Source organism: Hyla sarda, chromosome 4, assembly GCF_029499605.1.
Source record: "Hyla sarda isolate aHylSar1 chromosome 4, aHylSar1.hap1, whole genome shotgun sequence".
NCBI classification, from domain to species: domain Eukaryota; kingdom Metazoa; phylum Chordata; class Amphibia; order Anura; family Hylidae; genus Hyla; species Hyla sarda.
The window spans coordinates 119,792,745-119,864,833 of record NC_079192.1 but is presented as its reverse complement, the minus strand read 5'-3'; the positions used below and the strand labels follow the sequence as shown (position 1 = coordinate 119,864,833).

The 72,089-nt window shown below is 44.2% G+C and overlaps 1 protein-coding gene across 1 annotated transcript; it reads left to right on the top strand.

The window, feature by feature from the left end:
• The first annotated feature begins 14,954 nt into the window (after positions 1-14,954).
• TICRR (TOPBP1 interacting checkpoint and replication regulator) lies at positions 14,955-69,489 on the top strand. The gene is made up of 22 exons (XM_056571924.1): positions 14,955-16,232; positions 17,370-17,616; positions 23,636-23,874; positions 26,256-26,490; positions 27,280-27,409; positions 37,247-37,389; positions 37,550-37,735; positions 38,251-38,402; positions 38,719-38,816; positions 38,902-38,995; positions 39,274-39,353; positions 41,281-41,514; positions 41,597-41,684; positions 45,945-46,026; positions 46,719-46,859; positions 52,246-52,336; positions 62,671-62,732; positions 64,976-65,110; positions 65,193-65,314; positions 65,656-68,047; positions 68,310-68,426; positions 68,946-69,489. The coding sequence occupies exons 1-22, from the start codon at positions 15,597-15,599 to the stop codon at positions 69,083-69,085; spliced, it is 5,844 nt and encodes a 1,947-aa protein (XP_056427899.1). The 5' UTR covers positions 14,955-15,596; the 3' UTR covers positions 69,086-69,489.
• The last annotated feature ends 2,600 nt before the right edge of the window (positions 69,490-72,089 follow it).

Below are 72,089 nucleotides of genomic sequence, written 5' to 3'. Positions count from 1 at the left end.
GGTGCGCATCGCGAGCGGGCGCCACCCGCATCGCGAATCGCATCCCGGCTGGGAGAGGTATCGCAGCGCACCCGGTCAGCAGATCTGACCGGGGCGCTGCAGTTGCGAGGATGTTGCGAGCGCTCCGGGGAGGAGCGGGGACCCGGAGCGCTCGGCGTAACAGTGCAAGCTAAAGCAGACATGGCCGTGTATTGCACACAAAGACATGACATTAACTTAAATAACTAGCCCAGACTGCAGAGAAGTCTGGCTTAAAATAGACACACCCTAGTTCCTCTTCGCTCAGAGCATTAACTATTCCCTATCCAGGTGGAATAGCCAACTGCTCTGAACAAACTAGTGTGTGAATACACACGTATAGCCTAATATACAGCTTGTTCTTTTATTACACAGCTTGTACTATGTTAGCCCTATTCTAGCCTTGACATCTCTGCAGTACTCCACTTTGTGGACCACTGATGATCGCGTGCGATCCACGGTAACTTTTAACACGAGGACGCCAGGGATGGTGAGGTGACTGATCATGATTACCACCCCAATATCTGTTAAATACCCACGAGGAATGATTGGGCCGGACACACATTCCTGCCAGCCTGTACTTCTGCCGGGACCACTCACCTGCTTGGAGACCGGACGCCATTCAGTGACAGTGCCCTTATCCCAGAGATTGCGATCTTAAAGGACACCGGCCACATACATCTGCAGTAAGTCGAACTATTTCCCCGGCTCACAGGTGTTATTAACTATTTGCTATGGACTCTATCTAATGTATTGAGACATTCTTGGCAATCAATGATAAAAACTACATCGCTCCCTGAACTGTTATTAAGGATACTGTATACTGAAATTATTATTGGACTTCTACTTCAGTCTATTTCTACATACGGACATCTACTTGAGGCTATTATATTCAATCTTATGTTTATAGGTGGTTGTTTTTTTTATGATACGTCTTGAAAAAGAGTCCAGTTCGGACTCGAAACGCGTTGATTGTTGCCGCACACTGTATGAATAAATGACAGAAAAATAAAGAGTTTGTTTTTTCTAATCCATGCACCTAGACTTTAGCATTTGTCTGACTAATCTGACCAGCCTGAGTCTATTTCTTCTGTTGTCCAACATCTGTTGCAGCAATCTATTAATAATGGGGAATATTACCTACCAACCTAGTGGGGAGTACCTGTCTACCTAACAGGGAAATGTACCTACCTAATGGAGAACTTATCTACCTGTTTGGGGAACCTACCTACTGGGGACATCTACCTACCTACTGAGAGAACCTGTGTGGCATGGGTTCTGACCAGGTCAGAAAAAAACAGAAAGACACGAGTGGGTACAAGAGATCTTGCATTTTAATAGAGTACAATAAAGATTATAATTTTTAATGGGGGGTTTCTAATTTAGGGCTTGCCCCTTCAAGGGGGTGACCCCTAAAGGTTGTTGTTATTATTAGTCAGGATTAGGCCCAGAACCTAAAATCCTCCATGACAGGGCAAATTGCAAAAGTCTCAAAAGGGTCAACACTGTAAATATTGAGTCTTGCATAAAGTTGATGTATTAGGGTCAAACTTATAAAATGTTTATAACTGTACCTAAATATATCATAGAAAAATCTGACTAAAAGATCTAAAAACAATGAAGCAGCAAACTGTGAAAACCAAAATTTGTGTCATTCTCAAAACTTTTGGCCACAACTGTACTACCAACATGCCATTGGTATATTTGGCTTGAATACGCCTTTGAAGGTTCTAGATAAACCTAAAGACCAAAAATGTTTGACTTTTGCCAGAACTCAAAATTGATTGTAGGTTTTATCCGCCAATGCAAAATCTTATATTTTTCTATTAGCCAATATACAGCCATGTTTATATGTATAATATTTAAGAAAGTCATTTGCTCTTGAGCTGAATGGTTAATTTGACCCAATTTAAAACACAAAGAAATCAGTAATATCACTAAAATGTCCCTGCCTTGACTGCTTTGTAGTACAAGTCTTGCCCAGGCTCTTTTCAAGGTGATTTGTGCAGATGCTGATCGCTTACATTAAATTGTGGTATTACTTTAAACTTAAATTACAAAGTATTTATTTCAATTGCTGTAACCTCTTTGATATAAATTACAGCCTTTCAATTAATATAGTGACATTACATGCATGAACACATTACTGTTAAATTCACCTCCGATTTATTTTTGCATGTCTTGTGCTTAGGAAGTTGAAGGGTTGTCAAGTAATCCTTTGTTAAAAGAAAAAGGGAATAACCTGAACCACTGGATGGCTCAACGTGACATCTGCTGGCTGAAACAATTACTATTAGATATAAATGTTATCATTCAATACACATCTCAATGAGGGAATCAAAGGAATTGACAATGTCAGCTATGTATTTGTACTGTTTTCACATTCTTTCATAGTCTTTAACCCCTTCCCTCTTTGGCGATTTTTCATTTTTGCCCTTTTGCTTTTTCCTTCTCACCTTCTAAAAATCACTTTCAACTTTCCACCTAAAAATCCATATGAGGGCTTGTTCTTTGCGACAACAATTTTACTTTGTAATACAATTAATAATTCCCCCACAAAAACTGCGAAACCAGAAAAAAATTATTTGTGGGGCAACATTGGGAAAAAAAAAAGCCATTTTGTGGTTTTTAGTGGCTTCCGTTTCTAAGCAGTGCAGTTTTCGGTAAAAGTTACACCTAATATTTATTCTGTAGGTCCATACAGCCGCAAGGATACCCAATTTATATAGGTTTTATTTTTTTTTACTACTAAAAAAAAAGAATTATAACTACATGCACCAAAATGTATACGTTGACAAATGTTATCTTCTAACCCCTATAAGTTTTTAATTTTTTTATAAATTTTTTTATGGTAAAAAAAGTGACCAAAAATACGCTATTTTGGACTTTGGAATTTTTTTTACATGTAAGCCATTGCCCGTGCGGTTTAATTAACAATATATTTTTATAGTTCGGACATTTACGCACGATGCAATACCACATATGTTTATTTTTCTTCACACAGTTTTTGTTTGTTTTTTATGGAAAAAGGTAGGTGGTTCAAACTTTTATTAGGGGAGGTGTTAAATGATCTTTCACTTTTTTTTTTTACACTTTTTTTTTGCAATGTTATAGCTCCCATAGGGGGCTATAACATTGTACACACTGATTGAATACACTGATCACTGTTATGCAATAGCATAACACTGATCAGTGTTATTGCCGCTTGACTGCTCCCGCCTGGATCTCAGGAACGGAGCAGTCATTCGGTGATCGGACACACAGGAGGAAGGTAGGGATCCTCCTCGCGTCCTGCAAGCTGTTGCGGAAGATGTGATTTCATCACGGCTGTCCCGAACAGCACCACTGAGCTAATCAGCATTATTTACTTTCATTTTAGACGCAGCAATCTAAAACATCTAAAGGGTTAATGCCGGGCATCAGCCCGATCGGCGATGTCCAGAATTAGCCATGGGTCCTGGTTGCTTATAGCACCCGGGACCCACCGGGTATGATGCGCTCGCTCTCTCCCATACCTCAGGAGCCGCAAATGGAAGTGAATATACACTATTTGTGCTAAGGGGTTAATATATTGTGGCTACCATGTTAATTATAGTATCGCTTTACTTGCACGTACTCATCTGCTTAATGCCAAAATAAATTTGAAAGTGTGATAGCATCTTATTTATTTACTAGACAATCTGCTTTATATTGCTTTATCATAATCTGTCTTCATTGTTACTAAGAGCTGTTGACATTGAATAACTGTCCACCAAATGAACCTTTGTTCTCATTCCTCCTTAAAATGCTTGACCGAACTTACGTATTATTGAGGTAAATAATATTATAGAGATAAAAGATGAGGTAAGCAGCTGCTAGGCACTTTTTTCAAGCATTGGACGTTCATCAGTAAAGACTCAGATATTGAATGTTACATTGTTTTTATGTGCTAATAACAATTTTGAGTTTTGAACCACAGGTTCATACAATATTTCACCAACATAGCAGCTACCATGACAAAACCTACTAAGGGGGACAGGTCTGTTATAGTCAAGTGTAATGTAGAGGCGGAGGTTGCAAGGTACCTGTCAAATGTGGATACCAGGTGAAGGAAGCGCATCTAATCTAGGGAAAGCTGGGAGAGATATAAGAAATCTGAAAAGAGTTAAAGGGGTTCTCCACCATAAGGTGATTTTAGTACCTGGCAGACAGTAATGGACATGCTTAGGAGGATCTGCGCTTGTCTTGGGGCTAAATGGCTGTCAGGATTCGGCAGGCTGGAGGAGGATCCTCTGTGTCAGAGAGGGATTGGCGTGGACTGTGTCGGTGGACCGGTTCTAAGTTGCTACTGGTTTTCACCAGAGCCCGCCGCAAAGCGGGATGGACTTGCAGCGGCGGTAGCAACCAGGTCGTATCCACCGGCAACGGCTCAACCTCTCTGACTGCTGAGATAGGCGCGGTACAAGGGATTAGACAAGAGCAGGGTCGGACGTAGCAGAAGGTCAGGGCAGGCAGCAAGGATCATAGTCAGGGGCAACGGCAAGAGGTCTGGAACACAGGCTAGGAACACACAAGGAACGCTTTCACTGGCACAATGGCAACAAGATCCGGCAAGGAAGTGCAGGGGAAGTGAGGTGATATAGGGAAGTGCACAGGTGAAGACACTAATTAAAACCCATGCGCCAATCAGTGGCGCACCGGCCCTTTAAATCGCAAAGACCCGGCGCGCGCCCTAGGGAGCGGGGCTGCGCACGCCGGGGCAGCACAGACGGGGAGCGAGTCTGGTAAGCGGGTCGGGATGCGCACCGCGAGCGGGCGCGTCCCGCATCGCAAATCGCATCCCGGCTGGGGGCATTATCGCAGCGCACCCGGTCAGCGGGTCTGACCGGGGCGCTGCGAACAGGAGAACGCTGTGAGCGCTCCGGGAAGGAGCGGGGACCCGGTGCGCTCGGCGTAACAGTACCCCCCCCCCTTGGGTCTCCCCCTCTTTTTAGAACCCGAGAACTTGTGGATAAGGTCCTTGTCAAGGATGTTGTCCTCGGGTTCCCATGACCTCTCCTCCGGGCCGCAATTCTCCCAATCTACAAGAATTTTTGTTTTTTACCTCTGACTGTCTTGGATGCCAGAATTTCTTTAACCGAGAAGATGTCAGAGGACCCGGAGACAGGAGTAGGAGCAACAACCTTGGGAGAGAAGCGGTTAAGGATGAGTGGTTTAAGGAGAGAGACATGGAAAGCATTAGGAATACGGAGAGAAGGAGGAAGAAGGAGTTTGTAGGAGACAGGGTTGATTTGGCATTTGATTCTAAAAGGACCAAGATAACGTGGTCCCAGTTTATAACTGGGGACACGAAAGCGGACATACTTGGCGGAGAGCCCCACTTTGTCTCCAGGAGAAAAGACAGGAGGAGTTCTTTTTTTTGTCGACATGTTTCTTCATCCGGAATGAGGCCTGTATGAGAGATTTTTTAGTCTCTTTCCAGATGGTGGAGAAGTCCCGAGTCACCTCATCAACAGCGGGCAAACCAGAAGGCGTGGGAGTGAGGAGGGGGGGGGGGAAGAGGGTGACGGCCGTACACCACAAAGAATGGGGATTTAGCGGAAGACTCAGAGACTTTGAAATTGTACGAGAATTCGGCCCATGGTAGGAGATCGGCCCAGTCATCCTGGCGGGAGGAAACAAAATGTCGCAAATAGTCACCAAGAACCTGATTAACTCTTTCCACTTGCCCATTGGATTGGGGATGATAAGAAGACGAGAAGTTTAATTTGATTTTAAGCTGATTACAGAGGGCCCTCCAGAATTTCGACACAAATTGAACGCCTCTATCCGAGACGATATGCGTAGGAAGCCCTTGAAGGCGAAAAATATGTACAAAAAATTGTTTCGCCAACTGAGGCGCAGAAGGAAGACCTGGAAGAGGAATAAAATGTGCCATCTTAGAAAAACGATCAACGACCACCCAAATAACTGTGTTGCCATGGGATAATGGTAAGTCTGTAATAAAGTCCATAGCAATCTGAGACCATGGTCGCTCAGGTACAGGCAGAGGATAGAGGAGACCGGCAGGCTTCTGGCGAGGAGTCTTGTCCCGGGCACAGACTGTACAAGCCCGAACAAAATCAGCAACATCTGTTTCCAGGGTAGGCCACCAATAAAAACGAGAGATGAGCTGGACGGATTACTTGATGCCAGCATGGCCGGCGAGGTGTGAGGAGTGTCCCCACCTGAGAATCCTGAGGCGCTGGCGTGGAGGGACGATGGTCTTTCCTGGAGGAGTTTGTCTGATGGAAGCTGGAGAAGCGGAGATCAGACAGTCAGGAGGAATAATGTGTTGCGGGGAGGCTTCCATTTCAGAGGCATCCAAGGAACGAGAGAGAGTGTCAGCCCTAATGTTCTTGTCAGCGGGGCGAAAATGAATCTCAAAGTTAAAACGGGCAAAGAACAACGACCACCTAGCCTGGCGAGGGTTCAACCGTTGGGCAGACTGAAGATAAGAGAGATTCTTGTGATCGGTGTATATAATAACTGGGTATCCAGCAGGTGCCTCCATTCCTCGAGAGCCAGTTTTATGGCCAGTAGTTCTCGATCACCAATGGAGTAGTTTTTCTCCGCCGGAGAGAAGGTCCTAGAAAAGAAACCACAAGTAACAGCATGTCCGGAAGAATTTTTCTGCAGGAGTACAGCTCCAGCTTCCACCGAGGAGGCGTCTACCTCCAGTGAGAGGGGGTTAAGATGGATCAGGTCTGGAGAGTACGGGAGCAGAAGAAAAGGCAGTTTTGAGACAGTTGAACGCCTCTTCCGCTTGAGGAGGCCAGGACTTAGGGTTGGCGTTTTTCTTGGTTAGGGCCACAATTGGGGCCACAATAGTGGAAAAATGTGGAATAAACTGTCTGTAGTAATTGGCGAACCCCAAGAAACGTTGGATAGCTCGGAGTCTGGAGGGGCGTGGCCAATCCAATACGGCTGATAGTTTGTCCGGGTTCATTTGGAGTCCCTGGCCAGAGACTAAATATCCTAGGAAGGGAAGAGATTGACATTCAAAGAGACATTATTCCATTTTGGCATATAACTGATTGTCCCGAAGTCTCTGAAGAACCATGCAGACATGCCGGCGGTGTTCTTCTAGGTTGGAAGAAAAAATCAAAATATCGTCCAGGTAGACCACAACACAGGTATATAATAGATCACGAAAAATTTCATTTACAAAGTCCTGGAAGACGGCAGGGGCGTTGCAAATCCCAAAAGGCATAACCAAATATTCAAAGTGTCCATCTCTGGTGTTAAACGCGGTCTTCCACTCGTCCCCCTCCCTGATGCGGATGAGATTATATGCACCTCTTAAATCCAATTTGGTAAAGATGTTGGCGACACGTAGGCGATCAAAGAGTTCCGAGATAAGAGGTAGGGGATAGCGGTTTTCTATAAAGATTTTATTAAGACCGCGGTAATCAATGCATGGTCGTAAGGAGCCGTCTTTTTGGAGACGAAGAAGAATCCAGCTCCAGCAGGGGAGGAAGACTTGCGGATAAATCCCCTTTTTAAATTTTCTTGGATGTACTCCGTCATAGCTTGTGTTTCCGGAGCAGACAGGGGATAGATTCTGCCCCGGGGTGGATTAGTACCAGGGAGGAGATCAATAGGACAGTCATAAGGCCTGTGAGGAGGCAAAGTCTCTGCTTGTTTTTTGCATAAAACATCAGCATAGTCCAGATAGGCCTTGGGGAAACCAGGTATCGGAGGAGCCATAGGGTTTTGACTGACAGGACTGGGAGCAGACATAAGACACTTTTTGTGGCAAGTAGTACCCCAGTTCTTGATTTCCCCGGAGGTCCAATCGAGGGTAGGGGAGTGGCGTTGAAGCCAAGGTAGTCCAAGAAGAATTCCAGAAGTGCAGTTAGAGAGGACCAGAAATTCAATCTTTTCATGATGGGGTCCAATGCACATTAAGAGGGGTTCCGTGCTGTAATGCACAGTACAGTCCAATCTTTCACCATTAACAGAGGCGATGTAGAGGGGTCTGGCGAGACTGGTCACTGGGATGTTGAACCTGTTAACGAAAGAGGCCAAAATAAAATTTCCTGCACATCCGGAATCCAAGAAGGCCACAGCTGAGAAGGAGAAGGTAGAAGAAGAAATCCGCACAGGCACAGTAAGACGTGGAGAAGCAGAGTTCACACCTAGAGCTGTCTCACCTTTGTGCGGAGTTGGAGTGCGTCTTTCCTGGCGTGGAGGTCGGATAGGACAATCCTTCAAGAAGTGTTCGGTACTGGCACAGTACAGGGAGAGTCAGTATGCAAGTGCAGCTGTGAGGAATTGTCACCACTGATGAGATTTTGAATTTGGAGTCTGCAGCTTCAAAAAAGGGGACATTGTAACTTGTGTGAGTAACACATTTGTTGTCTATTTTGTTTGGTGGCTGGTAGCAAGCCACCTGAATAGATAGGGAAGCTATCCATATAGTAAGTGCTGGACAAGCAGGATTTATTTTGTGTTTGTTGCCTGAGTGTTAAAACTGTGAAGGCTGTATTTATTTGTTTATTTTTAAACAGTCTCTTACTAGCAACAATATGACTAGCTGAATGAACTACTAAACTTCCGTCGGCATGAGGAAGACAGCAAACACCGTGATGTGGTCACAGAAAGCAACACAAGTACATTAAGCATATGTATATAATTTTATTTTATTTTCGTATTAACATATTCCGGTTCATGACGTAAACTATGTGTTAGGGTGGGAAAGGGTTAACCCCTATACAATGATCTGGACTTTGCTGCTGCGTATCCTCAGGTTGAGTCTACAACGTAGCTTCTGACAGGTGAGCAAATAATCTAGCCCAGGGTCAAAACAGAAAAATCAAAAGAAACCAATATCTGAATAGGGCTACACGATATATCTCAATCGAACCACGATTTTTGCGAATTGTGATATAACAATTTTGCCTTTTTTTTTTAAATGTGCGATTATGAGAAACAGTGGGTTGCACGCTGAAAGGGCTGGTCCGCACCGCACGGAAGCTGAAAAGCAGATGACACACGGGAGCTGGGCTCTGGCGGCTGTAGCCTCTGCTCCCGTGCAGCACGGCCTGGCCCCTTTAGTACGAGTTCTACTGTTTCTCCACCCAGCAGTGCTCAGTGCTGGGAGGAGGGGACTTAATTCTTACACGACTGGCCACCATATGTGTAGGACGCAGGTGAGCCATGGGTCTATGAAGCGAGCTCAGATGCTGAGCCTGCTTCATACTGGCTAATGCTGGACATCACCAATCCGTGTGGTGTTGGGCATTAACCCTTTAGATGCCGCGGGTTCACGATCAGCTGAGAGGATGGACGGAGGGTTCCAACTTGACTCCTTGCCATCCGATCGGTGTTTCAATAATGCAGGCAGCCTGCAGTAATGGAGCGCCGATAACACTGATCAGTGCTGTGCTATAGGTTCCTACAGTACAATATTGATCAGTGTCTGCAAAACAACAGTGCATCTGTGTGTCTCCAACTGTTGAAATACTACAACTCCCAGCATCCCCAGACCAACTTTGGCTTTCTGGGGATGCTGGGAGTTGTAGTTCTGCAACAACAGGAGACACACTGTTTGAAAACACTGCCCCATGGGTATAAAAAAATTGTGAAAAAAAATTAAACGGAAAAAATAAAAAGGCAAAAATGTGAAAAAGCCTCTCTAATAAAAGTTTAAATCACCCCCCTTTTCCAGTTGAAATAATGTTAATAAAAATAAACAAACATATTTGGTATTGCTATGAGCATAAATGTCCCAACTATTAAAATATATTGTAAATGAAACCGCTCCATCAATGGCGTACACGTAAAAAAAAAAAAATGTGTCAAGAATTGCTGATTTTTGGTCCTTTCATATAGCAGAAAAAAAATGTATAAAGTGATAAAAAGTCTGATCAAAACAAAAATGGTGCCAATAAAAAATTCAGATCACAGCACGGCACCGTATATGGAAAAATAAGAAAGTAGTAAGGGTCAGAGGAAGACAATTTAAGCATACTGTTTATTTATTTTTTTTTTTTTTAATGAAAAGGTATAATTTTTAGATAGTAAATTAAAACAGAACCTGAATAAATTTGGTATAATTCTAATCGTATGGACCTACAGAATCAGGGCCGGCCCAAGACATTGTGCTGCCTGGGTCCAAGAGTGAAATGCTATCCCCCCCCCCCCCCCCCAAACAAAAAAAAAAAAAAACAGACAACAAAAACATCCTTACATCTATTATTTTAAACTCCAGTATTTTTTTTTTTATATAACTCAAAGGGGTACTCCGGTGGAAAACTTTTTTTTTTTTTTAATCAACTGGCGCCAGAAAGTTGAACAGATTTTTAATTACTTCTATTAAAAAATCTTAATTCTTCCAGTACTTATTAGCTGCTGAATACTACAGAGGAAATTGTTTTGTTTTTGGAACACAGAGCTCTCTGTTAACATCACGAGCACAGTGCTCTCTGCTGACATCTCTGTCCATTTTAAGAACTGTCCAGAGTAGGAGAAAATCCCCATAGCAAACATATGCTGCTCTGGACAGTTCCTAAAATGACAGAGATGCCAGCAGAGAGCACTGTGGTCATGATGTCAGCAGAAAGCTGTGTGTTGAAAAAAGAAAATAATTTCCTCTGTAGTATTCAGCAGCTAATAAGTATTGGAAGGATTAAGATTTTTTTAATAGAAGTAATTTACAAATCTGTTTAACTTTGTTTAACTAGAATAATTTTTTGGACTTTTATTTTTTGTTTATTCCTACTTATGGACATTCATTTAAGGCTATTGCATTTATTTCTATTTTTATAGGTGGTTGTTTTATATGACAATTTTTTATATATTCTGTTTTACATCTGGTGCAAGGGCCCTGCCCAGATGATAATTGTTACATTTTATGTATATAAAATGTTAATACATATTTTTCTCCATTACATCCTCGATGCAGGCTTTATTATTATCACCTAATTTTTTATATAATTTTATCAATATTTTTCTTTCCTAGCTATATCTCTTTTCTACTATCCTTTTGAGGACTGTTTTAATATATAATTTAGATTATATATGCTTTTTACAATAACATGACTTATCAATGTCACTAGCAGTCTAAGTATGACCAGAGATTTTAAAAGGAGTATTCCAGGATTATTTTTTATTCGACGATGCTACAGTGGCTGTAAAGTTAGTCAAGATCATGATATAGTGTCTGTACCTGTGTGTGACGGTTTTCTCACAATTCTTATGTGATCTTCACCCCAATATTTATTTTTACCAGCATACAAAATGACTATCTCAGATTTTTCCAAGGTTGCAATGCGGTCGAGACCTGACTCACTAGTCAGCTGATGACAGGGAGCCTGTCTGCTTCAATGGGTGGAGGGATCGCTTGGTGGGAGAGAGATCAATCTGCATCTAATGTAACAGCTGTAGGCACCCTGATTGAAAACCACAGGTCTTTTGAATGGATGGAGCTCATTTATGTTTCAATGGGTGGGGTGGCTGATGTGTGGGAGGGTGGAAAATGGAATTATGGGATTTGTACGTAAAAGAAGAAAGCTCAAACAGGAAATACCAGTTCAAAAACAGCTAACCACAGTGTTCTGGTAATCTCACAACATAGCCATTGTTACGCCGAGCGCTCCGGGTCCCCGCTCCTCCCCGGAGTGCTCACAGCGTTCTCCTGTTCGCAGCGCCCCGGTCAGACCCGCTGACCGGGTGCGCTGCGATAATGCCCCCAGCCGGGATGCGAATCGCGATGCGGAACGCTTACCAGACTCGCTCCCCGTCTGTGCTGCCCCGGCGTGCGCGGCCCTGTTCCCTAGGGCACGCGCGCGCTGGGTCTTTGCGATTTAAAGGGCCGGTGCACCACTGATTGGTGCATGGGTTTTAATTAGTGTCTTCACCTGTGCACTTCCCTATATCACCTCACTTCCCCTGCACTTCCTTGCCGGATCTTGTTGCCATTGTGCCAGTGAAAGCGTTCCTTGTGTGTTCCTAGCCTGTGTTCCAGACCTCTTGCCGTTGCCCCTGACTACGATCCTTGCTGCCTGCCCTGACCTTCTGCTACGTCCGACCCTGCTCTTGTCTAATCCCTTTTACCACGCCTATCTCAGCAGTCAGAGAGGTTGAGCCGTTGCCGGTGGATACGACCTGGTTGCTACCGCCGCTGCAAGTCCATCCCGCTTTGCGGAGGGCTCTGGTGAAAACCAGTAGCAACTTAGAACCGGTCCACCGACACGGTCCACGCCAATCCCTCTCTGACACAAAGGATCCACCTCCAGCCTGCCGAATCCTGACAGTAGATCCGGCCATGGATCCCGCTGAGGTCCCGCTGCCAGTTGTCGCTGACCTTACCACGGTGGTCGCCCAGCAGTCGCAACAGATAGCGCAACAAGGCCACCAGCTGTCTCAACTGATTGTGATGCTACAGCAGCTTTTACCACAGCTTCAGCAACCATCTCCTCCGCCAGCTCCTGCACCTCCTCCGCAGCAAGTGGCCGCATCCAGCCTCCGTTTATCATTGCCGGACAAGTTTGATGGGGACTCTAAACTTTGCCGTGGTTTTCTCTCGCAATGTTCCCTGCATTTGGAGATGATGTCGGACCAATTTCCACCTGAAAGGTCAAAGGTGGCTTTCGTGGTCAGCCTTCTGTCTGGGAAAGCCCTGTCATGGGCCACACCGCTCTGGGACCGCAATGATCCTGTCACTGCCTCAGTACACTCTTTCTTCGCGGAGATTCTGAGTGTCTTCGAGGAACCAGCCCGAGCCTCTTCTGCCGAGACTGCCCTGCTGAACCTGGTCCAGGGTAATTCTTCTGTGGGAGAGTACGCCATCCAATTCCGTACTCTCGCCTCCGAATTGTCCTGGAATAACGAGGCCCTCTGCGCGACCTTCAAAAAAGGCCTATCCAGTAACATCAAAGATGTGCTGGCCGCACGAGAAATCCCTGCTAACCTGCATGAACTTATTCATCTGGCCACCCGCATTGACATGCGTTTTTCCGAAAGGCGTCAGGAGCTCCGCCAGGATATGGACTTTGTTCGCACAAGGCGGTTTCTCTCCCCGGCTCCTCTCTTCTCTGGTCCGCTGCAATCTGTTCCTTTGCCTTCCGCCGTGGAGGCTATGCAAGTTGACCGGTCTCGCCTGACACCTCAAGAGAGGACACGCCGCGGAGGGGCTCAGAAAGGGGATGAAAAGTTCCACTACCAAACCTGCCTTTTATTCCATAAAAATACAGGCCCAATAACAGGACTTGTTAAGAGAGGGTGTGTAGCTCACTCAGACATAAGATCCCGAGGTTAATTGAAATGGCACATGGGGATCACAGGGGGGGGGGGGGGGGGGGGGGGGTTGGAAACTTAAATGGGGGGATTGGGAATTGAGGTGGCCACTCTGATCTCATTGTGCCATTTTAATTACCACCCTCCCTCCTGTGCTATTTCATTGTCCCCCACATGGGTTAGGCAGCAGATGTTCCCCCCACAATAAGGTAATTACAGGATTTTTGAAAACGGGTTCCTCTGAATAAAGGCGCTGGTCCCCAAATGTTATAAACAGGTTTTATTTGCAACGTGTTTTGATCCCTGTCTGCTAATTAAACCTGTTTATAACATTTTGGGGACCAGCGCCTTTAGTCAGAGGAACCTATTTTCAAAAATCCTGTAACTTCACTTCCACCGGATAGACTGACGTCACCCCGGGAAGTTCCTGGTGGCAGCGGTCCGGCTGTTTCTCTCCAGACACTACTGTAGGTGTTGTGCCCTGAGCGCAACCCCCATCTTATCTCTTTTTTAGATACACCCATCAAACAGTCCTCACTAGGGGCACACCTCTTGTTGTTTTTTTCTTTCCTTCATATTAGTCCCCACAATAGGGTAGGCAGCAGATGTTCCCTCATCACAATTGGTTAGACGGCAGATGTTCCCCCCACAATAGATTAGGCGGCAGATGTTCCCCACCCACAATAGGTTTGGTGGCAAATTTCCCCCCAAAATAAGTAAGGTGGCAGATATTGTTCCTCCACATTAGGTAGGCTGCGTCAGTAGTGACAGCCCACACGCGCCCAATCTCCCAATATGTCTCCCCAGAATTTTTTTTTTTTTTTTTCACTTTAGATTTTGTGAGTAAATGTCTTTACAAAGAACAATTGGTGGCACATAAAACAAAATACTTTATTATGAAGTGTTATTTCTTTTTTTTTTTTTTTTTATAGAAATCAGGGAGAGAGAGGGAGAGAGAGGGAGAGAGAAAGGGAGAGAGAAAGGGAGAGAGAGAGAAGGAGGGGGAGAGTCCTGTCAGACAGGAAAGAGCACAGAGGAGTCCTGTCAGACAGGAAAGAGCACAGAGGAGTCCTGTCAGACAGGAAAGAGCACAGAGGAGTCCTGTCAGACAGGAAAGAGCACAGAGGAGTCCTGTCAGACAGGAAAGAGCACAGAGGAGTCCTGTCAGACAGGAAGGAGCACAGAGGAGTCCTGTCAGACAGGAGAGAGCACAGAGGAGTCCTGTCAGACAGGAGGGAGCACAGAGGAGTCCTATCAGACAGGAGGGAGCACAGAGGAGTCCTATCAGACAGGAGGGAGCACAGAGGAGTCCTATCAGACAGGAGGGAGCACAGAGGAGTCCTATCAGACAGGAGGGAGCACAGAGGAGTCCTATCAGACAGGAGAGAGCACAGAGGAGTCCTATCAGACAGGAGAGAGCACAGAGGAGTCCTATCAGACAGGAGGGAGCACAGAGGAGTCCTATCAGACAGGAGGGAGCACAGAGGAGTCCTATCAGACAGGAGGGAGCACAGAGGAGTCCTATCAGACAGGAGGGAGCACAGAGGAGTCCTATCAGACAGGAGGGAGCACAGAGGAGTCCTATCAGACAGGAGAGAGCACAGAGGAGTCCTATCAGACAGGAGAGAGCACAGAGGAGTCCTATCAGACAGGAGGGAGCACAGAGGAGTCCTATCAGACAGGAGGGAGCACAGAGGAGTCCTATCAGACAGGAGGGAGCACAGAGGAGTCCTATCAGACAGGAGGGAGCACAGAGGAGTCCTATCAGACAGGAAAGAGCACAGAGAAGTTAGAAAACACTGCTACAGGCTGTTCTGTTAGGATTTTTTCTGCAAAAACTCCTTTCTAGCCAATTCAGCATCTCTATTCCAGCCCCCTCACTATGGAGCCTCCTACAACGAGCTGCAGCTGTCGGTAGATCCCCTCACTATCACCACTCTAACGGGCAGTATCCTAGGCAGCATGCCTACTGTGCCACATACAGACAGCCGTCACCATCCTACAACCAGAGAACAGTAGAACCCTTTAAATGTTTAAATATGAGCTGCAGCCAATCATAGAGCAGTGTGTCATACACTCTGACCAATCAGCGCGCTCCGGCGACCACTGCAGTCATCTGTATACTTCCTGTTGTGGAGTTTTTTACCTCCGCTCCCGGATTGACCAATCAGGTTCGAGCGCAAGACTTCCCCAGCCAATCAGCGCTTGTGCCAGCCTAACGCGCGGCCGGTTTGATCGCAGTGACTGAAGTAGAGGGAGAATGGCGGAGGCTGTGTGTGCGGCGCTGTGAGCCGGGCCTGAAGCGTACACGGCGGGGGATGGCGTCCTCTCACAATGTGGTGCTACTGGTGGACGCGGCGGACTCGGCGCTCAAGGACCGGATCAAGCTGGTGTCTCTGCGGCTGCTGAACTTCCTGACGTGCCGCGCAGGCCTCGGCCAGGTCCGCTGGAGTTACCGCTTCTTGAACTCTGTTGGGGGCCGCTGTAGGCCGCCGCGCCGCTCCGACCTCCGGGAACTGGGTCCCCGTAGCTGGGATGAGTTTGAAGAGGAGCTGGAGGCCTGCTGGGAGCGGAGCCGCCACAGCCGGAGCTCCCGGGCCGCCCTGACACACACCGCCCTTATGGAGACCTTGTCTGACTTCCAATGGGACCGGCCGGACATCACGTCTCCTGCCAAGCCTGCCGTACTGCGCGGCCGCCGGAGAGGACGACTGATCGCGGCGGAGGAGCCCCTGAAGGCGGCGGCAGAGGCCTTGTCCGGCTCCGGCTGTAAGAACGCCGTGTTCCTGCTCTCCCCCTGCCCGCACTCCCGGGCACAGCTCGGAGACTTCACCGGGGAGGAGGAGGCCGGGCTCCAGCAGGTGATGGACAGGCTGCTGTCCCGGGGGCTGCAGAACCTCATCAGCAACAAGAGGGTCACTCTGTACTGGCTGGACACCTCCGACTGGGCCCAGGTGAGGACAGGACGAGCTGTCAGGGCATGCTGGGAAATGCTGCCCAATGTTTGGGCATGCTGGGACTTGTAGTTTGCAACAGTTGGAGCGCTGCAGGTGGAAAATGCTGGCAAATATCCAGATATAATGGAGGCTGTAGTTTGCTGGAGCACTGCAGGTTGGGGAATGCTGGTGAATACCTGGACATGATGGGAGTTGTGGTTTTGCAACAGATGGGGAGCACAGTACTAGAATGTGACAGGTGTATCATCGGGGGGAGATGGTTCGGTTCTATTGGCTAGCCATAGATGGAAAAGGGGGGCTTCATCTATCTGATGATCACTGCATATCCTGTATACCAGTGGACTGCCAGCTTTTTCAAAACTACAACTCCCAGCATGCCCGGACAGCCTTAGGCTGGAGGTCTGCAGTTTGAGACTACTGACATATACATCCTATAGCAGTGGTCTCCAACCTGCGGACCTCCAGATGTTGCAAAACTACAACTCCCAGCATGCCCGTACAGCCTTTGGCTGTCCGGGCATGCTGGGAGTTGTAGTTTTGCAACATCTGGAGGTCCGCAGGTTGGAGACCACTGTTCTATAGGCAACATAATTAGGGCAGCAATTCTGTCAGGATAAAGGCACTAGTTCTGCCTCTATAATCAGTGTTTCCAAACCAGGGTGCCTCCAGCTGTTGCAAAACTACAACTCCCAGCATGCCTGGTCAGCCTTAGGCTGAAGGTCCACAGTTTGAGATTACTGCCATATACATTCTATAGGCAACATAATTGGGGCAGCAATTCTGTCAGGATAAAGGCACCAGTTCTGCCTCTATATCAATGTTTCACAACCAGGGTGCCTCCAGCTGTTACAAAACTACAACTCCCTGCATGCCCGGACAGCCTTCGGCTGGGAGTTGTAGTTTTGCAACAGCTGGGGGCACCCTGTTTGGGAAACACTGCTCTATATCCTACAGAATCCACCATTCACATCACTGGGTTATTCATACCCACACAGAATAGAAATTGTACTTAATCCCTGTTGTGATTCATTGCCGCCAGTCCATAAAGAGATTTGCTGGCCGTGGTGTCACCTTTTGTACTACCGAAATGTCCACACTTTAAAATGATGCTAACCATATTGCCTTTGTCTCTAGGTGTGGGAAACCTGTGATCATTTTGGATACTGGACGATGGTTGAACTCATGCAGTGTGTCAGTGGCAGGATTATACCATCCGAGTGTTTACTGGAGTCTTCAAGCCTACCCCCAGACCAGCTGTCCTCCGCCAGGGCAGCTCTTAGTATTCCCTATGATTCTGTGCTGTGTTCACTTCTTAGCAGTGAGCTGGAGTACAGATCCTGGTTTCCGCAGCAGGATGGTTTGGTCACCTTAATGACACCTGGTAAGAGTGATCAGGGAAGGACAAATCTGTTGTAGATCTTAGAAGCCAAATGTATTGCTCCGGCAGGACCTTTAGATTACTTTCTTCTGTTTTAGTTAGTCACCCTGTCAGCAGCATCTGGTCAAGTAACCATCATGAGGGTATATTCATTCGTGCGTTGATCAACTTGCAGCGGCGTGTTTAGTCTAGAGCTGCAACGATTAACCGATAAAATCGATTAAATTCGATAACTGTAATCATTGTTGACGAATATCCTTATTGAATAATCGCCCGATTCGTTGTCCGTGGCGGCAATGAATGAATGAAGCTGACATGTCCCACATCTAGGCTTCATTCACCGCTGCCTCCCGACATGTCCCTGCTGCTGCCCTACTCCCGGGGCAACTAGCGCGGTGCCAGGACATGTCTATTCTTTGCTGCTTATCTCTACCGAACGGAGATGAGCAGCAGAGAATAGACATGTCCCGGCGGTGCGCTATTTGCACTAGGAGTAGAGCAGCAGCAGGGACATGTCGGGCGGCAGCAGTGAATGGAAGTATTGGGCCAATACTAGCAATTTGCATGGTATCGGGGACTCGTTCAGTGTCCCCTATACCTGCTTCTCCTGTCCGCATCCCGTCCCATGGAGGAGCATGTGACACTCACTTTACTCCACCTCCTCCCCCGCGCCCAGCGTAACGCTACGGAGGAAGCAGAGTGACGTGTATGTTACATGCTCCTCCAAAGGACGACATGATGCGGACAGGAGAACGGGGCAGAGGACAGCCGCCGGTGAGTGCTGTCTACAAGGGTGGGGGCTGCCGTCTACTGGAGGGGCTGCTACTAATGTCTACGTGGGGCCCTGCTGTCTAAAGTGGGGGCCCTGCTGCCTATAGGGGGGAACAAGGGTGCAATGCTCTGCACATACCTCCATCTGTATAGGAATGTACATACACTGCTATACACGTGGGGGGTATGTGCAGACTGCATAGCAATGCTCTGCAGTCTGCACATACCCCCATGTGTATAGGAGTGCTATATAAAAAAAAAAGCAAAAAAAAATTATAATGTAAATTAACCGCTCTTCCTATTGCTATACAAAAAAAGTTAAATAACTTTTTCTTTTACATATTTGATACTATCGTATGGCTAACTGTCTGAACTATTAATATATTAGTGAATCATTAACATTTTATTTTAATACTTCAGACAGTTACCCATGCGGCAATATCAAATTTAGGCTGGTTTCTGTACAGGATCATTAATAATGACAGCAGCCGGCGTAAACGTAAAAAAACAAAATCCAAAATTGCTGTTGTTTGGTCACATCACATGCTAGAAACTTTTAATATGGACATTGTACATCATTTTTCAAGTAGAATCAGTTGAACCCCTTTTTTTTTTTTTTTTTTTTTTTTTTTTTTACATTGTTTCCGATTAATCGATGAAATAATCAACAACTAATCGATTATTAAAATAATCGTTAGCTGCAGCCCTAGTTTAGTTACCATATACTTTGATGGGTATGTGGAAAATCCGTGGTTTTAGCAGATTTGCTTATTTCTACCAATCGAAGTGAATGGTGGTGAAGCTTGCAGTGGGAAATCCACTGTGAGTTACCAACGTGTGAATGTAACCCTAGATGATGGCTCTAGATTATCATAAGTAAAAGGGCAGGTGCAAATGTAAAGAAATAAAGACAAACGTATGTTGGTAACTGTAACAGATAGGATATATGTATACACAACCCATAAAACGTATGTTCTTTTTGTTACATATATTTGAATATCTTATTTTTATGAGGGAGATATAGAAAATCTAGAAAAACACTGCTCAGGAGGTGCATAACGTGCCAGATTTGTGCACTATTTAACCCCTTAAAGACTTGGGACATATGAGTACGTCCTAAGTCCGGTCCCTGTCTATAATGCGGGGTCCCGTCATAGCGGGATGGTGTCAGCGCCTATTCACAGCCGGGACCAGCGGCTAATAGCGCGCGGCCGCGATCGTTCGGCCACGCGCTATTATCCCTTCCGATGCGGCGGTCAAAGCTGAGCGCCGCATCGAAAGTGAATGCTTCCCGGCTGCTCAGTCGGACTTATCGGGGTCATCGCGATAAAATCTCGATGCCCCGATCAGCTACCCGGAGAGAAGAAGTTCCCTACCTTCTTCCGTCGGCGTCCCGGCTCTGAATGATTGCTCCATGCCTGAGTTACAGGCTGGAGCAATCAACCGCCGATTACACAGCTTGTTGCCATGCAACGGCAAGGCAACAATCTGTGTATGCAATCAGCCATTGCAAGCTCATAGGTCCCTATAGGAGCTATGAGCTCGCCAAAAAAAGGTAACATTTTTTTTAAAAGTTCACCGTTTCAGATATTCCCTTCTGAATTAAAAGTTTAAATCACCTGGCATTTCCTAGTAACAAAATAAAACAGTGTAAATAAAAATAAACATATGTGGTATCGCCGCGTGTGGAAATGTCCGAATTATAAAAATATATCGTTATTTAAACCGGACGGTAAATGGCGTGCGCGCAAAAAAATTCCAAAGTCCAAAATAGTATATTTTTGGTCACTATTTATATCATGAAAAAAATGAATAAAAAGTGATCAAAAAGTCCAATCAATACAAAAAGGGTACCGCTAAAAACTTCAGATCACGGCGCAAAAAATGAGCCCTCATACCGCCCCATACGCGGTAAAATAAAAAAGTTATAGGGGTCAGAAGATGACAATTTTAAACGTATAAATTTTCCTGCATGTAGTTATGATTTTTTTCAGAAGTACGACAAAATCAAACCTATATAAGTAGGGTATCATTTCAACCGTATGGACCTAAAGAATAAAGAGTGTGTCATTTTTACCGAAAAATGTACTGCGTAAAAACAGAAGCCCCCGAAACTTACAAAATGGCGTGTTTTATTTTTTCAATTTTGTCTCACAATGATTTTTTTTTCCATTTCGCCGTAGATTTTTGAGTAAAATGACTGATGTCATTACAAAGTAGAATTGGTGACGCAAAAAATAAGCCATCATATGGATTTTTAGGTGCAAAATTTAAAGGGTTATGATTTTTTTTAAAGGCAAGAAGGGAAAAAACGAAAATGCAAAAATGTGAAATCGCTCAGTCCTTAAGGTGTTAAGGTTGCGTTCATACGGCCATCTAGACCCGTCCCTTTCTTCTCCCGTCAAAAATAAAAACGGACTTTAAGAAAGAAACGGACAATAACAGATCCATTTGGATCAGTTATTGTTCAGTTAAAGGGTTACTATGCTCCCCAGCATCCGGAACATTCAGTTCCTGAACGCTGTGTGTGGGCTTGCGTGTTCATGCCCGCCCCCTTGTGACGTGACGGCTTGCCGCCTCAATAGAAGTCTATGGGAGGGCCGTTGTTTTTTTTTTTTTTTGTTTTGTTTATGAGCATGCGCAGAAGTAAAAAAAGGAGGCAAACAGATGAAATTAAAGGCTCATCTGTTTTCCATAGACTTCAATGTTAAGTCTTTTTTTTTTTTTTTTTTTTTTACGGAAGAAAAAATACTGCATGTGCTGTTTTTTCTGCTGTCAAAAAAACGGTAATGAGTGCAGATGTAAATGGATTGTAAAAAAAAGAGGGGACAGACATCAGGTGTGGAATAGAAAAGCAAAAAGTGTTTAGCAAGATGTCGAATTTATTGCACAGTATTGTGCTGACATAAACTTTATAGTTTGTGCCAGTCTAGTTTTAACTTGTCTAAATAAACATTTGCACATTACTGACTATTTACAAATAAGTGTTTTATTTACAACATTCACATTGTTTAGCCAAAAATCATACAACTATTTAATAAACAGTAACCTAAAACTTGTAAATATGTTCAGTATCTGTGCAGGAGTGTAAAAACAGTGGAACAAGCTCCCATGTGTTAGTTCATCTGTGTAGCACCATGTGCGAGTGGACTGTCAGATACAAATGATGCTGTCAGAGTTGTGTATATCATGTGCAGTCTTCATTTACAGCTCTTCTTTTTTTACAGCTGCTTCTTTTTTGTTGCTGTATGTGAGGCTGGAGTAGATTTAGTTATTTTATGAGTGCCGATTGGTGATATAGGACATTACTTGGCGCTCAACCACTTAAACTTTCACATGGCAATAATTGAGATGGCTTTAAATAAATGATCTTTCTTCATTCAGACCCTTAGGCCCATAGACATTAATTGATTCTTTGGCAGCACATTTACTGTTTACATAGGGAACTGACAAAAGATTTCAAAGTCCATATGACGTAAAAAATTTGAACACAACATTGTTAGCTTGTTTATTGGCTGATTGCAGACTTGTTTACATTGGCTATTGATCAGGAATGAACACTTGAATTATTATTCATTTGTCCAATAACTGGCCTTATTGGCCCTTAAAGTGTGCTAAAACTGTTGACATGCCACTGGGACATCAGTCAGGATCTGAGCATTCACACCACTACTGATTTATAGAGCTATCCAGGTAAAGCACACTTCACTCTCCAGATGCAATGATCTCCGTATAGTTGCACCATAGACTTATAATGGAGCCATCCTCTGCAGCTGGGCAGAGATTGCAGAAAGTGATCTAGAGATCGGTAGGGGTCTAAACAATCGGACCTCGACCAAAAAATGTTTTGTATACTGAAGGGGGATTTTGCAGGGTTATTGTACATTGGGCACAGCATAGAAAATATTGATGTCAAACAGCACTACCGTACTGCTAGGATGTTTTGACATTAATAGATCGGCTCACTGTAGTTGTGGGGTAATCTAATTCCCAGCAGATGCGGACCCTCAGTGCCGTGTGTGTAGGTTCTACACTGGGCTGATCACTGCCGGTCTGGCTGCTGTAGTAGTCCCAAGTTTATACAATGTAAATGTGAAATACCTTTATGCCCAATCAAACGACGGGCAATGTTATGCGTGGTTCTCTAAAGTAGAAGTGGCTGTTCTATATTATTACCATTAGATCAGCAGAAAAATAAAAGCACCTGGCTAGATAGGGCTAGTCATCAGGTTCCCGGGCATACTTTATTAAATCCCTCTTGTCCTTTCCATTGCTAATATATGTCTGTTTATTTTGCAAATGCTGCTCAAGTGCACAGGGGATGTTCTCTAGCATGTCATGAGCCAAGGAAATCCAGCCCATGTCCTCTTTATTGCCTGCCCCAAGCCCACTTGCATCCACCTACCGTGTTTGAATGACAGGCAATAGGAAAAGGACATGGGCATGGCTCTTGCACTGAAAAGCTTTTATGCATCATTTGCATAACGACAAACAGGCTTTTATTTCAGCACTGAAATGGACTATAGCGGTGAAATAAGGTATGGCCGGAATTCTGATGATTAGTCCTATCTACTCCTGTTGTAAGCCTTATTTTAGCCTTATATTTTATGTCAGTGTCCTGAAAATGGTCGCACAGTTCAGATTGTGTAAAGTGGGTGCTCAAGCAGACGGGGGGCTCAGCCTAGTGGCTGAAGTACAAGAAATCAACATCATTCATTTACATATAACACTCTTTATTTTCCTTATTTTTTTCCTTGTATTTTTTTTGTTTTGTTTGTCAGTGTTGAAACGTGTTCAAATAAATAAATATTTTGGGGCAGATTTATCAAAACTTGTGCAAAGAAGCAGTTGCCCGTAGCAACCAGATTCCAGCTTTCATTTAAAAAAGGCCTCTGAAAAATACAGGCTTGAATCTATATCTGAATCTGCTATGGACAACTATTTCTTTGCACAAAAGTGAAAACCTCTCCTGATATGTCTCCTCCATGCACACAGACCTGTAGTCATATTGTGTGATGTTTTGGTCACTAGAAGACCTTTTATCAAGTAGTATCGGCTGTTGCTACATCCGATACTACTTCATAACGGTGCAATAGTTACTGAAATATTGTACAAGATGGCTGCATCTTAAAATGTCTATTTTTGGATGAAGCACAAACTGGGTTTACCCAATATAGCTTAGATTTAGTTGACGGTAAGAAGTTGTGAACCTTGTTAACAAATGCATTGTCTTTGTTTTTTCCAATATCAGATGCGGTAGAACAATGGGAATGTGCCGTTAGCTTGGAACCAATTTCAATAACTCAAAAGCGTTTTAAAAATGTAGTGACCGTCCGTTTGAAAGGCACCATGGAAAACTGGAATCAAAATACAGTTGGGCCGCTAAGAATGGAAAGCTGGCTGCTGCAGAGTTTGTCAAACAGTAGCCATTCTTCATGCCTGCACTTTAACCAGCTGCTGAATACAATACTGTCTAAAGGACTCTTCCTGGTAAAGTAGAATGTTTCTTTATGTTTAACCCCTTAAGGACACAGTGTTTTTCCATTCTTGCACTTTCGTTTTTTCCTCCTTACCTTTTAAAAATCATAACCCTTTCAATCTTGTACCTTCAATTTTTGCGCCACCAATTCTACTTTATAATGGCATCAGTCTTTTTACCAAAAAATCTACAGTGAAACCAAAAGAAAAAAATCATTGTGCGACAAAATTGAAGAAAAAATCTACGCAGTACATTTTTCTGTAAAAATGACACCTTCTGTAGGTCCATACGATTAAAATGATACCTTACTTATATAGGTTTGATTTTGTCGGACTTCTGGAAAAAATCATAACTACATGCACAAAAATTAATATGTTTAAAATTGTCATCTTCTGACCCCTATAACTTTTTTTTAATTTATTTTACCACGTATGGGGCGGTATGAGGGCAAATTTTTTGCGTCATGAGGTTTTTATCTGTACTGATTTTGTTTTGATAAGACTTTATGATCGCTTTTTGTCAAAAATTTTTATTTTATGGCATAAGTGACCAAAAATACGCTATTTTGGACTTATTTTTTTGCGATACCACATGTTTTATTTTTACTTAGTTTTTTCAAACTTTTATTAGGGAAGAGGTTAAATCATCTTAATGACATTTTTTTTCACTTTTATTTTTTGTTTTTTTGCAATGTTAGCCCCCATAGGGGACTATAACATGCATTATACAGATTGCAGCCACTGATCAATGCATTGCCATAGCATTAATCCGTGTTATCGCCACTTGACTGCCCCTGCCTGGATCTCAGGCACGGAGCAGTCATTCGGCGATCAGACGCGGAGGAGGCAGGTAAGGGACCCTCCTCGTGCATCCTAGCTGATCGGAACATCACGGTGGTCCCGATCAGCCCAACTGAGCTGCCGGGAAGCTTTCACTTTAACTTTAGATGCGACAATCAATTTTGATTGCTGCGTCTAAAGAGATAAAGGGGTACTCCGCTCCCCAGCGTCCGGAACATTGAGTTCCTGAACGCTGTCTGCGGGTTTCCGTGTTCATGCCCCGTCATGTGACGTCACGTCCCGCCCCCTCAATGCAAGTCTATGGGAGGGGTTGTGACGGCCGTCGCGCCCCCTTCCCATAGACTTTCTTTGATGGGGCCGGCCGTGACATCACAATGGGGCGGGCCTGAACACGGAAGCCCGCACACAGCGTCCAGGAACTCAATGTTCTGATGTGAGGTGGAATTTTGCAGATGCTGGGGAGCAGAGTAGCCCTTTAATGCCGGACATCTGCCTGAACGGCGATGTCTGGCATTAGCTATGGGTCCCGGCTGCTGATGCCGTGCGGGTATGATTCGAGCTCAGCTCCTTTATAAACGCCGTTTTGCGGAAAGGGGTTAAAGGAGTACTGTAGTGTAAATGTTTATTCTTCCCCAGTGCCCAGGCTGTGAAAAAAAAATTTATGAACTTTGACTCACCTGCCGACATTCCCTTGTTGCACCAATATGTGTCCCTGCCCTCCGGTGCTAGTCTTCTTCCGCTTCCTGGTGGACGGTGAATCATACTGCGCACAGCTTATCGGCGGCCGCAGTTATGTCCTGTCTCAGCCGGTGATGGGCTGAGTGCAGTGTCATGTAATGAGCCTGGGCAGTAGGGAGAAGGCGGGGCCCAGGTACAGAAATGCATCTGTATTACGCCAGTGTGAAACCAGCCTTAAAGGGGTACTTCAGTGGAAAACTTAAATAGAAAGTTAAACAGTTTTGTAAATTACTTCTATTAAAATATATTTGTCCTTCCATTACTTATTAGCAGCTGTATGCTACAGAGGAAATTCTTTTCTTTTTGAATTTCTTTTTTGTCTTGTCCACACTGCTCTCTGCTGACACTTGATGCCCGTATCAGGAACTGTCCAGCAGTAAAAAATCCCCATAACAAACCTATGCTGCTCTGGACAGTTCCTGACACGGACAGAGGTGTCAGCACAGAGCACTGTGGACAAGACCAAAAGGAAATTATTTTCTTTTTGAGTTTGTTTTGTAGCACACAGCAGTTAATAAGTACTGGAAGGATTAAGATTTTTCAATAGAAGTAATTTACAAATCTGTTTAACTTTCTGGCACCAGTTCATTAAAAAAACTGGAGTACCCATTTAAGGGGACTGTTTTTTTTTAACATTATTGTAATGGGCTTAAAGGTGCCTCTAAAAAGGCATGTAGTATTTTTTTCTAATATATATATATATATATATATATATATATATATATATATATATATATATATCTCTCTCTATCAATATAGAATTGAGTAGGGAAAATTTGTATGTAAACTTAAATGCTGTTCAATGTCATTTTAATTTAAATTTTTGCTTATAATTCATTTTCTAATTCCACCAGGTTGCTGATGTGTCTACTGCTGATGATTTTCTGCCCAGAGCTGCCATCCTTTCCCCCATTTCTGAAAATGCAGCTGTTCTCAATGTGATCTGCAGTGATCCATCAGCTGAGTTTGACAGACTCCAGGATAATTCTACTGAAGAAATTGATCAAGACATCGCTTCTGATCTACCCGATATTGTAAATTCTGTTCTTAACCATGTCTTTAACACCAAAGAAAACACTACCCTTCCTGGTAATTATTAGTATTGTTTTATTAGTTTTGATAGTGTTTTTGTTTTATATAATAATAATAATAAAAAACAAAACATACAACGCTCAATAGCCAACATTGAGGATGTGTCCCCACGTTGTCTAACATCACCCAAAGCTGGCAATGTAGGAATACGCTTCCAACTGGATACACCTAGTTGGCAATGAAACCTTACACTTCTAGTAAGAATAACAGGTCTGAGTACGGAGCGTGACACCTGTCATCTGCTGCTAATGTAACACCAAAGCGATGCCAGCAGGCAGAACAGGATCAGCGCAGGTAAAACATTTTTTTTTAAAGATGGACAACTGTCATTGGAAAGGGCTGACCTAGGTGCTACCATGACATTCTTAGTATCCATTGAAACCTGGCCCCTTGGATTTCTCAAGCCCTGACATACTGTATGTCTATGACTATTGAGCTGAATTCACTTGTTTCTTTGGTCTGTATTCGGAACCAGCAGTGGAACAGACACTGAGAAAACAAGAATGTTAAGATTGACAACTTTTTTTTCTGTTTTGGACCCACTCCCGGTTTTGGCTAAAAATGTTGACCATCTGCTGAGCTACATGAACCTAGTATACTTACCTAGCCAGTGTGTTTACAGAAATGGTACCCAATATTTTGTCATTACACCTGCCTTGGCTCCATGCCTTATTTTATTCTTCACTTAAAGAACATGTGTGTTGCCATACCTTTTCCTTTGTTGTTTCTTGGTATATTGAAAAAACTTAGGACAGATTTATCAATCATAAATTCATTTTTCTCTAGAAGTCTCGATGCCAGAGTGGATTAACCAAGAGCTGTCTCAGAGTAGTCACTGGGGATCCTCTGTTATTGAAAGATGGTACCCATTATCTGGAATATCTGGTGCCAGCAGTAATCTGATGGAATCATTTAGGTAAGAGAACTACCAGATCCATGCTTATTTCTTCATTGTTGATGGTGTCATTGTTTTGAAATAGAATTGGGTATCTCTAAATCCACTGTTCTTACCTAGAAATGGCTGCAGAATGCAATTAGGTGTTTCATGTTTTTGCACCTGTAGATTATTTTAGCATTATTTTGTGCTCATTTCAAATACACCCACACACACACTTGCATATATCCTAATAGTCTAATTTCTAGACATCATCTTATAGAGCAAGAGGCTTAATATACCGTATTTATCAGCGTACAACATGCACTTTTTAGGAAAATTAAGTTACAAGTTGAACCCCTTAACCCCTTCAGGACCAAGCCCATTTTGGCCTTGAGGACCAGAGCGTTTTTTGCACATCTGACCACTGTCACTTTAAACATTAATAACTCTGGAATGCTTTTAGTTATCATTCTGATTCAGAGATTGTTTTTTCGTGACATATTCTACTTTAACATGGTGGTAAATTTTTGTGGTAACTTGCATCCTTTCCTTGTGAAAAATCCTAAAATTTGATGAAAAATTTGAAAATTTTGCATTTTTCTAACTTTGAAGCTCTCTGCTTGTAAGGAAAATGTATATTACAAATAAAAAAATTTTTTATTCACATATACAATATGTCTACTTTATGTTTGCATCATAAAAGTGACGAGTTTTTACTTTTGGAAGACACCAGAGGGCTTCAAAGTTCAGCAGCAATTTTCCAATTTTTCACAAAATTTTCAAACTCACTATTTTTCAGGGACCAGTTCAGGTTTGAAGTAGATTTGAAGGGTCTTCATATTAGAAATACCCCACAAAAGACCCCATTATAAAAACTTCACCCCCCAAAGTATTCAAAATGACATTCAGTCATCATTTTAACCCTTTAGGTGTTTCACAGGAATAGAAGCAAAGTGAAGGAGAAAATTCACAATCTTCATTTTTTACACTCGCATGTTCTTGTAGACCCAATTTTTGAATTTTTACAAGGGGTAAAAGGAGAAAATGTATACTTATATTTGTAGCCCAATTTCTCTCGAGTAAGCACATACCTCATATGTCTATGTAAATTGTTCGGCGGGCGCAGTAGAGGGCTCAGAAGGGAAAGAGCGACAAGGGGATTTTGGAGAGTACGTTTTTCTGAAATGGTTTTTGGGGGGCATGTTGCATTTAGGAAGCCCCTATGGTGCCAGAACAGCAAAAAACCCTCACATGGCATACCATTTTGGAAACTAGACCCCTTGAGGAACATAACAAAGAATAAAGTGAGCCTTAATACCCCACAGGTGTTTCACGACTTTTGCATATGTAAAAAAATAATTATTTTTTTTCACTAAAATGTGTGTTTCCCCCCAAATTTCACATTTTTCCAAGGGTTAATAGCAGGAAATACCCCCCAATATTTGTAACCCCTTCTCTTCTGAGTATGGAGGTACCCCATAAGTTGACCTGAAGTGCACTATGGGCGAACTACAATGCTCAGAAGAGAAGGAGTCATATTTGGCTTTTTGAGAGCAAATTTTGCTCGGGGGGCATGTCGCATTTAGGAAGCCCCTATGGTGCCAGGACAGCAAAAAAAAAACCACATGGCATACCATTTTGGAAACTAGACCCCTTGAGGAATGTAACAAGGAATAAAGTGAGCCTTATTACCCCACAGGTGTTTCACGACTTTTGCATATGTAAAAAAATAATAATAATTTCCACTAAAATGTGTGTTTTCCCCCCAAATTTCACATTTTTGCAAGGGTTAATAGCAGGAAATACTCCCCAATATTTGTAACCCCTTCTCTTCTGAGTATGGAGGTACCCCATAAGTGGACCTGAAGTGCACTATGGGCGAACTACAATGCTCAGAAGAGAAGGAGTCATATCTGGCTTTTTGAGAGCAAATTTTGCTCGGGGGGCATATCGCATTTAGGAAGCCCCTATGGTGCCAGAACAGCAATAAAACCCCACATGGCATACCATTTTGGAAACGAGACCCCTTGAGGAACGTAACAAGGGATACAGTGAGCATTTCTCCCCCCCCCCCCCCCCCCCACTGGTGTCTGACAGATCTTTGGAACAGTGGGCTGTACAAGTTTTCATTTTCACGGACCACTGTTCCAAAGATCCGTCATACACCTGTTGGGGGTAAATTCTCACTGCACCCCTCATTACATTCCGTGAGGGGTGTCGTTTCCGAAATGGGGTCACATGTGTGTTTGTTTTTTTTTTTTTTTTTTTTTTTTGCGTTTGTCAAAACCGCTGTAGCAATCAGCCACCCCTGTGCAAATCACCTCAAATGTACATGGCGCACTCTCCCTTCTGGGCCTTGTTGTGCGCCCCCAGAGCACTTTGCGCCCACATATGGGGTATCTCTGTAGTCGGGAGAAATTGCGTTACAAATTTTGGGGGGCTTTTTTCCCTTTTACCTCTTGTGAAAATGTAAAGTATAGGGCAACATCAGCATGTTAGTGTAAAAAATTTAATTTTTTTACACTAACATTCTGGTGTAGACCCCAACATCTCCTTTTCATGAAGGGTTAAAGAAGAAAAAGCCCCCCAAACCTTTAAACGCAATTTCTCCCGAGTACAGCGATACCCCATATGTCGCCCTAAACTGTTGCCTTGAAATACGACAGGGCTCCAAAGTGAGAGCGCCGTGCGCATTTGAGGCCTAAATTAGGGATTTGCATAGGGGTGGACATAGGGGTATTCTACGCCAGTGATTCCCAAACAGGGTGCCTCCAGCTGTTGCAAAACTCCCAGCATGCGTGGACAGTCAACGGCTGTCCGGCAATACTGGGAGTTGTTGTTTTTCAACAACTGGAGGCTCTGCTTTGGAAACAGTGGCGTACCGGACGTTCTTATTGGGGGAGGGGGGCTGTGTAGGGGTATGTGTATATGTAGTGTTTTTAACTTTTTATTTTATTTTGTGTTGGTGTAGTGTAGTGTTTTTAGGGTACAGTCACATGGGCGGGGGATTACAGCGAGTTTCCCAGCGCAAAATTTGCTGCATCTCAAGATGCGAGAAACCCACTGTAAAAGCCTCGCCCATGTGAATGTACCCTGTACATTCACAGGGGGGGGGGGGGGGGGGGGTGCACCAGCTGTTGCAAAACCACAACTCCCAGCATGCATGGTCTGTTAGTGCATGCTTGGAGTTATAGTTTTGCAACAGCTGGAGGCACACAGGTTAGGAAACACTGAGTTAGAAACAGACAATGTTTCCCAACCAGTGTGTCTCCAGTTGTTGTAGTTCGGCAACATCTGAAGGGCCAGATGTTGCTGAACTAAAACTCCCAGCATGCCTGGACAGTCAGGGCATGCTGGGAGTTGTAGTTTTGCAACAGCTGGAAGAGCACAGATTGGAGACCATTATACAATGGTCTTCAAACGAGGGCCCTCCAGATGTTGCAAAACTACAACTCCCAGCATGCCCAGACAGCCAAAGGCTGTCTAGGCATGCTGGGAGTTGTAGTTTTCAGACTCCTAGAAGCAGCAGTGAAGATCTTCACTGCTGCCTCTGAGGACCACATACTTACCCGTCGCTGCTCGTCCACGTGGCCGGTCCCGCGCTGCTCCTCGGTCCCGCCGCTGGATCTGGTAAGGCTGCCGGTCCCCACGTGTTCCCCCTCCTATGCTGCAGGTCCCCGCGAGCCCCCGCAGCCATCGTCCCCCGTTCTGCCCGACTTCCAGGGGCGGGCAGTGCGGGGGATCTGAACTTTCACCCCAGATCACTGTGATTGGTCCACAGGGACCAATCACAGTGATCGCTGACCAGGACCATCAATGGATGGTCCTGGGGGTGAAGCAGAAGTTGTCCCCTTCTGGAAACAGCGGGACTTCTGCCAGTTAACCCGTGCGATGCTGCGCATCGCCGGGTTAACTGAATGTCATTTATAAACGCCGGGATGCGCGAACGCACTGCACAACCCGGCGTTTATATATGACATTCTGGGAGAAGGGGTTAAGGACCAGACCAATTTTATTTTTGCATTTCCGTTTTTTCCTCCTCTCCTTCTAAAAATCATAACTCTTTTATTTTTCCATCCACAGACCCATATAAGGGCTTGTTTTTTTCTGTCACCAATTGTACTTTGTAATGACATCACTTATTTTACCATAACATGTATGGCGCAACCAAAAAAATATTTTCTCTATCGGCTCCATTGGGGGACACAGACCGTGGATGTATGCTGCTGTCTCTAGGAGGTGTGACACTATGGTAATAAAAAAAGCGGCTCCTCCCAGCAGGATATACCCGCCTTCAGACCCTGAGCTAATCAGTTTAAGCTTAGTGTCTGAAGGAGGTGGACATGGTCTGGAATTCTCCAGACCAGGTCTTCTGATTTTTTGTTTTCCTAGTATAGGGACGTGTTTTAGTTTTTTTTATTCCTTTTTCTTTTCCGTTTTCAGGTGGGGACTCAGGGACTCCGGTTCCCTGTTTTCCCCATTGCGAGTAAGGGGGCACAGACATTGCGTATATGCGCTGTTCACCCCCCCCTCGCCAACGGTCAGCGCCTGGGTTGGTACCTCATGGGTCCGGGTCCCCCTATCTCCCTGCTCGCCTCGTTCGCACATAGCAGCCAGGCGTGATGCAGGTAACTAAAGCTAACTGAAGACTTCACTGAAGACTCCATTAGGTAAGTTCTTCTGACTGAGGTAAGTCCTCCCCCCCCCCCCCCCCCTTCTCCTCAGGTGTGGATCGGCAACCTCTGGAGACCCCCTGTTTTGGCCCACCTTTTCAGGTTATTAGGCTGGCTTACTGGGGATGGACTTTTATTCTGACTTTTATTCTGGGGGAGCAGTGGCATCTGAGGGGGCATGTACTTTATGTGTTTCACTGTGTGTGTGTGTTTCTGTGAGCAGCGCCTTATATGTGTTGGACAGCCGCTGCGCTGGTACGAGCCGGGCACTCTCCGCGCTGGCTTACTTTCATTTTCTCCGGCAGCGCCTTATATGCGGCTGACAGCTGCGGCGCTGGTACGGGCCGGGCGCTCTCAGCGCCGGCTTACTTTTGCTTTCTCCGGCAGTCTCTGCCGGCGTATCGGCCGCCCGCTCTGTTCCCCCGAGCGCATTTGCGACTGACATGTGCGCTGGGGACAAGGTGCGGGCGCCATTACAGTTCCTTCTCGGCCTGTTTTTAGCTCCGCCCACAGGGCTGTCGGAGCTCTTCTGAGGCACGCAATAGCCTCCAATCAGCGCCGTGGGCATGATTTTCAGTCAGAAGGGGGCCAATTAGTTAGTGCCTCTGCTGCAGACACGCCCCCCTCTACTATTGGCTGGCCTGTTTCTCACACTAGCTGCACGGAGCCGTTCTCCTCACTGCAGCTGCCAGGGGACACAGACTAGGGTGAGAAAGTTCCTGTCTTTTTTCTCATAATGTCCGTACCCAGAGCTGTTCCTCCCTCTAAACAGAAACCTGGTTCGTCAGTGACTTATTTTGCCTGTCAGCACTGTAGTTCCAAAATGCCTGGCTCTACCGAGCCCACTTGCCCTGCCTGCTCCACTGCTCCCCCTGGTACCCCCTGATGCCCTTTCGTTTCCGGTGGGTTCAGCGGCTCCACCAGCCTGGGTTTCTTCCCTGACCCAGTATATGGCTGACTTGACCCAAGTCTCCCATTCGGTGGCTGAGGCCTCCCGGGAAGTGGTGTCCGCCTTGAAGGGGTCTTCCCTGCGCAGGGCCTCTGAGAGGGCCCGCTCATCGTCTCCACATACTTCACGCTCTCACAAGCGTACTAGGGGTGCCTCGTCTGACTCTTCCATTGAGTCTTCAGATAGACGTGAGCGTTCCCCTCGTGAGTCCCGCCCTCCCGTCATCTGGGCACAAACGTCGCTCCTCCAGAGGACGTTCTCTGAGTCGCCGCTCTGCCACGCCAGAGCCGCGTACCCGGTCAGGGTCACCCCCCCCCCCCCCCTCCAGGACTGCCTCTACTCCTTCACATTCTCCCGGTGAACTGGTGGACGAGGCTTCCGAGCCGGCATCTGACTCAGAGGACCGCTCGGACTCAATTGCAATGGTGAACTCATTGGTGACAGCCATAAGAGACACCTTTCACTTAGAGGACCCAGGATCTTCGGATGTCAATCCAGGAGTATCCTTTCATCGTGCTAAGCCAGCACCTCAAAGGTTCTGCTCTCATGCTGACTTTGATGACATTCTGGAATCTGCATGGAAACATCCAGACAAGAGGGTCCCGGGAATAAAGACGATTCAAGAACATTATCCATTTGACAAGGACTTTGTCACTAAGGTGGTTTCCCCTCCCTCAGTGGATCCACCAATATCCTGGATCTCTAAGGCGACTACACTGCCTCTGGCAGATACCGCTGCCTTCAAGGATCCCACAGACAAGAAGGTAGAATCCTTAGCGAAGTTTGCCTCTGGAGCAGCTGGCTCTTCTCTTCTTCCCATCTTCGCCTCGACATGGGTGTCCAAGGCTCTGTCGGAGGGGTGCAAAAAGCTCCATTAGGATATCTTAGCGGGATCCCCCCAGAGGATCTATCTGCTCTGGCTCTCCAATGCTCTAAAGCTGGGGACTTCCTGTGCGCAGCTGCCATGCAGTCAGCCCATTGTTCTGCCTTTACTGTGGGTCACTTAGCGGCTCTCCGCCGCTCTATGTGGCTTAAAGCTTGGAATGCGGATGCTGCTTCCAAAAGGTCTCTCACTGAGCTTCCTTTTACAGGTGGACGTCTTTTTGGCAAACGCCTTGATGAGATTATCGCTGAGGCAACAGGAGTTGAATTCCTTGTTGCCTCAAAATAAGGCTCGCCCTACTTCCCAAAGGAAGTCCTTTTTCTTTCGGACCTCTGGCTCCAGCAAAGGGTCCGGGCAGGCCCCCTCGCGGGACAAGAGGGCTCCCTCGTTCCGGGCATGCCCGTCTTGGAAGTCAGACTCCAACCAGTCCGGCCGTTTTGCGCCCAAATCGGGCAACCGCAAACCCACTTCTGCATGAAGTGAGGCCCCTATCCGCGGTTTCTTCTCGGGTGGGAGGTCGTCTCTTACTTTTTTCGAGACATGTGGACCTCACACATTCAGGACTCTTGGGTCAGGGATGTGGTGTCCAATGGTTTCCGAATCGAATTCGCCTCCCTTCCGAGGGATCGCTTTTTTCGATCCCGGGCCCCCCGGTCTCCTTCTCTGGCGAAGCAATTTCAAGAGGCTCTCCAGTCTCTGCTTCTCCAGGGGGTTATAGTTCCCTTCCTCCCAGGGGAACGGTTTCGGGGTCTCTATTCAAATCTTTTTGTGGTCCCCAAGAAGGACCAATCCTAGACCTCAAGCATCTCATCCGTTACCTTCTTCGTTACCATTTCTCGGTGGATTTGGTCCGCCATTTCAGAAGCCTTTCGCTGTAAGGGGAAGATTCCTCCTTTCAGGGTTGTGGCTCATTCTACCCATCCTGGTCTCTCCAGAATAGAGCCTCGGCCTCGCAGATTTGCAAGGCGGCTATCTGGTCGTCTTTGCACACTTTCTCGAGGTTTTACCGAGTGCATACTTTCGCATCGGCTGATGCTAGTCTGGGTCGTAAAGTGTTGCAGGCGGCAGTGGATCGTCCGTCTGCCTGACTGCTTATCTGCCCACCCAAGGGACTGCTTTGGTACGTCCCACGGTCTGTGTCCCCCAATGGAGCCGATAGAGAAAAGGAGATTTTTGTTTACTTACCGTAAAATCTCTTTCTCGGAGGATCCATTGGGGGACACAGCTCCCGCCCTTTTTGGAATTCCTTTGGTTCTCTGTCCGGGGGGGTGTTCAGTTATGTTTTTTCTTCTGGTTCTCGGACAGTTTTTTTTTTTCTTTCTTTGACCTGTTGGTCAAATTGCTCTGGAACTTAAAGGGGTACTCCAGTGAAAACCTTTTTTCTTTTAAATCAATTGGTGTCAGTAAGTTAAACATATTTGTAAATTACTTCTATTAAAAAATCTTAATCCTTCCAGTACTTATTAGCTGCTGAATGCTACAGAGGAAATTCCTTTCTTTTTGGAACACTGATGACATCACGAGCACAGTGCTCTCTGCTGACATCTCTGTCCATTTTAGCAACCATGCATAGCAGGTTTATGCTAAGGGCAGCATGGTGGCTCAGTGGTTAGCAATGCTGCCTTGCAGTGCTGGGGACTTGGGTTCAAATCCCACTAAGGACAAAAATAAAGTGTTATTATTATTATAATAATAATATCAGCAGAGAGAATTGTGCTCGTGATGTCATCAGAGAGCATTCCAAAAAGAAAATAATTTCCTCTGTAGTATTCAACAGCTAATAAGTACAGGAAGTATTAAGATTTTTTAAAAGAAGTAATTTACTAATATGTTTAACTTTCTGCCACCAGTTGATTTAAAAGAAAAAAGGTTTTCACCGGAGTACCCCTTTAAAGTGATTAGCTCAGGGTCTGAAGGCGGGTATATCCTGCTGGGAGGAGCCAACTTCTTTGTTACCATAGTGTCACACCTCCTAGAGACAGCAGCATACACCCACCGTCTGTGTCCCCCAATGGATCCTCCGAGAAAGAGATTTTACGGTAACTAAACAAAAATCTCCTTATTTAGGTGGGAAAATTGAAAAGAAAAACGCAATTTAGCAAATTTTAGAAGATTTTGTTTTCATGCTGTATACTTTGCAGTAAAAATGACATGTTTTCTTTATTCTGCGGGCCAATATGTTTAAAATGATACACATGTTATATGCTTTTCTATAATTGTACCGCCTGAAAAAAAATATAAAAATTACAAAAAATCTCAAACCATTTTAACAAAATTAGTATGTTTGAAATTGCCCTATTATGACCACATAGAACTTTCTAATTTTTCCCTGTATGGGGCGGTATGAGGGCTCATTTTATGCGCCATGGTCTGTAGTTTTTAACAGTTTTCATTAGCCTAGGTTTTACTTTTTATAAATTTGGGGGGAATAAAATGTGACAAAAAGCAGCAATTTTGGACTTAAAAAAAAAAAAGAAAAAAAAAAAATTACATTTATGCCGTTCACCGTACGGAATAATTAACAATATATTTATTTTAATAGTTCAAACTTTAAGGCTTGCGGCAATACCAAATATGTGTATTTAATCATTTTTTTTTTTTTTATGCTTTTTGGGGGGTAAAATGGGGAAAAACTACGTTGTACCTTTTTATTGGGGAAGGGGATTTTTCAAATTATTATTTTTTTTTACACTATTTAATAGTCCTCATAGGGGACTATTTATAGCAATCATTTGATTGCTAATACTGTTCAGTGCTATGCATAGTTCATAGCACTGATCAGTATTATCGGTCATCTTCTGCACTGGTCTGCTCGATCTCAGACCAGAGCAGAAGACCCCGGGAGGCAGGTTAGGGGACCTCCGGCTGCCATGCTGGATGATCGGATCCCTGTGGCAGCGCTGTGGTCGATCCGATCATCCATTTAAAGTAAAGCACTGTCGCAGATGCTGTGATCTGTATTGATCACGGCATCTGAGGGGTTAATGGTGGACATCTGCGCGATCACGGATGTCTGCCATTACCGGCGGGACCCTGGCTGCTGATAGCAGCTGGGACCTGCCGCCCCTGACGGAGCGTAAATGTACATCATGGTGCGTTAAGGGGTTAAAGATTCTATTGTGGTGAGTGCATCATTTTACTTTCTTTGCTACATTTATTTGCTCTTTAACCTGGTTGCCTGCATTGTCAACAAGACTGGTTCCTTTTTAAAGAAGCGTTCCAAATGCTAGAATTTTGTATATTTTTTGCTAGGGCCGCAATGGAATGCTAAAATATACTCTCAGACAACAAACATTACAAAAGTAGTTCCAAGGAAATTATTTAAATATTTTAACAGGAATGCTTTATATTATTTTTTTTTTTTTTTGTAGGTTGATAAGTGCAGCGTCTTTTGATGAAGACCAGAAAAGTGATCTGGTTACTCATGATGAATTCACATGTTACTTATCGGAGTTCTACCAGAAGAAAACTGATGAATCTGGCATGACACTACAAGGAGAGACCCAAAAGAAGCGTAAGTTCCTGTCATACCAGTATGGAACAATCACTATGACATCCTTATAATAAAAGCTGTGAGGTTTCTTGACTCTTAGGGTCGATATGAATGCATGGAGGACTTGTCTGCAAGGTGACTTTTGAGCTTCCATTTATTTGTTTATTTTTTTATTTTTTAGGTTTACCTCCAACTCCTGTGAGACAGAAGATGAAAACCATGCCCCGTGCTTTGCAACTGTTAAATGCTGCCAGGTTAAATTCAAAGGCTCAGAAGTTGCAGCCTGAAGGTGCCCCTGTTGAAAAGAGTTCACAGGCAAAGAGGAGATCTTCAGAGAAGCCTGAAGGAAATCCAAGGAAGCCAACAGGTGAGTAGTTCGTTTTGGAGGTCTTATTCTTTTATATATCGTAACAGTATTTGTTAGTGTGGATGGTGCATGTGTAGTTGAAGCATCTAATATATATTAGGGCATAGTTTTAAATTAGAGGGTTAAAGGTTTATGCAGTAATATCAGGAAGTATTATTTTACTGAGAGAGTAGTGGATGCATGGAATAGCCTTCCTGCAGAAGTGGTAGCTGCAAATACAGTGAAGGAGTTTAAACATGCATGGGATAAGCATAAGGCTATCCTTCATATAAGATAGGGCCAGGGACTATTCATAGTATTCATATTATTGGGCAGACTAGATGGGCCAAATGGTTCTTATCTGCCGACACATTCTATGTTTCTATATATATAGTGTAATGAGTTAAAGGGGTATTATCATTTTAAGCATTTTATCCCCTGTGGATAAATTGTATATGTTGCTGGGGCTGGAGGGAAATATAAAAAAATAAAAAAATAGCTACACTTGCCTACCTATAACAAACACTCTCTTACAGGTTTTAAGTCTGAAGAGGAGCTTAATTCCTTTTTGATTGAAGACTATGATAAAATGGTGTCCGGAGAAGATGATTCACTGCTCTCGTGTGTCAGGAATGCTTTAACCACCATCAAATCCTTCTTCAAGTCAGCCAAAAGCAAACATATAGAGGTGAATGTACAATGTCAGTTTCCTTGGTCCCTTCTAACTAGAGGAGGAAGTGTGGTTGTATAAAGCATTTTTATTATTAGGGAGGAGCGAAGTTACAGTACTTTGATTCGTCACGAACTTCTCGGCTCGGCGGTTGCTGACTGTACCCTGCATAAATGAGTTCAGCTTTCAGGTGCTCCGATGGGCTGGAAAAGGTGGATACAGTCCTAGGAGAGAGTCTCCAGACACCGGAGCACCTGAAAGCTGTCGAGCAGAGAAGTTCGTGACAAATCGAATCACTGTAACTTCACTCATCTCTATTTATTATATTTTACAGACTGACTGCATAGAGAGAACCAAGCTTCTGCTAAAGACCAGTAAAACCATAAGACAACTTTATCAGCAAAACCAAAACAAAGCAGCTAAGCTTAGAGAGTGAGTTAATATCCCTTTGCTTCATCCTTAGGAAAGTAGTAAAGCTCTGTTCTTTAATCTAATCTAACATATGGCTTTAATTTAGATGTCAAATGCAAGCGTTGCTACGACTGGAAATTTGTGTACAATGTCCATCTATACAAACACATGAAGATGAACTGGAGCAAGTAGTTGAAGAGGTAACTGGCAAAAAGATTAGATAAGTGCTTATTTGTGTGTTTGGCCTTCACCAGAAAGTTTATCTGGATTGTGACATTCTCTGTACATACAGTTTGTCCTATTTGACCATATGGAAGTCATAAAGGGACTCCCATGCTCCACCTTCTTGTCAGGCAAGCGGCAAAGGGTGGTTTAAATTTTATTAAAAGAGATTAACAGTAAAATGCCAGTGTTAATGCTTTTCTTCTTGGTACTTCTGGTTTTCATTTGTATGTGCAAAACTATTTTCTTGTTTAAGATCACAGATATGCTCCGAATTATTTCTCTGACAGAAGATCCCTCGTATTTGACCAAGTTTATGGCAGGAATCTTGACAGAGTACGTATTTATGGTTTGTGTCCTTGGGTTAATGGACAGCATGCCCCCTTCTGAGGCAGTCTCCTATGTAGCTGTCTGCTTTACCTTATTAGCAATACTTTTTAACAAACAATAAAATATGTTGTAGTTGCATGAAGTATTTTTTGGCCTAGTGCAACATATTTTCCAGACATATTTCTAGATTACACAGCTCATGCATCCTTTCACTTCTTTGGAAAAATATTTAGAAACCTCCTATTTATTTTCATTGCTGATTTATGATGATTATGTTGTCCTTTCAGCCTCCATTGCCTTCTTGTTCTGCACCATAGAGCCTTAAAACAATGTTGAGGTCAATGGAACACCTGTAGCTGGATGTCTTGTCACCCAATGTCATGCAAGAAACCTTCTTTGTGTAGACACTGTCTGACACCCTAGGTTTTATGTGACTTGCAGTTCAGAATGGATCACTTCCTGCCATGCTTCTAATAACACAGTCTGATGAAGTTAGCCTCTGAACCTCTTGCTGTCATTACAGTCCATTGTTGGTCTCCCAATCCCTGGGACACGCAGTGTTGAACAGTGCTGACATATTGGCTGGCGTTTGTAGTGATCGAAGTGATAAATCAAAGTATCTAAGATTCTATCCCTCTCAATGGTGATTAATGGCACATAGGGCTGGGCGGTATACCGGTTCATACCAGATACCGTCTTTATTTTATTTTTTTTTCTCCGACGGTATCAATTTTGCCCCATACCGCTATACCGGTGGGGCCCCTCCCCCCGCCCATGAATGAATTACAGAGCCCACGGCTCCGCTCTGTCAGGGGAGAGCAGGATGAGACTCCTCATCCCCGCTCCCCCTGCAGTTTCAGGCCGGCTCCTCAGAGCCAGGGGAAAGCGCAGAAACTGGATCCCCTGGCTCTGATGTTTCCCGGAGCCCCGAGCTGGCTCCCTGCACCAGTCCACCTCTCCCCTCTCTTTGCCAGTGTTCATAACAAGCGTCCGCTCCCCTTGGTCCTGCGGCGTAAGGCAGAGCATTGCGCCGCATTTCTCCTAGTTCCGCCGCCCGCTCCTGAGGCCCCTAGTGCACGCCGCAGGACCGAGGGGAGCGAGCGCTTCAGGGGCGGACAGACCGCCTGTCAGGGGGCCCGCTGATCTTTGAAAGAGCGGCGGGCCCACTCACACAACGCACGTGAGCTGCGCCGCTGCTGCTCACTGTTCTAAAGTGGCTGTGGCGCATAATAGCGCAGTGGGCACTTTAGATCAAAATTTCAAATTCCCTCCTGGCGGAAGCGTCAGCATCCTGCGCTGAACGCTTCCGCCAGAGAGGATCCTGTGTCCGGGCGGGAAGCGCCCACGTTACTGCACTGATGATAGGGGCACTTCCCAGCAGCCGCATCAGCTCACAGGTGAGGAGGAGGGGGGGTTAATGGAATCAGAGGGGGTAATGGAATAAGGGGCAGCATAGTATAAATGAAAGGAGAAGGGGGGTTAATGGGTGCAGGGGGGTTAATGGAATGAGGGGCAGGATGGGGTTAATGGAATGAGGGGCAAGATGGGGTTAATGGGTGTAGGGGAGTTAATGGGTCATACCGCCCAGCTCTAATGGCACATCAACAAACAGGAGGCATCGCAAAATCGTACTGAACTAACTTGTTCCAATTTCTGAGGGTTCATGAGCCCGAAAAGATCTGGCTTTTATACAATTGAAGCCCTCCTCACATGCCCTGGATTGGAGCTAAGTGCTCTTAGCGACACTGATACTTCCTCAACATTATGGCTTGTCCTGCTTGGTGTTGCAATTTTTATGTTGAGCGCATTTATATTCACATAGTATCCAGTGGTGGAAATAAACTTTAATGCCTATGTAATCTACTTATTAATTTACCTATTTGCAATCTAACCTCCAATTTCTAATAACTCTTCATTTGTTTCATACTTATAGGTACATAGGAAGCATACCCAAAATCTTGGCAGACATATATTTTAGTCTTGGGACACAGATTCCAGAAGAGTTGAAACTGGTCTTACCTACAGATGGAGATGATTCTTTTATGCTAGATGGGCAAACTCCCATGTATTCTCAGCCATCTATTTTAAGGGTGCCAAGTGTTCCCAAGGCAGTTAATGAAGAGGATCAGCTTGAAGAGCTTCGAACTAGATCTGCTAAGAAAAGGAGGTAGGCTTATATACAAGGCAGAATGACAGCAAATATTTGTCTAAACAAAATCTGTAATAATCTGTCATGTTTAATTTCAAAGAACAAGCACCATGACGAGACACAGAAGTATAGCAGAGTCCTCTCAGAGCTCGAAGCAGATTGAACTTCTAAAAAAGCCACTTAACAGGGTAAGAAATGCATTGAATACCTGTTTTCTGCAAAAGAACATATGCATATTGATTTACAAATTTTTATATTGAAACTTATGTATTATGCTGCTGATAAAGGGAAATTGACCAAAGCTAGAGTTTCCTATGTGTTCTGTTTAAGAAGTTCCATGTGTTGGTCTTTCTTGCTCTTATCCTTTCTGCTTCCTGCTCTATTGGTTTCAAACTTCTTGAAATAGGCATTGTATTAACCCCTTAATTACACTGCCTTGTTTTGCCTTGAGGACACAGCCAATTTGAAATGTTTAGTTTTTTTTTTGTTGTTGTTCTTACTTGCCTTTTTAAAAATCCATTACTTTAAAATGTTGAAAGTTTTATGAGGGACTAATTGTACCTTGTAATGACAAGGACAAAAAATGATTTGTGGTGCGAAACAAAAATGACATGTTATCTTTAATAGGGGAATACGATTACATCAATACCCAATTTATATAGGTTTTGTTTTAACTACTTTTGAAAAAGTATAACTTTTGTAAGAAAATGATTATGCTCAAAATTATCCTTCTGACCCCTAGAATACTTTAATTTTTCTGTATACAGGGCTGTATGAGGGCTCCCTTTTCACGCAGTAATCTGTTTTGATAGGATTTTCTGATCTCTATTTGGTATTGCTGTGTGCAGAAATGCCATTCATGGTTCAAACATTTCTGCACACAGCAATACCAAAAGTTTTTGGTTTTTATACTCATTATTTTACACTGCTCAAAAAAATAATTAACTAATAATGAAATTAATTAATCTTATGAAATACTTTCTTCTTTACATATGAATGTGCTGACAACAAAATCACACAAAAATTATCAATGGAAATCAAATTTATCAACCCATGGAGGTCTAGATATGGAGTCACACTCAAAATCAAAGTGGAAAACCACACTACAGGCTGATCTAACTTTGATGTAATGTCCCTTATAACAAGTCAAAATGAGGCTCAGTAGTGTGTGTGGCCTCCACGTGCCCGTATGACCTCCCTACAACGCCTGGGTATGCTTCTGATGAGGTGGTGGATGGTCTCCTGAGGGATGTCCTCCCAGACCTGCACTAAAGCATCCGCCAACTCCTGGACATTCTGTGGTGCATCAAGGCATTGGTGGATGGAGCGAGACATGATGTCCCAGAGTGTGTTCAATCGGATTCAGGTCTGCGGAAAGGGCGGGCCAGTCAATAGCATTAATGCCTTCCTCTTGCAGGAACTGCTGACACACTCCAGCCACATGAGGTCTAGCATTGTCTTGCATTAGGATGAACCTAGGGCCAACCGCGCCAGCATATGGTCTCACAGGGGGTCTGAGGATCTCATCTCTGTACCTAATGGCAGTCAGGCTACCTCTGGCAAGCACATGGAGGGCTTTGTGGCCCCCCAAAGAAATGCTACCCCACACCATAACTGACCCAATGCCAAACCGGTCATGCTGGAGGATGTTGCAGGCAGCAGAACGTTCTCCGCTGTGTCTCAAGACTGTCACATCTGTCACATGTGCTCAGTGTGAACCTGCTTTCATCTGTGACGAGCACAGGGTGCCAGTGGCGAATTTGCCAATCTTGGTGTTCTCTGGCAAATGCCAAACGTCCTGCACAGTGTTGGGCTGTATGCACAAAGCCCTCTTGTGGCTGTCGGGCCCTCATACCACCCTCATGGAGTCTGTTTCTGACTGTTTGATTGGACACTTGCACATTTGTGGCCTGCTGGAGGTCATTTTGAAGGGCTCTGGCAGTGCTCCTCCTTGCACAAAAGCGGAGATAGCGGTCCTCCTTCTGGGTTGGTGGCCTCCTACGGCCCCCTCAGTGTCTCCTGATGTACTGGCCTGTCTCCTGGTAGCACCTCCATGCTCTTGACACTAAGCTGACAGACACAGCAAACCTTCTTGCCACAACTCGCATTGATGTGCCATCCTGGATGAGCTTCATTACCTGAGCCACTTGTGTGGGTTGTAGACTCCGTCTCATGCTACCACTAGAGAGAAAGCACCGCCAGCATTCAAAAGTGACCAAAACATCAGCCAGGAAGCATAGGAACTGAGAATGCTTGGATGTATAAGCTGAATGCTTGGATGTATAGGGAGAGGTTTAAGCAGTAGAGAGAGAAGTGCTCCTGCTGCTGTACAGAACACTGGTGAGGCCTCACTTGGAGTATTGTGCGCAGTACTAGAGGCCGTATCTCCAGAAGGATATAGATACTCTAGTAGCTCTTCTCGGAACTCTATCTAAACTAGTATATGGCTTGCAGGGTAAAACTTACCAGGAAAGGTTAAAGGACCTTAACATGTATAGCTTGGAAGAAAGAAGAGACAGAGGGGATATGATAGACTTTTAAATACATAAAGGGAATCATCACGGTAAAGGAGGAGAGTATATTTAAAAGAAAAACTACCACAAGAGGACATCATTTTAAATTAGAGGGGCAAAGGTTTCTGCAGTAATATCAGGAAGTATTACTTTACTGAGAAGAGTAGTGGATGCATGGAATAGCCTTCTTGCAGAAGTGGTAGCTGTAAATACAGTGAAGAAGTTTAAGCATGCATGGGATAAGCATAATGCTATCCTTCATATAAGATAGGGCCAGGGACTATTGATAGAATTCAGATTATTGGGCAGACTAGAAGGGCCAAATGGTTCTTATCTGCCAGCACATTCTATGTTTCTAAGGGGTCTGTGGTCACCACCTGCAGAACCACTCCTTTATTGTGGGTGTCTTTCTAATTGCCTATCATTTCCACCTGTTGTCTGTTCCATTTGCACAACAGCATGTGAAATTGATTGTCAATCAGTGTTGCTTCCTGAGTGGACAGTGTGATTTCACAGAAGTTTGATTGACTTAGAGTGACATTGTGCTGTTTAAGTGTTCCCTTTGTTTGTTTGTTTGTTTTTGAGCAATCTATCTTTACAGCATAGTCCCATGTTCACTTTCTGGCTGTGGCTTACCCCTTGAATGAAAGTTTAGCCATGCAGAATAAATTCTAAGCAGAAAATATTAGAATAATTCTCTGATTAAGGGCGAAATAATACTTGGTGATTGACTTGGTTTTACATTGTGGTGTTTAAGTGTTCCCTTTATTTTTTTTGAGCAGTGTTTTAATTATATTAAGGGGGAGGATCTTAGTAACTTTTATTAAGGTTTATTTTTTTTTCCCCACTTGAGGTGAATAGGGCCTAGGGATCGACCGATATTGATTTTCTAGGGCCAATACCGATAATCTGTGAACGTTAAGGCTGATAACCGATAACTTATACTGATATTCCGTTATAAGCCCCACAGAAGCCGCTGCAGATCAATGATTTCAAGAGGGCGCTTTAAATCAATGAACTGCTGCAGCGGATTTTGCGGGGCCAGAGACCGCCGCCACCCGCTTCTCTCCCCCTGCCTGTCCTGAGTCCAACCACCTCCGCTGCTCCCCCTGCCTATCCTCTGGTCAGAGACTGCCGCCGCCCGCTTCTCTCCCCCCGCCGGTGCTGAGTCCAACCACCACCGCTGCCCCATTATTGCCTCCCCCATCCACGGTTTCATAATTACCTGTTCCTGGGGTCTGCGCTACTTATGGCTCCGGCAGCATCCTGATCTGTCACTGTGCGCCCTGACGGTGATGTCTCATTGAGGACGTCACTCGTCATTGCGCAGTGCACAGTAATAGCGCTGGACACCGCAGGAGCCAGAAGTAGCGTGGACCCAGGGAACAGGTATTTATAAAAACAGGGATGGGGGATGCAATGGGGCAGCGGCGGCGGTCTCTGGGCAGGGCATTACCGGCAAGGTAATTGCCGATGATGTCCAAAATCGGGAATATCGGCCGATAATATCAGCCAAACCGATAATCGGTCGATCCCTAATAGGGACCCTCTGTCCATCATCCCAGCTGATCAGGACCCCATGACTATCCCACGCTGGTCCCATAACTGTCATAGGACAGGAAAGGGTAAAAGGAGTGGTTTATTTCAGATTAAATCTAGCCATGTTATACCACATTTAAAATGACTCCATGGTAAATTATTCAGTATATTCTAAAGGCACTTCAAACTTGATTTGCTGTGGCTCATTTTAAAGGGAGCCTGTTAGGTCCAGTCCATGTAGGGAACAGCATTCTGACTGTGTTAACCTTTGCCACAAACTCACAAAAAAAGAGTGAAAACATTAACAAATAATTAACTTGATTTGGTTATCTATACATCTAGGTGTGGATTTTATTTTCTGTAACTGTGCATGCTTTTTTTTGTCTTATATTTTAGGAGACATCAAGTTCCAATCTTGTTGTAATGGTTGAGAAATTAAAGATGCCTCTTCCAGTACAGCCCCAGAAAGATGGTGAAGGTAGGGATTGGTGCTTCATCTCCTTAACTGACAGTAAAACTATTTGTCAATTATAAGCTGTAGTGTGGACGCACAGAGTTAGCGGTTAAACAGCAGCGTGGGGACAACTGGTGGACTTTTACCATCAATTAAAAAAAAAAAAAGTTGGAATATCCTTACATTGTTCAATATTATTCATTGTTTTTGCTTTAGTTTTGCTTATGTGCTACATATTTATCATACTATCACAGGGGGGTTGATAAATTTGGAGCACATAATCAAAACAAAGCTTGTGTGTTTTTGTTTTATTTTAAATAGACAATTTACAAAGCTGCATAACTTTCTGGCTCCATATGGTTTCTTTAACCTTTTTTTTTTTTTTTTTCTCCCCTCTCCGGGGTATCCCTTTAATCATTGTTAATGAGCATAACTCCTGTCCCTTTTTTGTAGTCATTCTATTCAAAATCAGAAACATTAGAGGCTACAGTAGTTGTGTACAACATGCTATACCCATAACCCTGTTTTGCAGTGGATTTGCCATTGAACTGTGCCAAGAATCATGCAGGTTTAGGGAATTAGAATCTTGTCAGTAGATGTGTTATAGACGTGTTTAAAAAAAAAAAAAAATTTGAACCCTTTCAAACTGTAGTATCATATCCGATGTTCAAACACAGAATCACAATCCTATCATTTTTTTATTTTATTTTTTTTAGCCACTAAAGCAAGAAGAAATCTTTTTGTCCAAGAGAATCGCTCGCCTACAAGGAGGAGCAGTAAGATGCTGCGAAGCCACTCTGTATCGGCAGTGGAGGGCCTGAAGCGTAAGCGTACCAAGAGTCACGATGACACTAAAGGTGACTTATTATGCCTTATTTCTGCCATAATTTCTGTTTAAATTTTATTCCAAAGGTCTGCTTGGTAAAATGTTCAACTGTTTGTGTTAAACATTGTATGAATTGGTGCAATATAATCTTGCAGTGCAGAAATTCTCCTAAGTTACCACCGAGCAAACTTTAGGACCAGGCTGCATCTTAACGCCTTAAAGGGGTATTCCAACATTAGGCATTTTATTGATGTCTGATCGCGGGGGGGCCTGCTGCTGGTCCCCCTGTTTTCCCTGCTCATCCAGCTTTCTCAGCCTGATGTGATGCAGGTGACTACAGCTGGCTGAAGACTCCTTAGGTAAGCATGGTGGTGTACAAGATGAATATATATCCCCCCCCTCTTCCTCTCCACTCTCCCACCACCGCTCTTTTTCTAACATCCTTACTGGGGGGGTCTCCTTTGGAGGTGGTATGTTAACCCTTTTCTTTATTGGAGTCTGGGGTCTCCTTTGGGGGCGGGAGTTTTATCTTATGGAGTGTCTAGAGGTGTTTTACTGCAGTACTGGGGCTCCGGGGATTGCGGGGAAGGTCCCTCCCTTTCTCCCTCCCCAGCACTGCTTACGGGCACAGCACCTTCTCTATCAGGGACGCTGGCCGCAGCTGAGCTGCGATCGTGCAGCCGTTGTCTTTTTTACTTTCGCCTGCACTCGGCAGGCGCATGAAGCCAGTTCATTACTATAGACTGTGCCTGCGGCCGGGTCCAGGACTGGGACTTCGCTCCGCCTGCATTGGAGCACGTGCCAGAGCTCCAGCCCACTACTTCTGTTCACCAATACTTTCTTTGCACACGCACCAGGGGTCACTGATTTACCTATCAGCACAGTGCGCACTTGGGGGTCAGTCTTCATCATTGGGGTTTGTCCTCTTGGACAGACTGCTAGCTCCGCCCCTCTTCTCTCCTGCTCCGTCCATATCGTTGCAGCTTCTCCTGGTCTTCTCAGCTCCAGCACTACGCTCCAGCGGCGGGACACAGATCTTTGGTGAGATTTCTCCATTTCATTTTTTTGCTGACTGCTGTTTTCTAGCAACTATTTCCAACCACAGACCCGAAGGTTCCCCCCCTGCCAGACAGGCGACCACTGCCCTAGTCACCTACTATGCTTGTGTGGGCTGCAAAACTAAACTGCCCGGTGGTTCCACTGAGTCCACCTGTTCCGCCTGCTCCTCCAAGCATGCCATGCCATCTGTTTCGGTATCTCAAGATGTTTCCCTGGAAGGCGTTGGGTCCGTCCCTCCCCCTGAGTGGGTTTCTTACCTTACCCAGTCGATTTCTGAACTGGCTAGGGTCTCCAAATCAGTGGCTTCTGCCTTAGAGAGGCCTTCCCTACGTACTTTTCCCAGGGAGTCTCATTCCGTATCTCCTGACAGTCTATTCCAACGTGCTCGTAAGCGCTCTAAGGTGATTGCCTCTGACTCTTCTCCGGAGTCGTGTACTCGGAATGGACACTCTTCCCGTAGGTCTCGCTCCTCTTCCCCAGCTAGCCAGCGAGGCGGTGAACTAGATTCTTCCCTACCTGGATGACCTTTTGATCAAAGCCCCATCCCGGTCCCAAAATCTGGAGATCCTTCATCTCACGTTACAGACTCTGTCCACCTTCGGTTTGGTGATTAACAGAGAGAAGTCTCACCTCTCCCCCTCACAGTCTGATATTTCTGGGTCTCATTTTCGACACTGCAACCACCCGTGTTTGTCTTCCGTTGAACAAACAGAGTTCTCTGCAACAGGGCTTCCGTCACCTGCAGCGCCCCTCCCTGATTCCGATTTTGTTTCTGCATGGAGGTACAAGGCTGGATGGTGGCTACCATGGAGGCGGTTCCCTTTTGCCCAGTTTCATTATCGCCCCCTCCAGTTGGCCATACTGGCCAGGTGGGACAAGTCTGTTATCTCTGGATCAACTGATTATTTTGCCCCCTGCTGTGCAACGGTCTCTTCTGTGGTGGCTTCAGTCCCCCCTCCTTCTCCAGGGGCGGTCCTTTCTTCCCCCTCCACTGGAAATATCGTCACGACCGATGAGAGTCTCCAGGGCTGGGGGAGTGTGTTTCAGGATCTGATTGTCCAAGGTCACTTCCCATCAATCTTCTGGAGCTCCGGGCCATCTAGCGTTGCCTCCTCCACTGGGAAATCCTCCTTCAGGATCGTCTGGTCTGTGTTCAGTCGGACAATGCCACGGCTGTGGCCTACATTAATCGCCAGGGTGGCAGTCGCTCAGCGATGGAGAAGGTCTCCAAGATTCTGATCTGGGCCCTGACTCGCGTTCCCACAATCTCAGCAATCCAAATACCGGGGGTGGAGAATTGGGAAGTGGACTTTCTCAGCCGCTCTTCTGCGATCTCTGGGGGACCCAGGACGTGGATCTCTTTTTGTCTCGCAACAACAGGCAGGTTCCCCCGCTCTGGTCATCCTTCTGTCTCCCTTACCTCTTTCCGCCTCTCCCTCTCCTGCTCAGGGTTCTGCGGAAACTCAAGGCAGAGGGCGTTCCGGCCATTCTGGTAGCTCCAGACTGGCCCAGGTGCACGTGGTAGGCTGACGTAATTAGGCTGGTCACTGATGTACCGCTGTGTCTTCCACTTCGTCCCGATTTGCTCTCCCAGGGTCCTCTAGCCACCCCAGTTTACAGTCGCTGCATTTGACGGCGTGGCGGTTGAAACCGCGGTTTTGAGAGCTCGGGGTTTTTTGTCCAGGGTGATTTGCACCATGCTTCACACACGGAAGCCTTCATCCTGCAGAATTTAACACTGCACTTGAAAGGCTTATTTCAGGTGGTGCAAGGCTCAGTACGCTTCCCTGGTTGTGGTTTCCTTCCCACGCCACCTTGTTTTTCTACAATCCGGATTAGATCAACAGTTGACCCTCAGTTCTCTTAGGGGTCAAGTGTCGGCTCTTTCTTTTCTGTTTCAACGGCAGTTAGCTTCCAATTCTCATGTCAGGACAAGTTTGTTTTTCGGCCACCACCCTCCTTCTTGCCCAAGATGGTTTCCCCCTTTCACGTGAACAAAGATATTGTTCTTCCTTCCTTTTTGTCTGGCTCCTTCCAGTGCTAAGGAGCGTTCGCTTCATAGTCTGGACTTTGTTTGGGCTGTCCGGATATATTTTTCGGTCACCACCTCTTTCCGGCAGGGTGACTCCTCTGTCATTCCAGAGGGTAGTAGCAAGGGTATTCTGGCTTCCAAGGCGACCATTTTGTGGTGGATCCATTCTGACATATCTGAATCGTACCATCGCAAAGGAAAGATCCCACCTTTTCGGGTGACTAGGGCTTCTTTGGCTCTCTGCAATAAGGCTTCGGCCCTGCAAGTCTGTACGGCGGCCGCTTGGTCATCCTTGCACACTTTCACTAATTTTTACCAAGTGCACACATTCGCGTCAGCGGACACCAGTTTGGGAGGTAAGGTTTTGCAGGAGGCAGTGGCTCAGTCCTCTGCCTGATTCTGAGTTGGGTATTTTTCCCACCCCGGGGACTGCTTTGGTACGTCCCACGGTTTCTGTGTCCCCCAATGGTACCGACCGTGAAAAGTAGATTTTTAATTTTTTTTATGCTTACCGTAAAATCTTTCTCAGAGGATCCATTGGGGGGACACAGCACCCACCCATTGTTGTGACTAAGGTTCAGTTTTTGTCCGAGGGGTGTTTTTCAGTTCCTTTTTTTTTTTGTCTGTTTCCCTCGGACACCTGCTGGTTTCTTTCTCAGCGCCTCCTAGTGGTAAGAGAATATACCCACGGTTTCGGGGTCCCCCAATGGATCCTCCAAGAGAGATTTTACGGTAAGCATAAAAAAATCCCTGTAACACTTTATTTTTTCATATACGATGTATGAGGGCTCCTTTTTATTGCACTGATCACTTTTTGATTTATTTATTTATTTTATGATTTAATAAAAAATCTGTATTTTTTTTTGTGGTGTGTGTGTTTTTTTTTATTTTATTTTACTTTTTTTTAAGTTTCTGTTGTTTATTGTTCTGGATTTTAAACATTATAGTCTAATAGTTTAGGTCCGCCGGACCCCCATCTATGACTTCTCCTATGCTTAGGATAGGCTTTCAGTTGAAAAATTACTTGAAAACCCTGTAAGTCCTTGTTCGCGCGACATAAAATGTGCAGAATGTCCGCCCGGAAAACACAGATGGATATTCTGCACATTCCCTTGATTTGGTGGGCGCTAGGACCACTTGAAATGCGCCGTCTCATACACGGTAATGCATTTCTTAGCGAAATCCACCTTTTTGCGGACATCAGAATTGAGATTTCCACAGCAGAAACCTCTGCTGCGGAAATTTCGCCATGTGCACAGTGCCGCAGAATCCCATTGATATCAATGGGACTCTGCTGCAGCGGAATGTCCATGCGTAATATTCCAGTGGAATTCTGCACGGACATACCTCTGTGTGAACATACCCTTAGAGGGCTTTTCCAGGAATCGAAAAACAGAGCAATTTTTTTCCAAAAAGCAGCACCACACCTGTCCTCAGATTTGATGTGGTATTACAACTTGGCTACATTGACTTCAAACCAAGCAAACAAATTTCTAGCTTTTTCTTGGTGCTGGTCCAACAAAGTATGAGTTTGGATGAAATTAATGTCCAAAAAGGTTTTAACAGCACTAAAAACAACACATTTCTGGTCTGAACAGGACCCATCTCCAGGTAAGGTGCTTACCTGAGGAAGGGTCCTGTTCGGTCCAGAAACGCAATGTTTTTAGTGCTATTAAAACCTTTTTGGTCATTCATTTCGTCCAAACTCATACTTTGTTGGACCAGCGCCAAGAAAAAGCTAGAAATTTGTTTGCTTGAATTATCTTCCCACCGGACTAGCGGGGCTAATACCGGATGAGCCGAGGCTGCAGGTCCCTGATCATCCTCTAGATGTCTTCTTAAGTGTTGTGCTCTAAGCGCAACCCTACTCGGTAAGTGGTTTTCCATCTACCATCTCGCTACTTTGACGTACTTCACCAGGGGTGCGTATAGACTTTTTTCTCTTTCTCTGCTACATTGACTTCAATGGAACTGAGCTGCAATACCACAAATAACCCAAGTACAGGTGTGGTGCAGGAGTAGTATAATTGGATCATAATTCTCGCTGTTAAAATGAGACATCACAGTGCAACACCTGTTGACCCCATTAAGAGTCTCTGGGGTCTGTCAGGTGCTGTTGGCATCCATTGTATGAGGAATCTTGCTTAGCTTCATTTAATACCTTTCATATAATTTTTCAGAAATGTGCACAGATCTTTATGCATGTACAGTATGTGTTTATTAGTTAAGCTTTGACGGAGGATTTTTTTTTTTTCCCACAACAAGCCTAGATTTGCATAACTTTTTGACTTCTGTTTTTTTTTGTTTTTTTTTGTGCATTTATTAGATCATTATAAACTATTGACTAAGAAAGTGACTGAAACACCTGCACACAAACAAATGTCAAACAGACTGCTTTACAAACAGATTAAGGGCCGGTGAGTTGTTGTTTTTTTTTTTAATTTATTTTTTATATTTTGTATAATAGATGGTCTATTTAGCGATTTCTTGTGGCAGTAGCAAATGTTGCTATAGACAAAGAGCCTTTACAGTTCCAAATCAGCATGGGCTGCCACACCCGTCCCACCAATCATCCCCCCCCCCCCCCCCCCCCCCGATGCGCTTTGCTTGAGCTCACTGTAGTAAGAAATTTCCATGCAGCCAGTCTTGAACCTTTTGCTCTCCATGCCTGAATCCTGGGCCTTCTTCCCAGGGCCCCCTCCCAAGGGCCCCCTCCCAAATGGGTTTGGTCTCCTTGCCTGACCTTTCCATGCTAATGTCTTCTTAACCATTAAGTGACTGCCTTCCCAGATTGCCTCTCACTCCGGATCCTCTAAGGCTGGGCTCACACTGCAGAATTTCCTCTACTTTTCCACACGAACTATGATCCACAAGAGGCATATAAAAACAGACCTTCCATGTGAAAATTCTGCCTGGAATCCTTGTGGAATCAAAGCCCCCTGATGTCAGTGGAAGTTCCTGATGAGGATTATTATTCTTCCGTGTGAACTCAGCCAGAGACTTTAAATTCTTGTCTCTGAGTTGTTCCCAGCGTCATCAATCCTTGTGCTGGTCCAGTAGGTTTTCGCCTCCTCTTTCAGAAAGTTTGTACATCAACTTATCTCTCCTCTGCTTCCAGAGGACTAGTCTTTAAGCCCAGGGCCTCCTGGCTGCCCCTTCTAAGGCCCCCAAGCCCTTCACCTCCAATTCCTTCTCTGCTTGAAAGTCTGCCCCTACTAAAGTCTTTTCCTCAGGTGGAATGTCATTTTCTATTTCACGAAGGTTTGGCTCGCCCACATTACTAACCCTTTGGTTCAGAAGGTGTTGTTGTTAGGGTACAAAATAGAGCTTGATTCTTTCCATCCAGTCTACCCTGGAAGCCTTTTCTCATACAGATTCCCCTGTCCAAGCATTTCAAGGAGTTCAATTCAAATCTGTTTAGGCTCTCCCAAAAAAAAACAAAAAAAAAACTGCTCTGCCAGGCTCATCTTTGACCTTAAGAGGGTAAACCACTTTGTTCATGTCAGGAAATCCTGAATAGAATCGGTCAGGTTTCGGATGCCTGTAGCAGGGCAAATTTCTCACATCCATAGACATCTGCGACGCATATTTTCACATTATACATAACAAAGAGAGAAAACCTACTTATGGGCGCACACCAGAAGTAGCAATAAAGATTTCTAGTATGGATGTCCCAATACCATTTTTTTAAGACAGAGTACGAGTACCGATACTTTAATTCTAGTACTCGCCAATACCAAGTACGAGTACTTTTATTTTAAAGGGAATCTAACACCAGCGTGACACGGTTTCTGGCACTGCTTACCGTATGATATGTGGGTCCTTGTTGTGTACAATGGAGGCGGCTGCTGTAGTATGAGCCAAGATTTCTCTCTTCTCCATTGGACAGAACAGGGAATTTGCATTGGCGGCGAAACCAATATCTCCAGAGCGATTGGGCTGACATTCACATGGTGAGCAGCAGTAGAAACCGGGTCACCTGCACTATCTACTTATAAATTCAAGTTAGTGCAGGTGACTCTGCTGTAAGATTGCCTTTAATAGTAGGTAGTATCCCCTTGTAGGTAGTATAGATAGTTGCAGACATTAGTAGCGCCCCGCTTGTCCCCCTTGTAGACAGCGCCAGCCCAGTGTCCCCCTTGTAGACAACAGGCCCCCTCTTGTCGACAGTGCTCCCTCTTGTCGACAGTGCTCCCTCTTGTCCCCCTTACAGACAGCAGCCCCCCCCCCCCCCTTGTAGACATTGGGCCCCCTTCTTGTAGACAGGGACCCACCCTTGTAGGTAGATTGTCCCCCCTTGTAGAGAGCAGGGTCCCCTCTTGTAGAGAGCAGGCCCCCCCCCCCCCCATTGTAGGGAGCAGGCCCCTCCACCCTCTTGTAGACAGCTCACCTGCGGCTGTCCTCGGGTGTTGCCGCTCCGCTGTCCAATTCTCCCGATCGCATCATGGTGTCCTATGGAGGAGCATGTGACATACACGTCACTCTGCTTCCTCCGTAGCGTTACGCTGGGCGCAGGGGGGGAGGAGGAGGAGTGACGTGTATGTCACATGCTCCTCCATAGGACGCCATGATGCGATCGGAAGAACAGGACAGTGGAGCCGGGCCGCACACCAGCAGATATCTGACATGGTATACCATGTAATGCCGAGTATCTGCCGCCCTAATTTCTAGTGATTGCTACTTCTGTGCGCCCATAAGTACCGTATTTTTCGCTCTATAGGACGCACCGGCGTATAAGACGCACCCAATTTATAGGTGCAAAATCTTAAAAAATAAAAAATAAAAAAAAAAGATTCTGAACCCAACAGTGGTCTTCAACCTGCAGACCTCCAGATGTTGCAAAACTACAACTCCCAGCATGTCCGGACAGCCGTTGGCTGTCCGGGCATGCTGGGAGTTGTAGTTTTGCAACATCTGGAGTTCCGCAAGTTGAAGACCACGGAATAGGAGGTAATACTTGCGTGTCCCCGCCGCTCCGGACCAGTCACCGCTGCCCTGAATGTCGCTCCATCGCTATCGCCGCGTCCCCGTGGTGTCCCCGACTCTCCAGACGTCTTCTTCCCCGGGATCCACACTCTCCGTGGCCGTCATCACGTCGCTACGCATGCCGCTCCTATTGGATGACGGGATGGCGTGCGCGACTACGTGATGATGTTGAAGGAGAGTGCCGGCCAAGCAGGGGATCCCAGCACGGAGCAGACACCGAGGAGGCAGGTAAGGTCCTGTAAGCTGTTCGGGACCGCCGCGATTTCACCGCGGCGGTCCCGAACAGCCCGACTGAGCAGTTTTTTTTTTTTTTTTTAGACTTACATGCAATCCTTGGATTTCATGCACAGTTCAATGCTATGCAATAGCATAGAATTGATCAATGTTATCAGTGCTCTGCTGCTCCAGCCTGGATTATAGGCATGGTGCAGCAGAGCGGGAAGCAAGGTAAAAAGCCTCCTGCTGTTAGGGATGCCCCAGTGCTGAGCTATCCAGAAACAGTTTTCTCCCGTTTTAGACGCCGCCATCAACTTGGATCGTGGCGTCTAAAGGGTTAACACCGGACATCAGCCCTATCGGCAATGTCCAGTATTAGCTGCAGGTCCTGGTTGCTAATAGCTACCGAGACCCACTGGGTATGAAACATGCTCAGCCCCTGAGCGCGCTTCACATGACCGGAGCTGGCACAGGACGTAAATATACATCCTGCGTCATTAAGGGGTTAAAGTGCAACTTTCATCTCTCTCAGGGTATTAGAAGATCTAAGATCGAAGAGAAGGTATTTCCACAATCTCCCTGCTCTTACAGTAAAGAACCCCCTCCGTGCTGGTGTAAAAACCTTCTTTCCTCTAAACGTAGAGGATGCCCCCTTGTTATGGATACAGTCCTGGGTATAAATAGATCATGGGAGAGATCTCTGTATTAGAACTGTATATTAGATCTCCCCCTAAACCTTCTTTTTTCTAATCTAAAGAACCCTAATTCTGATAATCTTTCTGGGTACTGTAGTCCTCTCATTCCTCGTATTACTCTTGTTGCCCATCTTTGAACCCTCTCCAGCTCCACTGTATCTTTCTTGTACACTGGTGCCCAGTACTGTACACAGTATCAGGGATGTGGAAATCCTATTGCCCGGGACAAGTAGTTTTGGGCGCCGGGCAGGTGAATTTTTTATAGATTTAGCCCTGTATCAGGCAAGCAGGGACAGACAGACTTCTCCCTTATTTTTCTTTTAATGCCGGTGTGAGGTGCAGGAGCTGATGCAAGTCTGCACCTCACACCAGCGCTCAGAGTGTATGGAGGGGGCAGTGGCGGCCCCCAGCTGATTTCAGTAGCCGGGGGCCGCTGCTCAGAGCCCCCCAGCTGGTGTGAGGGGATCTCAGGAGCGAGGGCAGAGCCCGAGATCGCACGTCTGCAGGAAATGATTAAGCCACGCCCCCTCCCGGAGGATGGAGAGCGCAGCTCTGCATAATACAATATGACAGGGGGAGAATGAGGACATCCACAGCTCCTCCCTCCCCCACACACAGCCTCTCCCTTCCCCCTGCTCTGTCTACAGTATGTACGATGTGTGCGTCATGTGTGTATATATGATGTGTGATGTGTGTATGTAATGTATGATATAGGGGGCAGTGGCAGGTGTATGTATGATGTGTGCATATGTATGGTGTATATTTATGGTGTGAGTGTATGTGTATATATGATGTGTGTATTGTATATGTGTGATGTGTGTATGTAATGGGGGGAAGCAGCGGCGGGTGTAATGTATGTATGATGTGTCTATGTATGATGTATGTAATGTATAATATAGGGGACAGTGACCCCGTGTATGTATATGTGTATGTTTGATATGTGTATGCATGTATGTTTTGTACAGGGGCGGACTGACAAGTGCTGCTGCCAGTTGTGCTAATTTTAATTTTTAGTGGTTTCTGGCCACCCGCACTAAATTACACCCCCAGAATCCCACCCTTCATACTCACCTGCCGACTAAGAGCCCCTCGGATGCACGAAAACACGCCCGAACCAAAACTACAACTTCCAGCATGTTGCACCATAACCTAATCTGTATAACTATAAAATGTAACATGCTGGGAGTTGTAGTTTTGGTTCGGGTCAGCTGCAGAGCCATAGGCTGCATCAGGGCATGCTGGGAGTTGTTGTTACTTACTGTAATTCCCAGTATTCCTTGACACAGCCTATGGCTCTGCCGCTGACACAAACCAAAACTACAACTCCCAGCATGTTACACAATAACCTTACTGTCCTACTATACAGTGCAACATGCTGTATCAGGGCATGCTGGGTGTTATAGTTATCTAGTAACTAAATGCAACTTCCAGCATTTTCTGACACATAAATTAGAGTAAATAAAATGCAGCACATAAACTGGAGAAGCAGAACCCCCCCCCCCCCCCAGGAACACAGCGCTGTTCAGTGTTTTCCAAGCAAAAGACTCCAGATATAAGTCCCTATCAAGACTGAAAAATAGTGATTAAAATATTTTAAGAAGTGCATATATATGTGAATAAGCCCCTTTCCTAATAAAAGTTCCGATAATAACAACAGATCATGTCACACAAGATTACCCTCATCCCTGTATATGGAAAGATTGGCTTTATAGGGGTCAGATGGGGGGCACAATTTTCTGTGGTTGCCTCGGGTGTAAAAGGAGTTAGCTACAGCCCTCCCGCCGCTAATAGCCTGGCATGCTGCGATCACCATGGCCGCTATTAAACCATTAGATCACCGCTGTCTGTTGACAGCAGTGTCTAAAGGAATCTTATATCCATCCCTGGTGGTCTAGTGGGGTGGATCGTACTATTTTGGTTGAAATTATTTTATCTACCAGGACAAGTGGATTTTCTTGAGGGACAAGTAGATTGTGTTCTGCTTTAGTCCCTTGGACAAGTAGTTTTTTTTTTTTTTAAATTTCCACACCCCTGCAGTATTCTATGTGTGGTCTGACTAGTGACTTTGTACAGTGGTAGAATTATTTCCTTGTCATGGGCATCTATGCCCCTACTGATGCTCCCCATGATTTTATTTGCCTTGGCAGCAGCTGCCCGACACTGGTCACTACAGCAAAATTTACTGTTAACTAAGACCCTAAGTCCTTTTCCACGTCAGTCGTCCCAAGTGTTCTCCCATTTAATACATAATCCCACCCCAGATTTTTCTTCCCCATGTGCATAACCTTACATTTATCAGTGTTGAACCTCATCTGCCACTTCCCAGCCCAAACATCCAACCTATCCAGATACATTTGTAACAGTGCACTGTCCTCTATTGTGATTACCACTTTACAGAGTTTAGTATCATCTGCAAAGATTGCTACTTTAATATTTAATCCCTCTACAAGGTCATTAATAAATTAAATTAAATAGAACCGGACCCAAGACTGACCCCTGTGGTACCCCAGTAACAGTCACCCAATCAGAATAAGTACCATTGATAACCACCCTCTGTTTCCTTTCACTGAGCCAGTTACTTACCCACTTACACACATTCTCCCCCAGTCCAATCCTTCTCATTTTATGCACCAACCTTTTATGTGGCACCGTACCAAATTCTTTGGAAAAATCTAGATATACAACATCCAGCGATTGCCCTTGGTCCAGTCTGTAGCTCACCTACTCATAAAAGCTGATCAGGTTAGTTTGACAGGATTGATCCATCATAAAGCCATGCTGATATGGAGTCATACATTTATGTTATCAAGATACTCCAAAATAGCATCTTTTAGAAAACCCTCAAACAATTTACATACAACGGAGGTTAAACGAACAGGTCTTTAATTCCCGGGGTCACCTTTTGACCCCTTTTTAAATATTGGCACCACATTTGCCATGCGCCAGTCCTGGGGAAAAGTCCCTGTTACTATAGAGTCCTTGAATATTAAAAATATAGGCTTCTGTCTGTTACATTACTTAATTCCTTTAGAACCCGGGGGTGGATGCCATCTGGACCTGGTGATTTGTCTATTTTGATTTTTTTTTGTAGGCGGCACTGTACTTCTTCCTGGGTTAGACAGGTGACCTTTACTGGGGAGTTTACCTTATCTCGCTGTATTTCACCTGGCATTTCATTTTCCTTGGTGAATACAGTGGAGAAGAATTAGTTTAACCTGTTAATGTGTGTCTTTCAAACTTTTACTAAAACTTTTTTTTTTTTTTTTTTTACACTTACTTATAACAGGAATCATTAGATTCCTCATACAGATGAATAGAGTTCTATTGAACTCTATTAATCTGTGTGCTCTGTGATCCATTGATAGAGCCTAGTCCAGCCAGGATATATCAATGACAGTGCCGGGACAGGAGGGAACAGAGGTAAGTCCTCCGACTACCTCCATAGTGGATCGCCCCCCTGCGATCGCGCTGCTGGGGGGCGATCCACCCCACTAGCCCACCAGGGAGCATTGACATGTCTCTTTAGACGCCGCTGTCAGCTTTGACAGCGGCGATCTATAGGGTTAATAGCCAGCCGCGGCGATCGCCGCATGCTGGCTATTAGCGGCGGTCCCCGGCTACTGAGAACAGCCGGGGGCTGCAGAGTATGGAGCGGGCAGGAATCCCGAGCCCGCTCCATACACCCCTCTGAGCGCCGCAAGCATCTCCCCGTGCAGACGTGCAGGGAGCGAAGGCAGAGGACGCAGGTCTGCACGGGGAGAAGTAAGCCACGCCCCCCTCATCTCCCCCCGCACGTCTGCAGAGCAGGGGAGAGAAGACAAATACACAGCTTCTCATCTCCCCTGCTCTGCTTCGGAGGACACAGGCTGCAGAGTATGGAGAAGGCAGGAGACGGGTGCCCTCTCCATATAGACTGCAGATCGCCGCCGCACTTGTCAGGTCCGGCCCTGCTTGCCCGAAGCCGGGCTAAGGGCCAGACAAATTCACCTGCCTGGCGCCCAAAACTGCTAGTCCCGGGCGTCGGGCGATAGGAATTCCACATCCCTGCCTTTCTATAATGCGTGGCCCTGCGTCATAGCGGGTCGGGCACGACCACTAACAACGGCCGGGACCCGTGGCTAATAGCGCGCAGCACTGATCGCGGTGCCGCACGCTATTAACCCTTTAGACGCAGCGTTCAAAGTTGAACGCCGCGTCTAAAGTGAAAGTATATCACTGCCGGTTAGCTCAGGGGGCTGTTCGGGATGTCCGCAGCGAAATCACGGCATTCCGAACAGCTCTGGGACACGAGGAGGGTCTCCTACCTTGCCTTCTGGTGTCCGATCGCCAAATGACTGCTCAGTGCCTGAGATCCAGGCATGAGCGGTCAAGCGGCAGAATCATCGATCAATGGTTTCCTATGAGAAACCATTCATCAATGTAAAAGATCAGTGTGTGCAGTGATATAGCCCCCTATGGGAGCCCCTCCCCTAATAAATGTTTGAATCACCCCCCCCCCCCTTTTCCCATAAAATAAAGTGTAAATAAAAATAAACAAATGTGGTATCGCCGCATGTGGAAATGTCCGCATTATAAAAATATATCATTAATTTAACCGCACGGTCAGTTGGGTACACGGAAAAAAAATTCAAAAGTCCAAAATAGTGTATTTTTGGTCACTTTTTATATCATGAAAAGATAAATAAAAAGCGATCAAGAAGTCCGATCAATACAAAAATGGTACCGCTTAAAACTTCAGATCACTGCGCAAAAAATTTGCCCTCATACCGCCCCATATGCAGAAAAATAAATTATAGGGGTCAGAAGATGACCATTTTAAACGTATACATTTTCCTGCATGTAGTTATGATTTTTTCCAGAAGTACGACAAAATCAAACCTATAAAAGTAGGGTATAATTTTAATCGTACGGACCTACAGAATAAAGAAAATGTGTTATTTTTACCGAAAAATGTACGGCGTAGAAACAAGCCCACAAAAGTTACAAAATGGAGTTTTTTGTTTTTTTTTTCAATTTTTGTCTCAATGATTTTCTTTCCGTTTCGCCGTAGATTTTGGGGTAAAATGACTGATGTCATTACAAAGTAGAATTGGTGGCGCAAAAAATAAGCCATCATATGAACTTTTAGGTGTAAAATTGAAAGAGTTATGATTTTTTTAAAGGTAAGGAGGAAAAAATTAAAATGCAAAAACGGAAAAATCCCTGGTCCTTAAGGTGTTAATATATTTGCTTTTCCCTGATCCCCTTCCTCATCATTTCTATAAAGGTCCTACACTTTAATTTTTAACTTTTTTGCTGGTACTGGCTGGTAGTGCGGGGGATGCTGAACAGTTAGATGCCCACCATGCCCGGATCCACCCTGCCATTCTGGCGAAATCTTCGTTTTTCTATATATGCTAATTAGGTGCTAACTGGCACAGGCGGGGTAACTGGCACTCTGACGCCAGCACTAATCCGCAGTGCTGCCCAGCTCATCAATATTCCTCCCCTCCCTCCGCCTCTCCCTCTTCTCCCCGCTCTGAAATGAAGAGGGAGAGGCACAGGGAGGGGAGGAATATTGATGAGCTGGGCAGCACTGCGGATTAGTGCTGGCATCAGAGTGCCAGTTCGGCTCTGCGGACTTGCGGCACTGTCGGAGTGCCACGGTAGGCATCAAACTGATGAAGAACACTTTGGGGTTCGTTCTACTGGCAATAAGTCTTTCTGTCTCTACTTTTGCGGCTTTTATCTGTTTGTTTGTTTTTTTTGTTTTTTTGCCCCCTTAACATTTTTATTCAGCCATATTGCTTTTCTTTTATTTCTGATCATTTTATTCCCATAAGGTATATACAGTACCTCTTACAGGGAGAATGTAAGATATTTTTAAGTCTCCCATTTAGTGTCTTAGTGTCAGTATTGTTGTTTTTGAGGACCTTATCCTATTTTATATTGTTAAGGGCTTCTCTGAGTTGATTGAACTTTGCCTTCCTAAAGTTCATAGTTTTTGTGGCCCCTCGAGAGATTCCCTTATTGCAGGACAAGTTATAATGTATTATATTATGATCACTATTTCCTAGGTGTCCTTCTACTTGCACATTAGTTACTCTGTCAGGTCTGTTGGTTAATATTAAGTCTAGTAGGGCGCCCCCTCTGGTTGGGCCCTGCACCATTTGGGACAGATAATTGTCTTTAGCTATAGTCAGAAACCTGTTTCCTTTATGAGATTCACAGGTCTCAGTCTCCCAGTTTATATCAGGATAGCTAAAGTCCCCCATTATTATCACCTCATTCTGATTTGCTGCCTTGTTTATTTGCCTCAGTAATTGATCTTCTGCCTCTTCCATTATGTTTGGTGGATTATAGCAAACCCCTATCAGAATTTATTTTATTTTTATCTCCATATATTTCTGCCCATAATGACTCCACATTATCGTTCTCCTCCCCCTTTTCGTTTTGTCCGATCCTTCCTGAATACACTATATAAACTCTGTATGTTGACCGCCCATTCATAGGTATCGTCCAACCAAGTCTCTGTTATACCCACTATGTCATAATCCTCCTCAGACATTATCAACTCCAGTTCATCAGTTTTTTTGGTCAGACTTCTGGCATTAGTCAACATGCAATTCAAATGTGTATGTTTTTTCTTCCTATGACACCTATCCCTATTAACTATTCTAACCTCTCCCTCCGCTCCACCCCCAAGTACATTAATATGTTCACATTGTCGTCATTGTGTGTTGACCTTATAAACTATTTAATTGTAACTATGTAAGAGGCATTCGGTTGTTTTCATTTGGAGGCCAAGGTTTTGTGGGCCTGATAAAGTGTACGTACACATTATATTTGTAAACTGATTACTGCTTACTCTTCAGACACAGTGAGTCGACATCGAACATCAGTGTTGTTGAAGAATCTCCAGTAAAGGATTTAACAGGTAACTTTTTATTTTATTTTATTAAAAGTCATAGCTGTAGAACATGTCAAAAAACCATTAAGAGGAGGGGATTGGATTAAAAAGTTACATTCACGTGAAGTATTTTGGATACTTAATTTGGACACATGAATGCCAAAAGGCATGAATTTTAAGTCCGATATCATGCTTTTTTTATTAGCATTTTTGACCTCATATGTTGCATTTCTTTAGACAAATGTAAATTTACATCGCAATTGTTTATAACATGGACATATAGAAATGTATCATCTACTTAGCAAATCTATATCCATCTCCCTCCCTTTTCAAATTTGCATGGATACATAGTCACTATATACATTACATTAAAATATATCCATTAATTTCTCATGTTTCATTTGATATTCACATAAACATTTAGCATTATAAATTATTAGTTATTTACATATTGAGTATTCATTACTCATTAATTTATTATCCGTTCGTCTGGACATATATTCATTCATTACATATTTGTCATTTCATTACATATTTGGCACAGACTTATATCATTTTCACTATTAAGTTCATTTCATATTGAGACATGTTCACACTATTAGCTGTGGTCGTGTCTACACTAACACGGACAGGTATTTCAGTCTCTGAACTTTTAGAGGCCTGTTCACATGCTTACATAATTATGAGGGTACTCGCATAACAAGTAAATGGATTGGGCATATCTGACAAGTGTACCAGGTGGGACATGATCACACTGTGCGGTTCTGTCATGCAAGTATAATACTATTGTTGTTCGCTTCTCCCTATGCAGATTTATTTGGTGCAGACTTATATCATTTTCATTATCAAGTTTATTTCACATTGAGACGTGTTCACACTTTCAGCTATGGCCGCGCCTATATTAGTATGAACAGGTACTTCAGTCTCAGATTTTTTAGAGACCTGTTCACATTCTCATATAATCATGAGCGTACTTACATAATAAGTAAATGGATTTGGCGTATCTGATAAGTATACCAGGTGGGACATGATCACACTGCGTTTTTTGCATACAAGTATAATACGATTGTTCACCGCTTCTCACCATGCAGACTCATTTGGTGCAGTTATTTCACATTGAGACATGTTCACACTGCGTTTTATTTTTATTTATTTTTTTATACAAGCATAATATGATCGTTCATCGCTTCTCACTATGCTTTTATTCATAAAAAGCGGATTGTACGTGATTTTCCCCTTACAAATTACATGAATACTATCTTGTAAAAATAAGTGTATATTCACATATATATAATTTTTTTTTGGTGTTGAATACATGTTATTTGCGGCACAAATTGATTTTACATACAATGTCGTGTCGATTTTAAGAAATGTTAACTATATAAGATGCTGGATATAATGACTGTTTTTTTTCCTACTGGAAACTTTGGGGTTAAATAGTTTCACTTGTAGCTCCACAGGTGTCTACCTAATGAAGGGGGCAGATCTTTGTAAGATTTACTATTTATTCGTGTCTTAAGGCTAAAGAGTGCATACCTTGACAAAGGCTAACGAAACGCGTCGGTTTTTATCGTATTTTCCTGCCTCTATGCATGTTTTTTACCTCCACGGAAATTTAATAAATTCTATACTTTTTTTTATCCACTCTGGAAGTGCTGGAGTTTTTCACTATGGATTTTTTCAAGTGATCTCTTCCTGTAACTTTTTTTTTTTTGGTTATATATAAACGTGGTTTGAGAGTTATTAAAGGGGTGTTCCTGTAAAATGTTACATTTAACCCTATGCCTCCCTGTGCAATAAAAAAAAACAGACATACTTCCCCCCAGTGCGAGTTCTGCTTGTTCTTTCTGATGACTTTTGGTTGCCTGTTTAGCCAGTCCCTGCTTTAAGCAGGTCACGAGACGTCATCAGAAAGTGCAAGAACAGGAGTGCAGTGGGGCAGGTAAGTATGCTGTTTTTTTTTTTTTTTTTTCCTTTTCACAGGTAGGCATAGGATTGTGTTTAAATTTGCCTGGAAAACCACTTTAAACATGACTTCTTTATAGTAGTCTGCACATCCATTACAAAATATATCCTGTGTTTCTAGGACCAATCTGTAGGTGCAGTATCGTCTACTCCTTACTTAGTGGTAAAGATTTGGTGTAGTTTTTGCTTTCTATACTCTTAAACACTGTTTGTTTACCTGAACGATAAACAGAGAAATTAATGATAAATGTAAGAGGTAAAAAATATGCACTAAATAATATTTTGTCTGTCTGTTTTACTTTCAGAGCTCGATTTGCGGAGAAGCCCTCGCATTAAGCAATTGGCACTCAAAAAAAGAAACTCTTCTTTTTATGCAGCACAGCCCAAATCCCGTAATTTGGAGAGAGTTCACTCTGCTTCTCAGCAGACACTTAGCGGAGGTAAGAACAGTGGGTGCTCTGTGGAGAGGGAAGTAGTGCTTTTGAGGAAAAAGAGTTAATGGGTGTGACGTTTTATTTTTAGGTAGTGCTACTCAGGCTGGGGTTAAAACCCCTAAACGTTTGCTGTTTGGCGAAGTTTTGGGATTCACTAGTCCTCCAACGCGACGAGCAAGAAGAAAATTGTTGGCTGATACGGATCCTGAGGTAGTGTGGTTTTTCATAATTTTTTTTTTCTTTAATCCTTTTTATGTATGGTAATTCTTTTTATAAAAGTTTAAATGTATATAAACAATGGCTAGGATATGCCATTACTTTGATTTGTGGTCCGATCTTTGGGACCTCCACCTATGCTTTATCTCCTTCTATGCTTTCCCAGCACAGTAGAAGACTCATTGCTGAGCATGTCATTTTCAAGATCTGTGTGTGGCCTGAGAGGTCTGACCACCAGCAATCGCAAAGTAATAGCTGGTCCTAGAAATATGCTACCACTTTATGATGAAAATATCCATTTTTAAAGCAGTATTTCTTCTTTTTTTTTTTTGTAGTTACTGGAAAAATCTCGGCTTACTCCAAAGAAAATGCAGAAATCCATTTCATATTGTGAACAGCCATCGGAAAATAGATTGCTTCAAACATCTCCCCGTACACCACGCACACCAGTATGTACACCTAAACAATTAAAGATTCCTTCCAAAACTCCACTGGAGAAAAAAAGTGCTGCTAAAAACTTGGGAATGCTTTTCTCGCCATCCAGAACAGAGGAAAGGACTCCCTCAAAATCTGCTGAAAGAAGAAGCGAACGTTTGGCGCAAACAACTCCAAGCAATAGTGGCTCGCCAGGGTTGTGTTTAATTTCACCATTAAGAACTATAAGGCAGCCTTTTACACCTCTTAAAGATAAAGTTTTTAAAAGCCCCCAGAAAACTCCTCAGAAGAGTGCCAAAACTAACACACCTGTAAAGATGACACCTCTTTCTTGCACACCCAGGAAATCGCCTAGGTTGCAGGGTTCAAACATAGAGTGTTTTACACCAACAAGGTACTTAATGCATACACCTCAGAAGGTATCTGAAACGCCAAAGAAACATGCTAACAGTGGCGCATCTATATTACCATTTACAGTTGAATGTACTCCTGAAAAGGCAACTTTTTTCACTCCTAGAAAAACTGCAGACTCTTCCCAATCACAATCTATCAACACATCTAAGGAACAGATTCTATCCATGACTCCTTGTAAACCACATCTTTCTTGCACACCCAGGAAATCTCCTAGGCTGCAGGGTTCCAACATGCTGTGTGTTACACCAACAAGGTACTTACTGCAAACACCACAGAAGGTATCTAAAACGCCAACGCCAAAGAAACATGCTAACAGTGGCACATCTATGTTACCTTTTACAGCAGAATGTACTCCTGAAAAGGCAATTTCTTTTACTTCTAGAAAAACTGCAGCCTGTTCCCAATCAAAATCTAAAAATACATCGAAGACAGAGATTCTGTCTGTGACGCCATGTAAACCAACATTGACAACACCTAGAAAATCTATCCTTCAAGATATTACACCTAGTTGTGATCAAGAAGATGCAGATACATGCAAATTCCTTTTTCACTCAATGGAGAGCAAAACCCTTAAAGAAGCAAATGACGTTCCAATGAAATTAGGCTCACCTTCTACATCTAGTTTGCAGAAAGCTTGTGAAACTGGTAGTGTCTTGTCTTCAAGTGTCAAAAGCTCTTCTGTATACAACATTTTGTCATCTGATGCCAAACTTAACCCAATTGTTTTTTGTGAACGGTTGGATATGTCCTCTTTGGAGAGCTCTGAGGATACAGAGTCTTTTGTCAATACCTCTCAAACAGATGAAAGTATTGACATAACTGACGCTAAAGTTGTGCCTACAGAAAGCTGTGATCTGAAGATGAAGGTTTTAATCAAGCGGAAGTCTTCTGATGTAAGTTTATTGAACCACCTACCAACCACACCTAAGGGTGGAGGAGATGCAGTTTGCACTTCACCGTATGGACTACGATGCACTGTCGACAGAAGACAGAGGGAAGCTGCAGCACGTCTCGGAACACCACAGATTCCTGCTAAATTCTCCACTCCAAAGAGTCACAGAAAACTCAACCCTCCTCCAGTTTATGAAGTTGAACTTGAAATGCAAGCATCTGGATTACCCAAGCTTCGTTTTAAGAGAACAGACTCCAATTCTACGATCGATATGGGTACTTTACCAAGAACGCCCAATGGGCCTCCAAGTAAAAAAGGAAATGAAAGCCCTTTTGGAGAGATGTGGTGTAATAAGCATGCTATGAAGTTAGAATCAGCTTGTGCTTCTCCTTGCATACGATCTTCCCATTCTACACCAGGAAAAAGTGGACTGCAGGCATTAATCTGTCAGACTTACACACCAAAAAGAAGCTCCTCCAGCACTGCTTCTCCATCACAGGCAGAGGCTGTAAGTCCTTGGACTCCATCACCAAAATACAAGGATAAAAATGGCAGGGATGTATTTAATAATTGGCCCCGAAAGAAAAAAGCTTTTTCTGTTAAATCTGCTTATGTTCCTAGGCAAGAAAAGAATCAGGACTATGCAGGGAGTGCTCCTTCAGGAGAGGAAGGCGTAGAACCGGACATAAATAAGGCCTCCCCCTTGGGAGACCTTATAGTAGAAGGGGTTTCCAAGCTTCTTGACCAGTCACCAGTCTTAGAATGGAAAGGTAAAACTGAAATTGGGGCTATGCCCTTTAAATCTAGAAAAAGACCCTTTGATTTGCTGTCCCCCACAAAAGACGACCCTAGCGCTAAGCGATCCTGTACATTGAGCGGTCCCTGTGAAGAGCTGGAAGAATGTGTTGTCTCATCAAGTACACGGTCATCAGACCTGAGCTCCTCACAACAAAGTTTTTGTGAAGATGAAGTCTTCACTATTTCAGGTAAACTATAGTTTTTCCTATTTATATAAGCCTTTGATTTTTCAAAATGTGTAAGAGAAACTGGAGAGATTTCCCCGTAACAACCAATCACAGCTCAGCATTCCTATCTTAACAAGCTCTGGTAAAGTGAAAGCTGAGCTGTGATTGGTTGTTATGGGGCAATTGCGCCAGTTTTTCTAACACATTTTAATAATTTAAGGTCAATGTCTTCATAATTTAAAATATTCCATTGTTTGAATTTGTTGTTTTGTTTGTTTTCTAGCTTTCACTCCACCAAATAAGGTTGTAAAAAATACCCTGTCTGCAAGTGGTCTATTGGCTTTAACACACTCACCAATGCTGTTTAAGGGAAAAACACCATCTAAGAGAAAGAAGCAAGGTGAGCACCAAAGCCTTCACTGAGAAGTGTTTTCTAACGAACTGTAATACCATAGTGTGTTGCATTATTTATTATTAATTTCCAAGGGATCTTGATATTTGATGGGGGTGATTAAATATATATATTTTTTTTTTTATTGGGATAGGGGCTTTAAAAAAAAAAAAAAAAAAAAAAAATTCCCCCCAATATATTAAAGACCTTTTTAAGTAATCACAAGATTGCTGATCCTGCTCAATGCTATGCAATTGCAGCATTGAAGAGGTAACAGGTGACATCAGTGTGATCGCTAATCTTGATCAAGAAGTGTGAGTACTTGCTGCTTGTAGCACTCGACACCTACTGGCTATGAAGTGAGCTCAGCTCCTGAGCTCACCTTGATAGTATAATGGCAAAAGCACGCAGTGTGTCCACAAAGCCCAGGCGGCCATGTGTCGCCAAGAGGTTAATACGTGTTTGGACTTGTATTGCCAACACTTCTCCTATAGTTACAGTAATTATTTTTTCTGTCTGTTTTTGCAGATGGTGAATCCCAAAGTAGCACCCCAGAATTGAAAAGACCAGCCCATCAAGCTGCTAGCATTGAGGACTCTCCATTCAGCCAAGTATCTGAAAAGCGTACAATAAGCCGAACATATACACGGAAAAAGCTCATAACGTGATGTGATTTTTCTTTTGATCACAAAGGCTAAGTTTCTACTTTTTATTTTTTTAAACTCCAAGAAAAATGTTTTGTTGTTTTTTCGGCCAAATAGCTGTAAATCAATGAGAAATCGCTAAATAATTTTTCCACTTGGCTTTTTTCAGTTTAAATTTATCTTTTTTATAACAAAGATTTTATTTTTAAACAGGGATAAATTTATGTGGGCGGGCAGGGCACTAAAAATTTCGCCGACAATGATGTGGGAAAGAGCGGCCGGCTGCATCTATACATTGTACAGGAGGATCACAGCGGGTGTCAGGAGTGACATCCGCTGTGATCTTTCCTTAACTGCAGGTACTACAACCCCCAACATGGAGCAAAGTTGTGGAGCAGCTCTATACAGCGCTTGCATCTCTGCACTATACTCCGGCCAGTGATGTGAATAGAACATCACTCATTCATATTTCCCTCTTAGAGCTGTGATTGGCTGCAACCATCTGGCCAATCCCCACTCTGGGTGTAAAATATGAATGAGTGATGTTCTATTCACATTACTGGTCGGAGTACAGTGCAGAGATGCAAGCGCTGTATAGAGCCACTCCACATCTCTGCTATATTATGGACGATCACATCGGGGCGATATGTCTTAGTACAGGTACTACTACTCCCATCATGGAACAGTCTGTTCCATGCTGAGAGTAGTAGTACTACCTAAAAAATTTCAAAAAAAGAGGGAAAAAACATGAAACACACACTTTATTAAAAATTAATTAAAATTTTATTATAAAAAATATATACATTTCGTGAAATACACTTTTCCCCCCTCACTACTGCATTTTTTTTTTGGTACCCAACAAATTTTGGGTACCAATAAAAAACACGAGGGGCCAAAAAATGCAATCTCCACACAAATGAAAAAAACGCCAGATGCAGGAAATTGCACTGGTGTTTTTTCAGGCTTTTTTTTTTTTTTTTTTATTGTTAAACCAAAAAACACAGGACAAAAAACAAGTAGAAACTTAGCCTAAGTCTGTCAGTGAACAACTGTTCAAGCGACTTTTCAGAAGTTGGTAGTGAAAAGTTAGGTTGGCAGTGGAGTTGGTGACAGAGTAACTGCTCAGGTTGTTGGTGAAGTTGCGGAGAAAAATCTGTTTATGGCCAGGTTAATAATGCTATAACTTAATGGATTTTTAACTGCAGTTTACATGTAATCTTAAAGTTACATAGAAAAAAATGTTAACTCTAATGCAGGGAGAATAATACCCTCCTTTTTGCAGAGGTTTTTATATCTTCTAACTCATGTTAATATCCTCTGTGGTAACAAAAGTGTAAATATTTGAAAATATGTATGTAAATGTGTGTATTTTTTTAATGTCATAGTTTGTGTGTGTCAAATGTGTAGATTGTATAAAGCAGTGTTAAAAATCTGTATATATCATATTTGAGATGAAAATACTTTTAAGGTACTTTAGTAACAATAAACTCATTTAAAAAAATGTTGTCTTGTTCCCTGTCATGATTATATAAAGGAAATAGTTCAGATATTTAGTAAAGCTGGAGTCACAAACTAATCTCATATTAGTAAATCTTTGTTAATTAGTCCCGTGTTGGATGTGGTTTCATCGGCCAGATATTTTAGTTTGGGTGTCGTATGACACTGAGATCCCCTACAACTGTAACCCATTTTTAGGTTCTTTAACACTTTTATAAAGTCAAGGAAATAGCAACACGTTTGCACTGTTGGATAAGTTATCTGTTAAATTAAAAACCGGTGCAAAAAGTATCCATGTTTGTGGGGGGATATGATTCCTAACAGTGCTTATACAAGCAGAGTGGCACCAAAAGAAGCAATGGCTCCTTAACTAAATGCCACTCAAAGCCACTGGTTTTTAAAGAAAAATGATGGCTTTTTACTAAAGCCCTTAAAGGAGTAGTCCAGTGGTGACTCAGTGGTGAACAACTTATCCCCTATCTTAAGGATAGGGGATAAGTTTGAGATCGCGGGGGGTCCCCCGCTGGGGCCCCCTGCGATCTCCTGTACGGAGCCCCGACAGCCCGCGGGAAGGGGGCGTGTCGACCTCCGCACGAAGCGGCGGCCGACACGCCCCCTCAATACAGCTCTATGGCAGAGCCGAAGCGCTGCCTTTGGCAATCTCCGGCTCTGCCATTGAGATGTATTGAGGGGGCGTGTTGGCCGCCGCTTCGTGCGGGGGTCGACACCCGCTATCTGTCCGGAGAGCCTGGCCCCCGTACAGAGAGATCGCAGGGGGCGCCATCGGTCGGACCCCCGCAATCTCAAACTTATCCCTTATCCTTAGGATAGGGGATAAGTTTTTCACCACTGGACTACCCCTTTAAAGAATTATTCCTTTTTTGGCAGCAGTTACATGTAGGGGTTAATAAGGCAAGTGGAGGGTGGGTGGGTGTTCACAGTATGACTCTGACTCTATGTTCCAGTTGTGTTTCCAAAAGTACAGAATTAAATTATTGTATTATTGAATAATTGTATTCTGCACATTAGTTACTGTCAAGTCTGTTGGTTCATATGAAGTCCAGTAGGTCGCCCCTTCTGGTCAGGTCCTGCACCATTTTGGATAGATAATTATCTTTAGTTATAGGCTTCTTTCACACTGCCGTTATGACAAGACAGTGTGACTGCCGACTGGGGAGCCAAGGAGGATAGCGTTAGAAAAAATACTGCAAACACCGTGTTTCTCCTGCTATTACCATAAAAAAAAAAAAATGGTGCCTGTCTGGACCCATTGTTGCTTCCCGTCACGAGAATGGCCGTTAGTCACAAAAAGACTTTAACAGCTGTTCTTGATGGGGAACCACGGCAGTGTGAAAGGGGCCTCAGTCAGAAACCTGTTTCTTTTATTCGATTCACAGGTCTCCGTTTCCCAGATAATATCAGGAAAGTTAATGTCCTCAATTATTATCACCTCATTGTGATTTGCTGCCTTATTTAACTCCGTAATTGATCTGCCTCTTCCATTATACAGTATTTGGTAGGTTATAGCAAA

Bases quoted from the DNA above. Each gene is read 5' to 3' on its own strand.
- TICRR (XM_056571924.1), top strand. From the start codon at position 15,597: ATGGCGTCCTCTCACAATGTGGTGCTACTGGTGGACGCGGCGGACTCG. The intron at 38,817-38,901 runs GTGAGTTAATAT...GCTTTAATTTAG, and splicing joins AAAGCAGCTAAGCTTAGAGA to ATGTCAAATGCAAGCGTTGC. The intron at 68,427-68,945 runs GTGAGCACCAAA...CTGTTTTTGCAG, and splicing joins ATCTAAGAGAAAGAAGCAAG to ATGGTGAATCCCAAAGTAGC.